The sequence below is a fragment of the Neovison vison genome, chromosome 1 (genome assembly GCF_020171115.1).
Source record: "Neovison vison isolate M4711 chromosome 1, ASM_NN_V1, whole genome shotgun sequence".
NCBI lineage: Eukaryota > Metazoa > Chordata > Mammalia > Carnivora > Mustelidae > Neogale > Neogale vison.
In genome coordinates, this window is record NC_058091.1 from 68,644,726 (window position 1) to 68,716,814 (window position 72,089).

General features: G+C 39.5%; 4 protein-coding genes and 2 pseudogenes across 4 annotated transcripts; 4 read left to right on the top strand and 2 right to left on the bottom strand.

Annotated features, from left to right (window-relative positions):
• The first annotated feature begins 4,652 nt into the window (after window positions 1-4,652).
• LOC122899134 (trace amine-associated receptor 4-like) lies at window positions 4,653-5,694 on the top strand. Its single transcript, XM_044236774.1, is given in 2 exon segments — window positions 4,653-5,251; window positions 5,253-5,694. Coding segments are annotated over 2 exon segments (1,041 nt in total).
• An 8,215-nt stretch (window positions 5,695-13,909) lies between these two features.
• LOC122899145 (trace amine-associated receptor 5) lies at window positions 13,910-14,923 on the top strand. The gene has a single exon (XM_044236778.1). The coding sequence runs from the start codon at window positions 13,910-13,912 to the stop codon at window positions 14,921-14,923; it is 1,014 nt and encodes a 337-aa protein (XP_044092713.1).
• Window positions 14,924-19,801: 4,878 nt separating this feature from the next.
• Window positions 19,802-20,790, bottom strand: LOC122899158 (annotated as a pseudogene).
• A 5,224-nt stretch (window positions 20,791-26,014) lies between these two features.
• LOC122899389 lies at window positions 26,015-27,167 on the top strand (annotated as a pseudogene).
• Window positions 27,168-33,481: 6,314 nt separating this feature from the next.
• Window positions 33,482-34,513, top strand: LOC122899169 (trace amine-associated receptor 7a-like). The gene has a single exon (XM_044236781.1). The coding sequence runs from the start codon at window positions 33,482-33,484 to the stop codon at window positions 34,511-34,513; it is 1,032 nt and encodes a 343-aa protein (XP_044092716.1).
• Window positions 34,514-59,913: 25,400 nt separating this feature from the next.
• Window positions 59,914-65,852, bottom strand: LOC122899459 (trace amine-associated receptor 8-like). The gene is made up of 5 exons (XM_044237206.1): window positions 65,716-65,852; window positions 65,049-65,225; window positions 63,374-63,508; window positions 60,224-60,914; window positions 59,914-60,192 (listed from the first exon to the last, which is right to left on the bottom strand). The coding sequence occupies exons 1-5, from the start codon at window positions 65,850-65,852 to the stop codon at window positions 59,914-59,916; spliced, it is 1,419 nt and encodes a 472-aa protein (XP_044093141.1).
• Between the last annotated feature and the right edge of the window lie 6,237 nt (window positions 65,853-72,089).

The following is a 72,089-nucleotide window of genomic DNA, read 5'->3' on the forward strand; positions in this document are numbered from 1 at the left end:
ACGTGGTGACAGCAGTTTTCACTTTCCATTTGGTTGGTTTGAAACATGGTTCTTAGTGCTTTTTGTCTGGCTGAGACCTTCATTTGGAAAATGATGGACTTTACTGCAGTGTGAATATCACTGATCTGTGCAGGGCGGCAAAAGGAAAAGGTACAAATAAATCAAATTTTCACTAGGGATTAAAGTATTTAATTTTTATTTTCTTTTTAAGTGATGTGGTCTGTTGTGCATTTTATTTTACTTATTTATTTTTCTAACGATTTTGTTGATTTATTTTAGAGAGAGAGCAGTGAGCCTGAGTGGGAGGGGCAGAGAGAGAGAGAGAGAGACTCTCAAGCAGGCTCCCCGCTGAGAACAGAGCCCAAGCAGGGCTCAATGCCAGGACCCTAAGATCATGACCTTAGCTGAAACCACGAGTTGGGAGCTTAACTGACTGCCACCCAGGTACCCCGGGATTAAAGTGTTTAAAAATGTCTATCATTTGGGGCGCCTGGGTGGCTCAGTGGTTTAGGCCTCTGCCTTCAGTTCAGATCATGATCTCAGGGTCCTGGGATCGAGCCCCACATCGGGCTCTCTGCTCAGCAGGGAGCCTGCTTCCCCCACTCTCTCTGCCTGCCTCTCTGCCTACTTGTGATCTCTGTCTATCAAATAAATAAATAAAAATCTTTAAAAAAAATGTCTATCATTTGGTAAAAAGTGGAGTGAGCACTTTTTGAATTTTAACTAAACTTTCTTCTTCCTTACTCTTCCTTCTTTCCTTATCCTCCCTTCCCCCCTTCCTCCCTTCCTTTCATTTTCCTCCACATTGGCCTTCTGTGAGGTCAAAGAAATAGTCACATAAACGGATTCACCCTCCCAGAGCCAATTAATTCTCCGGTGACCTGCTGTAATCACCTCTCGGGCAGCACACTGAATGTTGTTACAGGACACACCTGTCCAAAGTAGGACCAAGTAGGTAATGCAGCCTCAGGAGGCATATTCTGTGTATATGTACTGACGACAGCTAATCTGCCAAGAGTCTATTCCTAAGAGCTTGGGCTGTTGTGCCTTTTCTGGTCGACTATCAGCAAAGAGGAGAGCCGGCGAGGCGCAATGCCCAGTTGCATGGTAAGAAACCTTAGCACAGCAGACAATTCATCTCTCAAAGATTTCAGCTCCAAATTACCTCTTTAGACAAATTCTGGTAAGCTAGAGAAGAAGAAAAAGATCAGACACATTTATCCTTGTATTTTTTTTTTAATTTTTTGCATGATGAAAGGAACCAACCCTAAAATACTGACCTAAAAAATAAATCTGGATCATTTTTTTTAAATCATGGAAATTCTAAAGTGGCAATGATAGGAGGACCCACAGCAGTTCTTTCTGAAATCTACTTCACAAGTAAGTTCACTTACCTAAGAAACTATTGTATGAGTGAGATACATCAAAAGAAGTCCTTTTCCCCCACAGAAATAGTCGAAGAGGTAAAACGGCTGAGCTATGTCACCAACAAAGGGAAGAAAAATCATGCCCGATGAAGCAGGTGTGATATGTCCTTTGCTAAAATTTCCACTTTATTTATAATACATTATTGAGCCTGATGGATATTGTCCTTCTTATTTGGGGGAAATACATATATATTATTAGAATTTTAGGTATTTGATGTTTAACGGAAATTATTATGTGAGTCCTTTTTCGTTTTTTCTTTGTAATTCCAAGGAAATCATTCTTTCTGGGTCCTTTGTGTCTGTTTATGTTATCTTTCTCCTCAAGGAATTAAGTTTGAAATTAAAGATAATACAAGTCTTCTTCCTCTCCAGAGTTGTTTGCAAATGTTTCTTTCTTTCTTTTTTTTTTTTTTAAGATTTTATCTATTTATTTGACAGAGAGAGGTCACAAGTAGGCAGAGAGGCAGGCAGAGAGAGAGGGGAGGAAGCAGGCTCCCTGCAGAGCAGACAGCCCGACTCGGGGCTCGATCCCAGGACCCTGGGACCATGACCTGAGCCGAAGGCAGAGGCTTTAACCCACTGAGCCACCCAGGCGCCCCATGCAAATGTTTCTTATTACTTCCCAGCAAAATGAAAAATAATTTCCTATGCGTGTATCCTGTGATGGTTTACAATGTTGTCGTTCATTTGGCCCCTGGAAATGTTATTGGTTAAAAAATAATAATGAAAAAATAAAAGTTATAACAATAATAGTCTCTGATAAAAGTGAGATGTCATAGTGGGTTTAACTTTGTTTATAATTATTGTATTAAAATTACTGTATTGGTTTTGGAAGTGCATCTTCAAAGTAAAGGAACCTATTCTGCTATGTTCTTAAATAAAAAACAAAACCCTCATTGCGCTTGATCTCATGACACTTCCCTTGTTTAAGGAAGCAGGAGACCAGCAGCCACATTTGCTTTTGTAATTTGGGACCAAAAACTACAGGTAGAGGCTTAAGGTATTATTACCTTTGACATTACCTTCCCAATTCATTCATGTTATAACTTTTTAAGTAAATGTGTGGGTCTTACTCTTTTTGTCTTGCTCTAACACTTAAATGTTTAAAGGCTTCCCTGATAGAGATAACCTTGGGCCAGAAACTTGAGATTAAGTTCAGGAAGCTGTTTCATACCTTCTTTCCTCCCACACAATATAAGTAAGAGGAAATAAACGACATTCACTTTACAAACCCAAGAGTTTAAGTTATAACAATTCTTTCAAGCATTAAGATGTCAAAAATAAATTCAAACTCCCGAAATTATACCATGAACTATTGAAGAGTATAATTTGTACAAGGAATGCTGTGTTTATGGAAAGACAGTGACAAATGATTAATTTTGTGGTACTTGTTAGCTACCTTTAAAGATAATTTTAAAAAGAATTAAAGAAAAATTTTAAATTCACAAAAACAAAGAAAATAAAAAGCAGAATAAAGTTAATTTATTAAAGAAGTTAATTTGGTATTTAAGACTTTAATATATTCAGGGACACCTGGGTGGCTCAGGTCTCTGAGCCTTTGGCTCAGGTCATGATCTCAGGGTCCTGGGATTGAGCCCTGCCTTGGGCTCTCTGCTCAGAGGAGAGCCTGCTTCCCGCACCCGCCCACGCGCCCCCCGCCTGCCTCTCTTCCTACTTGTGATCTCTGTCAAATAAATAAATAAATTCGTTAAAAAAAAAAAATAAAGATACCATCTTAAAAAAAAAAAGTCTTCAAAATATTCAGTATTTTATAGCTTAAGTGATAAGTGATCAGATAATTTGTACTGTTTGTTCCAAAGTTGATAATCTAGTCTAAAAAGGACTGGAATAAGTCTTCGTCCTTTTTACCTCTTACTTCTCTGTGTTTGGGTTTCTCAAGTTCAACTCCATTGCATGATATTTGATTGGCACAATTAAAACCCATGTAAAGAAAAATGATAATCTGAGAAGTTAAATTATTATATCCAAATAAAATGTGCCAGAGTGTTAAAATGTCAAATAATATGCAATAGAAAAAATTGCTGAGCTATAGTAGCAAATTGGTGAGCTATAGTAGCAAATATGGTACATTATTTTCAAAGGTACTTATATTCTCATTTAATGTATTCTTCTCAGGCCAAAGTGCATTTCTGCAACCTGGCTTTAGATCTCAGTAATGCTTGTCGTTGGTCGTCAGAGTCATACATCCAGTCTTGTCCCTGGAAAAACAAATCAAACCTCAGTCCTACTCTGAGTAAGTCAGTCTCATCATTCTCCATTTTCAGGACAACAGCATCAGTTATGTAAGTGACAGTTTAAACAATGAGCACGCTTGTGTGTCAAATTTGTTACCAATAGAAGCCTTGCAATCTGTGGACAGGAGACCTCAACTTAAATTTGAATTCATGGATGCAGTTGCTATATGAAAGGAGATAACCCATGAGATTTACAGAATCTTTCATTTCAGTATTTCCTCCTCCTTTCTTCTGAGATTACTCATGCCTATAATTTTGTAGGCTTTAGCACATTTTCGGTTTACCATAAATTGCTCTAAATGCAAAAAACCATATTCACGTTGGAAAGAGAAATATTTCTTAAATTGAATAGGACATAGCAAGCAACAGGATCCAAAGCATATGCTAATACCCACAAGAGAAATTAAGGAATGAAAAAGAGCACAATCTTTAGACTCTAATTATTGTTTGAGCTAAACACTGATTAATAGTTCCTTAGGTTCTGGTTATTCTTGAGGGGATTCTCGATCTGTCTCTAGATTTAGAATCCAGAGTAAGGGCTTCCCAGTAGTGCAACCAGAACATGGACATTTACCTCGGTTGCTTAGGTGGTTATAACTGGGTTATTTAGACGTTGGGTGACAATATTAATTTAGTTGCCTTTAGTTCCTTCCTAGTTAAGGGACAGTCTTTAGACTACTAGTAGGGGCATCTCCAGAGAGCCAGTGAGAAATGCAGACTCTCAACCTCCATCCCAGAATCAGAATCTATGTTTTAAAACGATCCTAGGTGATTCCTGTGTACATTAAAATTTAGGAAGCAATACTCTTGGTAGATAGGGAGTTCAGCTTGGGATTAGAATGACAGCTAGCTGGGCCTTTCAGAAAATTGGTCCACCAACAATTTTCATTATTTTTCCTCTTTCTTTTATAGAAAGGAGAGAAACATAGTGTTTTGGGAGAAGACTAATAGTATCCACAGGACAAAGACGATGGATTCACCTGATCTTTGGCACCCTCCAGAAGAACAATTTTGCTTTGCTTTGGTCAACAACTCGTGCCCTAGAAATGGGAGGTCTGTGTTGAGTGCGTGTACCATGTACATTGTCATGATTGGTGCTATAGTGATGACCATGATGGGCAACCTGGTTGTGATCATTTCCATTGCCCACTTCAAGCAGCTCCAGTCCCCAACCAACTTCCTGATCCTCTCCATGGCCACCACGGACTTTTTGTTGAGCTGTGTGGTCATGCCTTTCAGTATGGTCAGGTCCATCGAGTCCTGCTGGTATTTTGGAGACCTCTTTTGCAAAGTCCACAGCTGCTGTGACATCATGCTCTGTACCACGTCTATTTTTCACCTCTGCTTCATCTCTGTGGACCGCTACTATGCTGTCTGTGATCCTTTGCATTATGTCACCAAAATCACCATCCCTGTAATAGAGGTCTTTCTGTTCATCAGTTGGTCCATCCCCATCTTTTTTGCCTTTGGCCTGGTATTCTCAGAGTTCAACATAATTGGTGCAGAAGACTTTGTTGCAGCCATTGACTGTACAGGTTTGTGTGTATTGATATTTAACAAGCTCTGGGGTGCTGGCCTTCTTTATAGCCTTTTTTCTCCCTGGGACTGTAATGGTGGGGATTTACGTACACATTTTCACAGTAGCTAGGAAGCATGCTAGGCAAATTAGCATGGGTCCTACCAGGAAACAGGCAGGGTCAGAAAGCAAAATGAAAGTATCATCCAAAAAGGAAAGCAAGGCCACCAAGACTTTAAGCATAGTCATGGGAGTGTTTGTGCTGTGCTGGCTGCCCTTTTTTGTCTTGACGATCACAGACCCTTTCATTAATTTTACAACTCCTGAAGATTTATACAATGCCTTCCTCTGGTTGGGTTATTTCAATTCCACTTTCAATCCCATTATATACGGTATGTTTTATCCCTGGTTTCGCAAGGCTTTGAGGATGATTGTCACGGGAACCATCTTCCAGCCTGACTCTTCTTCCCTAAACCTATTTCCTACAGATGCTTAGGTAATGTTCGCCATTCTCCAAGATTATTTTTTGGTCAGGGTGTCTTGGATGCTCTTTCCCCCAAAGGTAGGGCCATGGACTTGCTGGATAAAGATAGTCTTCGTGTTGGTGTCAGACACCTAAACAGGAGGAATAGATCTAGCTTTCTGGGCGTACCAGAGCTACCAAACTGGTCAATTTCTGGGGTTCTGGGGAAGGCATCTCTAATAAAAAGAAACTTTGTCCCATGGTTTGCTAATTCCTGAATTTACCAAGGATTTGGAGTTTCATCTCTTTGTTTTAAATCAAATGGGGATCCTCTTTTTTTCTTGTAAACATCGGAGGAGGAGACACAGTTATTTGATCTTCACACTCACTGGCAGCCACACTGGGTTAATCTAAGTCTTCCTTAAGATTATTGTTATATCTTAGAGGAGTGGGAGAGAGAGCTTGAGTACGCTGGGAACCTAGATTATTGAGCATGTGAGTGATGTGAATGTGAAGGGGAGAAGGAAGCAGACAGGCGCAGCTACTTTCTTTTTTTTTTTTTTTTTTTTCGTTGATGTTGGTGGTGGTTCTGACTTAAACCTCTTTCAAAAAGGAGTGATGTGAGTTTTGTGATGTTTTGATTAAAGTCTTTTTGAATAAGAAGAATGAATAAAGAAAGAGTTTAGGAATATATTTTTTCTTTCTCCCAATATATAATGTTTCTATATACGCCCATATATATGGAGAGAGAACATGTGTATAAACATATAGGTGGTATTACCACCTCTTTGAGTGCCTGTGTGTACATTCACCAAGCTTGATCTTCATTCACAGGAACTGAAGTTCCTGCCCTACCCCAGAGTTCTAGGATAATAATTACTGCCTCAAATGTCTCTTCACGTGTCTTTCTGTCTTTCTCTTCTTTCTTCCTCATAAACTTATTTGTCCTTTATAATCTTCTTTTCACCCTTCACACCATCACCCTGTCTCTCTAATTCAGTGGTTCTTCTCCACCAGGGACAGATTTGCCCCTTTGTGGACCTTTGGCAATGTCAGGAGACATTTTTGGTTTTCACAGTCAGGGAGGAAGTGCTACTGAGGAATACGGCTCAACTGTCTACAATGCCCAGAGCAGCCCCCACAAAGAAAGGTTATCTGGCCCCAAACTTCAAGAGTTCCATGGTTGAGAAGCCCTGCTTTAATCTTAGCTAAGCGCAAAGCCTCAATATTCATATCTATGTACACTTCTTTCAAATATATTTATTTCCAGCTGTATTATTTTCCAAACTCGAGTCTCTCATTTCTTATTACCAATGAAGTATCTTTCTGAATGCTCCATCAAGATCTCAAACTCAACGTATCCAGCATCCTCCCTCTGTGCGCACCTTACTGCCCCAAACCTGTTTTTCTGATTCCTGCTTTGTATCAGAGTTGAATGTACACAGGTGTGTTGGTTCCTTACTAGACTAGAAGCTTCTTTTGTATGACGCTGTACCTTTCTATTTTCCATTTTTTGTATCCCACAGGGTCTGGTATGGTTCCGTTTCCATAAAAATATTTGAATATGTTCACTGGATAACAGAAACATAGAAGCTCTGAAGAAAATGAGAATTACTCAAATTCACAGAAATAAACAAGTATAAGGTTAGACAAGTGGGGGCTCCTTCTCTTGGGAGAGAAGATGGAAGAAAGATCCTATTTATAAAGAAGAAATTGAACTGAATTTAATTCCTGTTCTTTTTAGTCATATGTGTACAATATTCTATTAGGGAACGTGGGGAGAGGGTCAACAGAGGTGCTTAGAGGAAAATGACTTACTGACTCAGAAACATTTGCAACCTTTAAAATGAAGCTTTCATGCTCATAGAGTGAGCTTCCTGAGAATAGAGATAAGATCTTCCTCTCTAATTCCCCATGTCCTCCATGCTATTTGTTATGCTCCACAAATAAGTGAAACCATATGATAATTCCCTTCCCTTTCCTAGTGACTCACTAGCAGAAGTGCTTCATAGAATGATTCGGTCATATAGAAATATTGCTTACTATCTTGTAATGGCAGATTGGGAAAAATCTCAAATGCAGATATTCAACAGAAGGACTCTTCCAGCCAAGTAGAATATATCTGCAAACTTAGAACTGTTTATATGCAGTTGATGCATTTTATTTATAACTTGACCTACTTTTATAGGAAGGAAGGTTGCTTTTCAGAATGATAACCTTCAGACACAGATAAGTTAAAGAGAAAACTTGCTACCATTAGCAGAGGTTTTAATGTTAAGTGCATTTTATTACAATAATTCTTATAGTATTATCAGAATATTTGGTTAAGCAAACTCCTCCATTCTATGATCTGGCCAAATGACATCACACATCCAGGCAGGACATCTTAACCCTAGTGGTTTCTAATGTTTCTATATATATTTATATAAATTTTAATATAATTATACAAATATCATATAATACATATAATCATAGAATGATATGTAATTATGTAATTATACACTTTTATATAATTATGTATGAAATTATATAATTTTGTATAATTATGCATAAATTATATAAATATAACCATATAATACATAATAAATATATGTAATATAATATATACATATATATATAACACAAATATGTAAATCTTAAATGCTATTGTGAACGTTTTTGTTTTTTTTACTCTATCCTCACTATAAACTTTTTATTGGGAGTGACTCACTACTCCAAAACACATTTAATAGTATCTCTATCAGGTTGAGAATTTCCAATACTCTCTGGATCTACATGTTCTGTTGAATATTAAGAACCTCCAGTGGGGCACCTGGGTGGTTCAGTTGACTGGGCATCTGCCTTGGGCTTGGATCATGGTCCCTGGATCCTGGGATGGAGCCCCACATCAGGTTCCCTGCTCAGCGGGGAGTCTGTTTCTCCCTCTCTCTGCCCTTCTCCCTGCTTGTGTGCTCCTTCTCACTCTCTCTCAAATAAATAGATTTATTTTTTAAAAAGTGTTTCCTGAGGACTGTATTTATTATTTGGTCATTTGAATATAGCATATTTAGGTCTTGAAATGTTTCAGCAAATTATTATTATTATCAAAAGACAGGATTTAAGGGGCACCTGGGTGGCTCAGTGGGTTAAAGCCCCTGCCTTCGGCTCAGGTCATGATCCCAGGGTCCTGGGATTGAGCCCCACATCGGGCTCTCTGCTCAGTGGGGAGCCTGCTTCCTCCTCTCCCTCTCTCTGCCTGCCTCTCTGCCTACTTGTGATCTGTCAAATAAATAAATAAAAATCTTTAAAAAAAAAGACAGGATTTAAAATCAAAATTAGGTTTTGAGATGCTTAGTGGAGTTTTGGTTTATTCTTTAATGGTTGCAGGAATACAGTCTTTCAGAAGGCAATTTCCTCTGCCCCTAATCCTGAAGGCAACATACCAGAGGCTAGAGTACTCCTTCTGTTTGAAGAATCAAAGCAGCAGGAGGAGTTCCTCAGGCTTTAGGCAGAGGGAGACTAAATTATCCTGCATCTGATGGGGTAATAGAGCACTGCAGGATGGCAGGAACGTTTTACCATCAGCTTTTCATGATGAATCTTCCTTCCTCTTTAGGGATTCAACAAGGTGGTTGAACTGCTAGAACCTAGGGACTGAACAGGAAGGGCAGCCCTTCACTCAGTACATAACTCATTTTGTCGTTTGCTCTCAGAATAGCATAAAACATGTGACAGTATCAAGGAACTCAGATCTGAGGCCACGGGTACTTTTTGTAGGCCAGCATTTTCTTTTGCCCACTAAAAGCATAGATAAACAGAGGAGAAATGAAAGAGCGAGTGGAAACTTCTGTTGTAGTCATAATAACTCCTTACCTTCATGAAGAACTTTTGTCATGTACAAAAGACGCCCGTGAACATCAGCTCAATTATTACTCAAAACAAAACCACAAGCTCTTCCCAAGGGGGAGGTGGCTAGTCCTAGGAAAAGTGAATCATTCCATTATTATTCCAAATCCAATGTTCCTCTTTCCAGAATGTATCTAGGTTGACTAGAGCAGCCATTATCTCAGGAGGACGATGGCTGCCATGGACACTGTGCTCTCTGTATTGAAAACCATTCAGTTCAATAAACATGCACTGAGCATCTACTATGTGCCAAGGGCTACTTTGAGTGTTTGTGGTTCAGAGATGAATAAAACTGAAATCCTGGCTTCAAGGGAGTTACAGTCTAATAGGAGAGACATAGCCACTTAATTACACAACATGGTAATATGTTCTGTGATAGAGCCAGGCACAATAAGCTATGGAAATATGGAGGAGGAAATTTTTGCCCAGCTTGGGGTAGAGGGAAAACTGTCAAAGCAATGTGTCATCAGATTGAACAAGGGAGCCATTTCCAACCACTGAAATATCTAATCTTAGCATTCCCTATAACCTCTAGCTCAAACCCCAGTTCCTTTAAGAGATTATGCAACTTCTCCAATATTAGAAGATTCAAAGCCAAAGTCTATCTCTTGATAAATCCCATGGTTTTTACTTCATCTACTGCTAACCTACATTTTTCCTTTCATATGCATTTAATTGGTCTATGGATTACAGAGGGGCTACCAAAAACTGGAAAATTTATACTCCTTAAACTAATTACTTTTTTCTTTCTTTCTTTCTTTCTTTCTTTCAAAGGACTTTTTCTTTTTTTTTACAATTCTTTCTGTTAAAAAAAAAGAAAAGAAAGGAAAGGAAAATGAAATAAAAGAAAAGAAAGCCCTCACTTCCTCAGACCTTAGTCACCAACAGTGATTGCTGTTTTAGACTACAAAAACAAGCAGAGGCAATTCTTAAACACTTAGTAACTGCCTGTCCCTAACATTGCTGAAGATTTACGTGTTCCTTGGAGATCACTGGTTAGATTTTTTTCTTTTTTAGAATATCACCTAGTTGCCTTTCTCTCTGCTGGACTAAAACTTGGTAGTTTATTTCAAGGGAGTCTGACATTGCTTCGGCGGGAAAACATTAATATTCCTGTTTTGTGGCCTAGACTAGTGGCCTTAGTAATATTAAAATAGCAAGACTAATTGTTAAAATCCTAAATCAAACAACACTTTGACTATCTCATAAATATTTCACTTACAGTTATTTCCTGTTTCTTAAAATAAATAGCCACTTTGAGGCAAGCTGGGGGAAAAGAGCATCCCTGAATACTGAGATAAGCAAGAAAACCTAGAGGTTCTAGACTCCAATGACTTTTCCTCCTAGCTGTTATGTAACTGGAACGTATTTCTGAAAGTGAGTGGAAAAGGGGACAAGAGCCCTAACTTGGGAGGGTTGACACGGGGTCTGAAATAATATCCACTCACACGCTTGTCTGTCCAATTCTGCTTACTCTGATAGGCACTGTTCTTAACATTCATTCATCATCATGATAAATTTGTGGTGTAGGTAGTGTATTATACTCAATTAATGGATGAAAAAACTGGGTGCAGAGAATTAGGTAATCTCTGATATAGGGATCACAAAACTAGAAATAGTCTTTTTTTTTTTTTAAGATTTTATTTATTTCTTTGACACAGCAGATCACAAGTTGGCAGAGAGGCAGGCAGAGAGAGAGAGAGGGAAGCAGGCTCCCTACCAAGCAGAGAGCCTGATGCGGAGCTTGATCCCAGGACCCTGAGATCATGACCCGAGCCGAAGGCAGAAGCTTTAACCCACTGAGCCACCCAAGCTCCCCACTAGAAATAGTCTTTTTAAATTCTGTATCTCCAAATAGACTTGTGATTCCATATTGCATTTCAGGTTTGATGTAATATATCCCTCCAAATAAACAAAACACAAAACATTTTTTTTTAAACAGAGAATTTCCTCCTTCAGGCCTTATTTTATTTGTAAGGGATTTGTCCCTATTTTTCACACACTCATGGTCACATTAAACTTAGAACTGTAGGACTTCCTGGCTGACCGCAGATGGACTATGTCTTATAAACTGAGGGGTGTCATGGTTTGTGGTAATGCAGGATCCTTCCTGGTCTGATTATCAAGTTCAGGAGTCAGAAATCTGCCTCTGTGCATATGGACTTGGTACAAGGCAAATTTCCAGCAATCACTACTGGGTTTAGCCCAGGCTGTGTAGAGAGGGTAGAGATGCCTGCCAACTTCCTTCATTTTTTTTTTCCATTTTCTTTCCTTGCTTTTTTTTTTTTTTTGACCTCTATACCTTCTGTGAAAGGCTCTGCTGGCAGATGTAATCTCTTGTCACCTTTAGAACTATGTCATTTTTTGCAATGTCATTTTGACTTATCTTGTGTAAAGATCTCTCTAAGGCCATAAAGAGGCATTTCATCCTCTGGAGGTTTGGTACGAAGAATCAGAGAGAGCAGAATAAGTCGCGGCCGGCACGATAAGAGGGAGCAGGGTTGAAGGATAGGAGAATGAAGAAAGGGAATGTGGAGAACAGGAGGGACACAGGCAAACGTGTCAAGCAAGTGCCAAAGTTTGTTTTGCAGGGCTCTGATTTACACCACACAGTAAGGGAATCACCTCCTGTACATCTGGTGCTAGTTTCTATATTGGCCTGAGAGTAGCTGGTCATGCAGAGACATCAGACAGCCTTGATCTTCGTGGTTCAGACGCTTAGGCCATAACTCAATATTCACAAAACACAGGAACCCTATGAGCTTAGTCTTGAGACAGCAGCTGCAATGGCAACAAGCCAAACCTCACAAAGTTCTCATAACCATCAGCAGGGAGACACGGTGGCACTAGGCTCGCCACCTGCGAAGGTCTTCGGTTAAAGAGGTTCCCAAGAACTGTTGCTCTATTGGGTTAACCCCTTCTAGGCACGAGGCCCCCAACAAGAACATGGTTGAATATATTATTTTCCTTGATAATATCTATGTGAAATAGGGACATTTAAGTATAATTATAGGTACTCTTACCAATTAGGAGACAGAGAGATAAAGGGTAAAAATCATGACCTAGGCAGTAACAGAACCAGAATCTAACTGCTGTGTTCAGGGCACTGTTTCATCTACTGTGATTTCTTTAACCAAGATAAAACATAAGAGCTAAAAAAAAAAAAAAATCATGATGAATCCAATGTGGGGGTCACAAACCAAAGGGCTTATGACCAATTATTCTCAACTATTTTGTTGAAAAAAGTGTACACAAATAATCCTAAAGCAGAAGGGATATATGAAGCTTACCAAAAATAAAACTAAAGAACATATAAAACCAGTGTCTTCAATTATCTCTAATTAATTGGCAGGATAAATGATCCTGTCCCAAGTAGGAGCCTCAAGCTACTGACACTTGTGAGTAGTGCAAACTAGGTCCCTTGGTGCTCCTCTAGCCCTCATTTGTGTGACATACACACTGAGGACTAGTTTCTATGTGGAGTATAAAATCATATCCTGATTGCACATCTGTCCTCTTTGCTGCTGGGAGAGAATTCTACATACCTATGTTCACCTGCTACAAGAAAGGCTTCTTCTGATGAAGTGATTCTGATTCCTACCTATGTAAGCAGCTTAAAAACATTGAATTCATTTTATTAGAACTTGTTTAAAATTTCACAGGTTGGTGTTAAGATAGAAGAAATACTTTTTCAAACCACATAGCTCTTTGGAGATGTATAAACAATGTGTGTTCTCTTTAAGAATTGTGCAGCAGCAGAACTGAAATCAGGTCATTTTCTATTCTTTTAATTATTTGCATTTTGAATTATTTTCCTGGGAAAGTGGACATGTAATTAAAAAGCTTAAGCTGTTGATTTTACTGTCATTTTATTTAAGTCTTGAAGGGAGGAGCCAGAAGTTACTCCTTCCCCAAGTGATGATTTGTTACAAAGAATGAATTCTTCCTTTGGTTCAGACTTACAACTTAAAGTCTCACTTTACACTTGACAATGGGTGAGCTTATCAAAATGGCAGAGGCATCCTCTCAATAATTGTATAACGCCTACTGTGACATTGCCTGTTTTGTCTTTGTGGGAACATTTAGCTTACATTCTTCTTCTTTTTCCTTGAAGATACAGTCTACACTCTTTTTCTAAACTCTTTTCAAAAGTGCCCAGTCAGACAAAACAGAGTTAGCAGAGAAATGACTCTTAGGAAATCTTAAATGCCACGTTGCTTTGATTTTTGGAGCACATTTTATTCAGTACCGCAGGAAATTGTACTAGGTTCCAAGCTGCTCTTCAATTTCTCCTCTATATCTTTTTTTGGGGGGTGGGACAGGTGGCCAATTCCCAGAGAGAGAGGAAAAGAAGAAATCATAAATGAGCGCTGTCCTCATCCAAGGTGCTGAAGAACACTCCACAGCGTTCTGCTACCAGGTGAATGGGTCTTGCCCCAGGACAATCCATCCTCTGGACATTCGGTTGGCCATCTACCTGGCCTGTGCATCAGGCATGCTGATTACGGTCCTAGGAAATTTATTTGTGGTGTTTGCTGTGTCCTACTTCAAAGTGCTTCACTCCCCCACCAACTTCTTGCTGCTCTCCCTGGCCCTGGCTGATATGTTTCTGGGTCTGCTAGTGCTGCCCCTCAGTACCGTTCGCTCAGTAGAGAGCTGCTGGTACTTTGGAGACTTCCTCTGCCGCCTGCATACCTACTTGGACACCCTCTTCTGCCTCACCTCCATCTTCCATCTCTGTTTCATTTCCATTGACCGCCACTGTGCCATCTGCGAGCCCCTGATCTATCCCTCCAAGTTCACGGTCAGGGTGGCCGTCAGGTACATCCTGGCAGGGTGGGGGATCCCAGCAGTTTACACTGCCTTCTTCCTCTACACAGATGTGGTAGAGAATGCGCTCAGTCAGTGGCTGGAAGAGATGCCTTGTGTTGGCAGTTGCCAACTGCTATTCAATAAGTTTTGGGGCTGGCTAAACTTTCCTATGTTCTTTTTCCCCTGCCTCATCATGATCAGCTTGTATGTGAAGATTTTTGTGGTTGCCACAAGGCAGGCTCAACAGATCAACACCTTGAGCAAAAACCTGGCTGGGGCTACCAAACGTGAAAGAAAAGCTGCCAAGACTCTGGGCATCGCTGTGGGGATATACCTCTTGTGTTGGCTTCCTTTCACCATTGACACGCTGGTTGACAGCCTTCTTAACTTCATCACACCACCACTGATCTTTGACATCTTTATCTGGTTTGCTTACTTCAACTCAGCCTGCAACCCTATCATCTATGTTTTTTCCTACCGATGGTTCAGAAAGGCACTGAAACTCTGCCTGAGTGGGGAGATCTTCTCATCTCGGACAAGCACTATTGATTTGTACCAAGATTGACTTCTTTAACTGAATGCAGGCAAGGAGTAGGAAGGATGAATGATGCTGTGGCAGTGGGCTGTGTGGTGTCATGAGGTTGTGGACATGCTTCTTAGGACACCACGGTTTGAGTGTTGGGGAAAAACTTCTTAATTCAAATAGAAATACAGTCCTTCTTTATTCAGTGTTTCTATAGGAGAGTGTAGGAAAGGAGAGAATGAAGTCAACCGAATATTCCTTAGATAAGTTAAAATTCTGTGAAAATATTAGGCTCCTTGTTATTTTATTGAGACAGAGATACAGAGGTGAAGGAAAAGAGCACAGAAGCTGGGATTTCTGAATCCTCTCCTGGTCCTGCCATCTGCCAGTGCCAGGTGAGACTGTTTTGGCAATCTTTGAATTCCTTTGTATCTCACGGAGTTTCAGCTAGAAAATTAGGGTTTCACACTGTTTCTTCTCTAATGTCTCCTAAAGCGTATTTCAAATACTGTGTAATTTAATTTTCAGCAATGTTACTTGCATCCTAATTCACATCACTTTTCATAGTCATAGTTAAGTGTTCAGACTGTTTCTTTTTCATAATGATCCCTTTAGAATCCCTGTCTTTGTGGAATCCCACCACTAAACAGGATTGTAAGCCGGATTCGCCCATTTCAATGATTACTGAGTAAATGTATTATATTCTTGAATGGATATCTCCTCCATTTTCTTTAATAATTTGAACTTGGAAATAGTGGACTATTTTGTAAAGTGATAATGATCCACATCTCGCCATTGTAATATTTCTTCGTTTTTAAAAAAAATCACATAAGTTAGACCTACTATCTTTCCAGGGACACCAGTATATGATTTTTTTGGAAAAACAAGTACCTATCCCACATGCTTGCTCAGCATTGAACCAAGTATTTCTTACAAGCTGTTACTTGTAAAGGCACTGACATCTTTTATGTACATTTTGCTTCTGTCTTCTTCCTAAATCTTTTCCAACAGGTCTCTAGTAATTCCCACATTTCTCACTGAATGTTTTTCAAATTAATAACTACTTGTTTGGAAAACTTATTTGTAAATTAATTTGAGGTCTCTGAAGTACAAATAATATGGATAGATGTAACATAGATAAAAACATAAACCAATCAATCTCCATAAATAAAGAAGTAATGTTTTAGTTTGTCCTTGAAGTTAGCTGAAATGAATTTATTTTACTCCATTTCTTTCTTTCTGGATAGAAAGATAACTTCTATTGACTTTATTGTCTTTATAATTAAAAATTATTTATTGTAAACATATTTTTAAAGCCTAATTTTTCTTTGGAAGTAATTATTCTTTCCTTTCCAATTAACTAAAGTATTATCACATAGCTAAATGAAAACAGAATTCTAAATTAAAACTCATCATAATATACATAATTTTGAGACATTAAGGGACACATGTCTTAGATATAGGAATAAATAAAATTAAAAGAGATAAATCAGTCATTACTTTTAAAAACATAGTTTCCTCTGCCCAGAAATAAATCCACACTTCTCAATCCACTGAACATGGCACAGTATGTCCTAGAAGAACACTCAGCTATATCATAAGGTGCAACTCCACATAAATTTTTTTAAGGTTTTATTTATTTATTTGACAGAGATCATAAGTTGGCAGAAAGGCAGGCAGAGCGAGAGAGGAAGAGAAGCAGGCTTCCTGCTAAGCAGAGATCCTGATGCATGGCTCCATCCCAGGACCCTGAGATCATGACCTGAGCCAAAGGCAGAGGCTTAACTCACTGAGCCATCCAGGAGCCCTGCACACAAATTTTTTAAATGCAGATTTAAACAATGGTAGACAGGTTTTTGTTGAAACAGGACTTCTCAGAATCTTTAATATGTCACGCCTTATGTTATTCTCCAAGAGCAGGATACAGTATGCAGTAACTCCAAAACATTGTTGATGCAGAAAATTTTTTTTCCCTGGAGAACTTTATAGGATGACTGTCTGATAAAGTCTCATTTGGTCAATGTTGGCTCGGAAGACAATAAGAATTAGAGTCAAACCCTGAGCAGAGGAGTAAGAATGTCTCCACATCGAAATGGAAGGTGTCTGGGGGTATGACGGCAGAGGGAAAGGTGGAAGATCTTGAATAACAATTTCAGGAAGGTCAAAAGGGTGACTATTCCCTTGGTAATTGTTTAGTTATTTTATCTCCATATTTCCTGAACACTCTGTACCTTCTCAGTTTCTTTGGTCATGCTATTCCTTCAGCCTGAAAATCCTTTTTCATCATTTGCCTCCTGCGAAAAACTCTTCTTAATCTCTTAAGGCCCAGCTTAAATGCTACTCCTTTAATACATCTCCCTGTTCTTCCAGCGAGATGTCAATTCTCCTTTCTTCTGTGTTCCTCGAATACATCTTTTATTTATTTATTTATTTTTAGATTTTTATTTATTTATTTGAAAGAAAGTGAGATTGAGAGAGAGAGAGAGCAGGAGTGGGGAGAGAGAAGCAGACTCCTGGCTGACCAAGGAGGCCAATGTGGAGCTTGATCCCAGGACCCTGAGATGAAGGCAGACACTTAACCATCTGAGCCACCCAGGCACCCCTCAAATGCATCTTTTATCATTTAAACCTTTATGAATTCCGAGCCGTAATTGTCAGTAGATCAGTTTTTTCTTTATAAGATTTTCTAAGGTTTTTGTTCTGTATTCCTGAAAAACTGAACCCAGAACACTAGGTATTCAAAGATATTAGTGAAACGGATCAGTGAATTAGTCAGTATAAGGATTAATGCCCATTGTCCTCACGTAACTGTTTACCCTATATTTTAAAAATAAACTTTTATTTTATTTTATTTTTTTTTTTAAAGATTTTATTTATTTATTTGACAGAGAGAGATCACAAGCAGGCAGAGAGGCAGGCAGAGAGAGAGGAGGAAGCAGGCTCTCTGCTGAGCAGAGAGCCCGATGCGGGCCTCGATCCCAGGACCCTGAGACCACGACCTGAGCCGAAGGCAGCGGCCTAACCCACTGAGCCACCCAGGCGCCCTAAACTTTTATTTTAGAATAGTTTTAAATTTATAAGAAAGTTTCAGAGATAGTACAGATAGTTCCTATATCCTGTCCCCCATTTCTCTTATTATTAACATTTTAAATGAGTATCATACATGTCTTACGATTAATGAACCAACATTGTTGTGTTTTTTTAATGTATCAATAAAAAGTCCATACATGATTCAGATTTCTTCAGGTTTCCCTGCTGTCCTTCCTCTGTTCCAACTTCCCATTTATGACTCTACATTTAGTTGTTATATCTCCTTGGGCTCCTCTAGACCCTGACAGTTTCTTTTACTCCCCCTCTCTTTAATGACCTTGATGGTTTTGAGGAGACCTGGTCAGATATTTTGTAGGACTGTCTTCAGAGAGGGTTTATCAGAAGACTTTCTCCTAATTACATAGGGATTATAGGGGTTTTCTTTGGGAGAAGGACTGTAGAAATAACATGCCATTCTCATCACATCATGACAAGGACACTCTGCTATTATGACTTGTCTGTATTGATGCTGACCTTAATCTAGCTGAGCTAGTGTTTGTCCTTCTAAAATTTTCTGCAGTTAACAACATTGCTTCTTGCCAGAGTTCCAGATTCTTAAAGATAAACGTAGGATCTCATTGCCTGTTTCTGTGTAATCCAGCACTGATTTAGTGCAATGTGGGCATGAGGTTCATCATTCATACATGAGAAAAAACGATGAGTATGTGAATGTTTTTTTTTTTAAGATTTTATTTATTTATTTGACAGAGAGAGATCACAAGTAGGCAGAGAGGCAGGCAGAGAGAGAGAGGAGGAAGCAGGCTTCCTGCTGAGCAGAGAGCCCAATGCGGGACTCGATCCCAGGACCCTGAGATCATGACCTGAGCCGAAGGCAGCGGCCCAACCCACTGAGCCACCCAGGCGCCCGTGAATGTTTTTATTGATGTATATTTCACTTATCTCCCCAAACTAGCAAATTTTTTGTTGAAATTAAGTTTTGCTACAGAAAAAAGAACAAGAGACTGCTTTCAGAAGAGAATCTCCCCCCATGAAAAGTTATATTTAATATGTTTGAACAGAATAGCATAGAGTTTCCTTGCGTACCAACCATTTACACAGTTTGCATGGTAATAGCAGCAGCAAAAAGAGCAGACAAATAATCACCCTAGCATCATTTGGGGAAATACAATGGCTTCTGCTTCCCGCACTGCTGGAGGAAATAATTACACAGGATAAGAGTAATTCATTTGGCAATCACAACAGCCCCGTCAGGATGGAGTCTATGTTTGTGGATGCCCTCCAACCCCCAAGAGATCTCTCCTGATTCTGAATCAGACAGGTGTCTGTGTTACTCTACACGCAATTTATAGATAAATACTTCAGATCTCTCTCCTCAGACATTAAACACAATACATTTAACTGATCCTCCCCGCAAAAAAGCCATTTGCTCCCCAAAAGCCTCCCTTGGGAAATTAACCAAAGCAAAAGAAAGCAAGAACCTTCTGAAGGCAAGGTTTTGAGAGAGTGAAAAACTTTGTAAGACAAGAGGAAAGGGAACCAAAGAACAAAGATGTTTTCAGGTAACATTCCATAACAAAGGGAAGAGTCCATGAATTAAAAGAAATGAGGGAGGAATGTATATTTAGGAAGTGGGATATGCTGAGCTCTGAAATAATTAGCAAATAAAAATTTAACATTTATTAGGAAATTGCACGCTTTTGGAAAAATGACAATGAAGTGCACATCTTAACATGACTGGAAACACGTTGATCTACCCTTTTAAATTTGAAGAATAATTTGTTTTCTCCTCATGAATGGTCCTATTTGATTTTTAAAATTCATTTCATTTGGAAATTGTAAAGATTTCTTTAACTTCTTCAATCCAACTGCTTACATTTGTTTGGACAACACATTTATGGTGACTGAACTGTCCTTGAAAACCCAACCACTCACAATAACTTTGATGTCCTTCCTGAATCATGGGTAAAATAAAGCATAAATCAAAGGGTTCATGGCTGAATCATAATAAGCACACCAACAGCAAATTTCATAAATACAGACAGGGGTCATGGAGTCCATATAGGCATCAATTAATGAGTCAATACGATATAGTAACCATGAAATCATAAATGCTATCACCATGATACACAGGCTTATAGCGGCTTTTCTCTCTCTCTTAGCCACTCTGGATTTATAACTGTTGTCTTGCCTCCAAGTATGTTCAATCTTTTTAGCTTGTCATCTAGCCACAAGAAAAAGATTGCTAGAGAGAATTTCCATATTAAGGGTAGGTATGAAGAAGGCCGGAAAATCTATTAACACCCAGTTTTGATATATAACTGTCTGACACCCTCCTACACAGTTGAGGGCACTAGAGAGTCCCTCCAGTCCATCATCACAGACACCTGTGTAGAACACAGCCCCGCTGTAGACAAGGGGCAGGGCACATCCCTGGCCGAGATGCCGTGAACTTGCTAGGACAGACCAGATGGTCAGTAACAGCAACGCGCCTGTCCAGGGAGAGGAAGCCCAAGTGGAAGAGAGAAGAGTAACCAAATGCCACATCACAGCACGTGTGGAAGAGACAGAAACTTGGCCCAAAGCACCAGCAGCTCTGCACGGACCTGACTGCACTGAAGGGTGTGACAGTCACACCCTGGAAGTCAGCAGAGGCCAGAGAGGCGGGGAGAACCTTGGTTTTATATGCAGGATGGAAATCAGCACCAGGAGATTTCCAAACACAGCCAGCACAGCTCCAGAGCCTAACAGTGCATAGAGCATTAACTGGGGTCCCAGTGAGCAGGGAACTTTCAGGCAGGATGGGGTCACGTTCTGGTCTCGAGCTGCTCAGCTGCAGAGAGGGATGAGTCGGTGCTCATGGTGCATATGGAAAATTCTGTCCTTGATTTTCACAAAGATGTAGGATTCCACTTTTCAATACATCTGAAAAAATGATCTATAAGGATGCCTAAGAAAATTATCAGAGAATATCTCTATTATATTCTTCAATTTTCCATTTTTATTATAAATCTTCAATGATTTCTATAGCAAAATCAAAATTATATAATGCAAGATTACTGAGGGGTTCATTTCAGTTAACAAAGAGCTGGCTCCCTTAATTTGATAAAATTTCCTTTTAATAAAAAAATTTCCCTTTAATCATAAACACCTTTATTTTTTGTCTTTAGCATTTCTCTTCACAAAGACTCTAATATGGGATGTAACTGTGTGGTTCAAGGATCTCTTTTTCTCATCTTTATCTCTGTATTGTCTGACCTACATTGCTGACTAAGACATGCAGTCCTTCCAGAGAAATAAATGCCATAAATGGGAAAATTTCTTTGGAATCCCTATAGTAAGATGTGAACTTGGGAGATTATTTTCAGCAGTGATTTTCAGGAAAGTCATTCTACAAAACAATTCTTTATATTAAATTACCTTAGCCATTATGGTTTTGGGGCCAAAGATTACTTAGTGCATAGACTTAAATCTTCCCCTATTCTCAATCCTGACTTGGTCACCTTATTAGGTTTCTGTTACAGAAACACAAAAGAGTGCAGCTTTTTTTTTGTCCCAGTAAGAATTATTTTTGCATCTGCCCTGGCTACCAACAAGCAGAAAATGTCACATACCTTGAGGACATTTGGAGATTGATGAAATACATTACAAAGAAAGTATTAAAAAACAACATGGTATTTAGAGTCATGACCATGACCCTGTAAGAGTATTGATTAAAGAGTTGAAATGGAGTCTCAGAAGTCACTGTTGATTTCAGAAATACCAAAAGACTGTGATGAAATGTGTTCAGAAGAGTTCTACGTAATATTTTTCATTAAGCAGGCAGATGTAGGAATGCCTGGGTGGCTCAGTCAGTTAAGCATCTGTCTGCCTTCAGGTCAGGTCATGATTCCAGGATGCTACTCACTGGGAAGCCTGCTTCTCCCTCTCCCTCTGCATGCCACTCCCCCTGTTTGTGTCACTCTCTATCAAATAAATAAATAAAATCTTTAAATAAACAAATAAATAGGCAATGCAGAGTGATCAGCAGGAAAACAAAAGAAAGAAACAAACAAACAGAAACTAATATGGGCTTTTAGATTGTGTTGACAGCCAGGAGGTGACTTAGAAAGAGGAGAAGCAAGGAAGGTGATTTTAAACATCCCCAATCTCAGGTTGGATTTTTTTTTTTTTTAATTTAATGTTTCCCTAGCAAGAAAAAGAAGGCTGAGTTGGGTACCTAAGTGCCAACCAGGGCACACAGAGATCTCTGGCTGGGGCACCTGTTTTGAAAGAGTGAACTTCCCAGCAGGGCTGGAAGGAGCACTTTCCTTCCTGGAGGGGGATGTTGTAGAGTCTGAGCCTTAGAGGAAGGGAAACATACACAGACTTCCAAGAACACTCACAGATACTATTGTGGAGGTTCCTGGAGTTTGGATGCCACCCTGGAGGAAAAGGAGCAGGATCCCTAAATTTACTGAGATCTATGTCTTGTTCCTGGTGGTATATGAGCCTCTAAGCAAAATTTAAGAATACTGCAGAAAAATAAATTGCATTGTAGCATGCCTGAGTAAGCGGTAGCTAAAATTTGTGCTCGTCACCGTATATATATATATATATATATATATATATATATATATATATATATTTTTTTTTTATACATAATATACATACATAATATATATTATGTTCTCTCCCCTCTCACACACTGACCTCTGCACAAATCCATACCACATGGGAAAATCATCTTAACCTTGTGTCCATTTCTCCCATATCTCATGCTGCTCCCCACACAGCACCTGTCCCACAACCACGCTCCAGATCCCTACCAGCACCCTGCTCTCCCCATCTCCATGCCTTAGCACTCTCTGCCTGGATATTCTGTTTTTACAGTAAGTTTCTCTCCTTAACCTACTCGATGTATTTTAAGTCCATCTCCTTGGTGAATTTACCCCAAACACACGTGGATAAAACTCAATATCATTATCTTTAACGCCTAAAACAAATAACTGACAAACTTGAATTCTGAAGTCAACAAAAATGCCTTTCAAAATTGAAATGGGAAACGAAAATATCATTAGATAAACAAAAACTTAGAATCTTCATTGCCAGCATAGCCACACCAAAAGAAAAACTTCAGGGAGTTCTCAAGGCAGAAAAATCTAATCCCAGAGGAAACACGGCAGTGTGGGAAGGAATGTGGTGTGCCACAGTGTCATTATTGGAAAAATAAAAGGAAGGCTAAATGTAAAAATGAACATCTTTTTTACTTAAATTGTATGCAGAATTAAAATAAGTGACAGTGGTATCCAAAAAGTTGGCAAAGGTAGATGGAGTATAAAATTCCAGGTAAACTTTTGCATTGCCTTGAATTAGGAAAACTCTTAATTTATTGGAGAATTTAATTAATGAGGGATACATATTAAAACTCTAGGATTCCAACAGAATAATGTAATTAATTCCAATTTATAATTTCATGGGAGAAAAAGTGAATAATAAAAAAAACTAAAATTAGTCAAAAGAGGTAAAAGAGCAAATGTAAAGAATAAAGAAAAAAAGAAAAAAAGGGGATCGGGAGAGAGACAAACCATAAGAGACTCTTAATCTCACAACAAAAACCTGAGGGTTGCCCAGAGAGGGGGGGCAGGTAGGGAAAGGGTCGTGAGGTTATGGACACTGGGGAGGGTATGTGCTATGGTGAGTGCTATAAAGTGTGTAAGCCTGATGACTCACACACCTGTACCCCTGGGGAAAATAAAACATTACACGTTAATATAAAAAAATGAAAAAGAAGATAGTGGGGTTTTCTGAAATTTATCTTATGTTTTAGGAAGCATTTCTACAAAACAAACTATTAAAGTCATAGCATTAAAAAAATAATAATAACATAAAGCTATGACCCAAATTCTAAAAATATTTACATTAAAAATATCCGGTAAGGGGGTGCCTGGGTGGCTCAGTGGGTTAAAGTCTCTGCCTTCGGCTCAGGTCATTATCTCAGGGTCCTGGGATCGAGTCCCGTGTCAGGCTCTCTGCTCAGTGGGGAGCCTGCTTCCCCCTCTCTCTCTGCCTGCCTCTCTGCCTGCTTGTGATCTCTGTCTGTCACATAAATAAATAAAAACTTAAAGAAAAAAAATATCCGGTAGGGGTTCCGCCGTTCATTAGTTGAGAAGTAACTTGTTGACTCTGATGAGAAAGAGTGTGAGAGGACACTTCAGAATGCTTCCAGTTTCCTGGGAAGACATAAGTTAATCAGCTGAGGCTAAGGGGAGGGAAGGAATGGAGGGAGGAAAAGAAAACTAGGAGAACATGAAAGCCTACTCTGACAGGACTCAAATCTCTGTGTCTTAGCTGAGGACACTGGAGAAAAAGGGGATTGATACATAGATCTAAGACCCCCCCAGCCACTCTCCTAATTTCAATAAAATGGAACGTTTTCTTGGAGGTACAGGAGAGACTGACGAGGGTGCACTGGCTGTGAATCTGAAGAGGGCAGAGCAGCATGTCCCCTACTGAGCCCCATGGGATTGGGCTGGAGCACCTGTGAGTGACTGCCAGGTGCACGGACTAGATGGGGGAATGATAAGCATGTCATTCGGAGTTTAGGGTCCTGTGAAAATCCTTTTTTTCCGTGTTGAGATAGATGGCCATTTCATTCTAGAAGACTCCCACGAAGACAATCTCAATCTATTCCTGTGGAAGTGGGGCAGACTACATAGTCCCTTGGAATTTAGATGCAACCCTGGGAGAGAAGAGTGGGAACCCCACACTGACCGAACTTATGTCTATTGTACCCCATGACAGGCGGCTCATGGGAGATTTAATGGTCAGTTACAGAAAGATCAAGAAAATTGCCTTCTGTGGTAGTTGAGATCTTTACCTGCTAATAAGTATGTTTTCTCTACCTCCATGCATGAGTCAGAGCATAAAATCTACAATAAGTATTGGGCTGTCCGAAACTGTGTACAATTTTTGAAAATTTCCCTGTTCTTAACCTTAATACCTTACATTCATCCTTCTAAACCTGGCCCTAAATTTATATCCTCAGTGAATTCTATTTATTCATCCCAGTTATATTAGTATTGATGTCATTTTTCACTTAGCACTTTTTACATGTGTTAATTTTAACTTGGAGCACAATGAATTATTACTGTTTTATGTCTGTCTGTCATGTTAACATGGATACTCCCTTGAGGGCAGGAGATCTTTCTTGTTTATTTTTGTATCAAGACCCTGATACAAAGTAATGCTTAATAAATAAACATAAATAATACACACATGAATAAGACTTTCTGCAGTGACCTTTATACATACAGAACATTTCTTGATTTTTATTTTGTTAAAAATGTTTAGTAGTGTATAATTGCTGAATTTTATGTAAATTTCTCAGATACGTTAAAATGGTGAGTTATGTTATTTTACTTTCTTACGTTAAAGCAAAAGTACATTTTTTGCATAGACTCCAATCATGATATATTATCTTTTTATATATTTCTAAGTTTGGTTTGTTGACCTTTTGTTTAGAACTTTTGCATTTTTTAATATAAGTGAGGTATCCTTTTCTTCATGTTTTCCACATGGTCACTGTTAGGTTTTAGAATCGTGGCTACTCTAAGTCAAAATATGAATTTTAAATGGAGATTATGAAATACAAATATCTTCTCTCTGTTCACATCTGGCACTACAGGAACCACACTTGATTTAGGACGACTTGAGAGAAGGGATCTGGCTGTGCTTCTTGGGAGTTTCACCATTAACATCACAAAGAGTCTTGGGGGGGGTGGGGGGCGGTAGTAAAAAGTAACTAATAAAAAACAAATCACACACTTAGGACTAACTGGCAAAGAGGTATATCCCATGTATCAAGACCAGGTAATAAAAGATGTTTGATAAGTTGCAAGCCAGAAAGTCTTCTGTGGCAAAAGCAAATCTGCTACAGACCTACTTGAAGTAAGATTCTTACTGGATTTAGAAAAATCGGTTCAATTACACGCTAAAGAGTAAAAATAAAAATGATAGTGATTAATAACAACTAGGATTTCTTGAACTTTTAAATCAAATATATTACTTCATATGTTCAGAGATAATATGAATATGTGACAGGCCATGGAGATACTATCTGGTAACTGTAACAGAGGTAGGCAGTTGTAAACAACCTTTCCTCTGCCTTCGGGAAATAGGAAATGCTCTATTTGGTGTGATTGACCGAGGGCACAACTTCTCTATGTTTACCTGCTGTTTGTGGCAGCAGTGGGGGCACCGACTCGTCCCCCCTGCAGCTGAGCAGCTCGAGACCAGAACATGACCCCATCCTGCCTGAAAGCTCCCTGCTCGCCTGGATTCCTGCTGGTACTCTACACACTGTACACACTGTTTAGCTCTGGGCTGTGCTGGCTGTGTTTGGAAACCTCCTGGTGCTGATTTCCATCCTGCATTTCAAACCAAGGTTCTCCTCGCCTCTCTGGCCTGTGCTGACTTCCGGGTGGGGGTGACCGTCACACCCTTCAGCGCGGTCAGGTCCATGCAAGCTGCTGTTACGTAGGGCCAAGTTTCTGTCCCTTCCACACGTGCTGCACTGTGGCATTTGTTTATTCTTCTCTCTTCCACTTGTGTCTCCTCTCCATCAACAGGTGCATAGCTTTCTGGTCAATCCTAGCAAGTTCACGGTGTCTGGGTCAGGGATGTGCGTCCGTGTCCTGGACCCTGCCCCTTGTCTACAGGGGGGCCATGTTCTACATAGGTGTCTGCGATGATGAGCTGGATGGACTCTCTAGTGCCCTCAACTGTGTAGGAGGGTGTCAGACAGTTGTAAGTCAATTTTGGATTCTGATATATTTGCTGTTTTTTTTTCACACCTCGTTTGTTACGATGATTCTGTACAGTAGTATTTTTCTTGGGGCCAGAAAACAGGCTACAAAGATTGAAAACATTAGTAGCAAAGCGGAAGTCTCAGGGACATACAAAGCCAGAATGAGTAAGAGAGAGAGAGAGAAAAGCCACTAAGACCCTGGGTATCACGGTGATAGCGTTTTTGATCTCGTAGTTACCGTGTATCATTGACTCATTTATTGATTCTCTTGGGGGAGTCATAACACCTTCATACGTTTATGAGATACTTTGCTGGCTCGGTTATTATCACTCTGCTGTAAATCCTTTGATTTATGCTTCACTTTACCCTTGGTTTAGGAGAGCAATAAAACACATTATAAGAGGCCAAGTATTAATAGACAGTTCATCAACTATAAGTTTGTTTTCTTAATGAAGCAAAATTTCAAATTGAGGAATTTGTCACTATATTAAGAATTTCCTAATAACTGTGGCATGAACCACAGGCATGAAAATGATGCATTCACTTGGGGATGAGAAATCGGACCTCAACTTCAGTAGTACAACCTTTATGTTTTTAGGTGAAGTGAACATCTCTAAGCACTTGAAGGGAATATGTTTATTAAAAAATGGCTGACATAAGTCATATTTTCTAGTTTCCTCAAATCCGTGTGCTTCCTGACTTTAATTATTAATTATTTTCCTTTTTCAGGTCTCCCTTTAGGCTTTTCTTTGGGTCACCTCAAAGACTGTGTAGATCTGTGAAGTTTCATGGCTCCTGTCTTTCTGGACTCTGTGTACTTGACTTTCATTTTAAGCAGCTTGTTTCTTGGAGTCTAATCTTTCTGTAGCTCTTGAAGTTCTCTAAGGCTGATTTCAGGCTCAGAACTGGATTCATATTTTATATTTTGGGGGATATTTTGTTGAATAACCAGGAGCAGATGGTACAATTTCCACACCAGTGATTGTCCTATGTGATTGTTTTTTCACCCTCCCAAGTGTGTGGTTTCACCTTCCAGCCATTATGGAGGGCAATTTTCTGTTATTTTCTTTTCTATAAACACTATCTAAAGTGTGTACATTGTTGATGACAAAAATAACAATGCATTGCAAGTTATGGAGAAAGGGTGGCCCACTCAAGAAGTGTTGGTGTGGTATACAGCTTTTTGGAAAAGTATTGTTAAGCATTCCTCATATCATGAACGAAAACAAAGCTCATATTTCTACATGTTAAAAAACTAATAACTTCAGAATTTTTCAGTGGAAGAGTTATGACCAAAAACCCATTATAAATTCATGCACTCAATTTAATTTTTTTTTCTAAATTCAAAGGAAACAAAGCCTAGGTAAGGAAAAACAAAAACGTTAACTTGGAAACGTATTGGCAACATACATGGTGAAAGGAGAGTTAGTAGATTTAAAAATAGAAAGTCCTGGGGCGCCTGGGTGGCTCAATGGGTTAAGCCGCTGCCTTCGGCTCAGGTCATGATCTCAGGGTCCTGGGATCGAGTCCCGCATCGGGCTCTCTGCTCAGCAGGGAGCCTGCTTCCCTCTCTCTCTCTCTGCCTGCCTCTCTGTCTACTGTGATCTCTCTCTGTCAAATAAATAAATAAAATCTTAAAAAAAAAATAGAAAGTCCTCTTATAAAATAGTAAAACAAAGATTAACACCTGACTAGACATATGAATAGGATTTCACAGAGAAAAATACACAATGCCTAATAAATACATGAAAATGTAAATTTAAAAATAATTTTTAAATGCTAATGAGAATGTGATGGAGTATCATATATCAAATTGGCAAATATTAGAAGTTTCAATAATCCCCAGCATTAGAGCGTGGGAAATTGGACACCTGTACAAATAGAACATGCTCACATTACAACTTGGGAGAACAGAATTTATTATCTCTTTTTCTAGAGGTACTGAAAATTTAAAACACACTTGTCACTTGGCCCTGCAGCTCTTATTTCTAGTAATTAATTTGGGATTAGAGTCAGCCAAGGAAGCAAAGATGACAATAACATTCACTGTATAATTAATTTTTTAAAAATAATTTATTTATTTTAAGAAAACAGTATTCATTATTTTTTCACCACACCCAGTGCTCCATGCAATCTGTGCCCTCTATAATACCCAGCACCTGGTACCCCCGCCTCCCACCCCCCCGCCACTTCAAACCCCTCAGATTGTTTTTCGGAGTCCATAGTCTCTCATGGTTCACCTCCCCTTCCAATTTCTCCCAACTCCATTCTCCTCTCTAATTTTTAATTATCAACTGAAAAAAGCCTACATCCATATGGGATATATTAAATAAATTATGTCCCACCTATGTAGTGGAGGGTTATGAAGTCATTAAAAAGCGCAAATGAGTTCTGTATAAATTGACATGGAAAGACAATCACAATACTATTTTTTGATTAAAATAGAAACAAAACCCCAAAACCCAGACCCAAATTATACAACAGTATATGAAGTCTGGCCTCACAACAGTATATGAAGTCTAGAATATGTATATTTCTACATGCTTTTACAAAGTCTAGCTTTTTATATAATGGAGAATGTGTGTATATACAGGGGGTTTATTTTGTCATTTATCTTTATCATTTTAGTGTTATGATGAAATTAGTGTACCATAATTGATATTAGTATTTCACAATCTCTGTTTTACTTGGGTACAGAGTTAGGTTTTTCTGTTTGGTTGTTTTAATTTAATGAGGATATTCTTTAGGTATACATCTCTAGTATATTTTGTCTTACCTAAGGAAACTAAATTGTAGCTGCATTGGTTTGTTTTAGGAACTACCTCTTAAAAGTAGTTAAAGTGTCTTAAGAATTACATTTTAATGTCATTAAAATATTTTACATAAGGTTTTGAGTCGTACAACCTCGTAGGTCACCCTTTGTACCTTGTTCCTTGGGCCCTCCTGGTTTTGAGTGTAATTATAGGTCTGGAGGCAAGAAAAGGTGTTAGAGGAGGTGTTTTGTAAGGCAACAACTCCAGGGAAGCCCACTGTAGACTTCTTTTAAAAAAGGGAAACTGACCTTAGGCAGGAGTAGACCAGGTACCTCCTCTAACAGAAAGTTTGAGAGAATTAGAGATTAGAGGTAATCAGTTTCATCAGGACCTGCTATATTTGGTTTGGGTTTGGTTCTCAGAAACTCAGCCTTGTGGCTGTGGCAGATATGGGATTTTTTCAAGGCATTCATGGAAGCTTTCAGGTCCTTCATATAGGTCTAAAGCAGGAATTTATTTTTTTTTAAAGATTTTATTTATTTGTTTGAGAAAGACAGACAGAGTGAGAGAGCATGAGAGGGGAGGTCAGAGGGAGAAGCAGACTCCCCATGGAGCTGGGAGCCTGATGTGGGACTCGATCCCAGGGCTCCAGGATCATGACCTGAGCCAAAGGCAGTCGCCTAACCAACTGAGCCACCCAGGCACCCCTTGAGCAGGAATTTAAAGGCTCTCAAGCTCATCATTTTTGTATTTTAACTAAAATGCTGTATGGAAGCAAATCCTTCATCACCAGAGCCTTGTCTTCTGTCAGAATTTGAATACAGTATCTACGGATAATAATCGGAGTAAATGTATTGCCACTACAGGCTGTGAGCTATCCTCTACCACAGGAAATGGGGTCATGAATGCATCGCACAGAGTTATATCTAAGACGCAATTCCAGGAAACTCACAACCTATTCAGAGAACTCATCTTAAGACTCAATGCCTCTGGAACATAGTTCTTTTATCATTATATGGAATCTGTCTTTATTTCTGAAAGTACTATTTGTTGTGAGTTTTACATTGTCTGATATTCATATAGCCACAACAGCATTCTTATGCTTATTATTTGAATAGTATCTATTTTTCTATCCCTTTTTCCTTCAGACTGTGTCTTTACACTTACAGTGTGTCTCCTGTAGGCAAAAATAGTTGAGATTTGCTTTTTTCCATGCAGCCTGACAATTTCTGTCTATTAATTGGAGAGTTAAATCCACTGACATGCCATGTAAATTTTATATACTTAATTCTATTATCTTGATATTTGTTTCTCATTTGTTCCTTTTATATTTTGTTTCTCTGTTACTCCTTTCTTGCCTTAGTTTTTGCTAAAATAACACATTTAGTTACCATTATTTTCTTATATTTGTTTTTATGGAGAGATATAATATTCAATACTATTAGAATGCCCAATCCTTAAATGTTACCAGGAAAATATAGCAATCCTAAATATGTATAGAGTTAATGGCAAAGCATCTACACCCATAAACCACAAATGACAAAACTAAAAGGGGAAATGAGTTACTTCACTGTCCTGATCAGGCATTTCAGTACCTCTCTCTCTAATTTGTATAGATTCAACTTTATACCAGTAAAAACCCACAGGTTTTTGTTGTGTTTTTTTTCCCCCCTAGAAACTGACAAGGTGAATCTCAAATTTATATGAAACATAAAGACAAACAGAATAACCAAAGCAACTTTGGAAAGAACAGCAGAGTGGAGCACACAACATAACCTGAATTTAATACTATACAGTGCCTGGGTTGCCTCAGTCATATACCCAGCTGCCTTTGGCTCAGTTCATGATCTCAGGGTCCTAGGATCAAACCCTACCAAGCTGGGAGCCTGCTTCTGTCCCTCCTTTTGCCTCTCCCCCTGCTCCTGCTTTCTCTTTCTCTCAAATAAATAAAATCTTTAAAAAAAAAAATACTTACTATCATGTTCAGTTAAGACAATAAAGTATTGACCTCAACATAGAACAATATAGGAAATACAGATCGAAAAACTATAATAGAGTCTAGAAATAGGTCCACTTGTACAAGGTTAATTGGTTTGTTTGGTTTTTTAAAGGATTTTATTTATTTATTTGACAGAGAGAGAGAGCTCAAGCACAGGCCAGGAGAGAGGGAGGGGTAGGCAGAGGGAGATGAGGAACTCAATCCCAGGACACTGGGATCATGACCTGAGCCAAAGGCAGTCACTTAAGAGATGGGCCTACCCAGGCACCCTGGTTAATTGGTTTTTGACAAAAGAAAAACATCATTCACTGGAAAAAGAATAGTCACTTCAAGAAATGCAGCTGGAATTGCTAAATATCCATATACTCCTACCATTGCTACTGAACCTCAAATGATAATAATAATAAAATTCCTCACAACATATTAAGAAAGTAAACATTAGGAGTAAAATTTTAAGAATTTTGGGGGGAACATAGAAGAAAATACTTGTGACATTGAGGTAGGCAACAGCTTCTTAGATAAGAAATGAAGTTGCCAACAATAAAAAAAAAGGTGAATTTCATCAAAATTAAAATCTTTTATTCATAAAAAAAAACTCTCAAGAAATTGAAAAGTCCAATGTTCATAATATATATTTAGAAAGGACTTGTACCCAGTCAACTAAGTTAGAAAACTTAAAACCCAATTAAAAAGTGGGCAAAAATGTTAATGAAGAATTCACCAAAGTGGATAATTAATAGCCAATAATAACATGAACAGATTCATCAATTATACCTCAATATGAAAAGGCTGATTTTAAAAAGTGACCAGAATTCATTTATTAGAAAAATTCACTTATTAGAAAAATTCATTTATTAGAAAAATATAATTCATTTATTAGAAAAAGATCTGTTCTAGAGAGCTAAGAGGAAAAAGAAATTTGTCAATGGTAAAATCTAAAGTATAAGATAAGAATATCCATGTTCCAAAATTTTTTTTTCATATTGTTTCTTTAATATCTTCCGAACAGTCCATTTAGAAACAAACTACTGAACAAATAAAACCAAAAAAACCTTAGCAGGAACATGCTTTTTAGGTGTCCATACACTTCCTTTGTGTATTTTCACAAGGAAAACACTAGATTTCCACACCCCTATTTTCTCAAATTAGAATTATTAAAACTCAACCTGAAACATCCTAGACTTTAATAAATGATTCTGCATTTAATTTCTGTAATACAAACCAATAATGGAAAGAATAAAGAGCTTATATGAAAGCTTTAGGGACAAACAAGAACTATAAATAAATGGTTCTTACAAAAATGAAAATGTAATCTCCAATAATCAGTGAGAATGAACGATATGATTTCAAATTCTAAACAAAGGTTTTTTAAGGACAGGCCCTATTTCCATTCCGTTTTCATGAAAAAGTCAGATATTACTGAAAATTAGGAGGGTATAAATTTATATTTAGCATAAAGAGAATCATTATTTAGATTTTTTTCCTTTCCACACCTTGCACTATGGGGATTCAATCTTAAGGGCTCTGGGTACTTGGAATTATTTGGCTACTTTCCTGAGGGGACAGAGTCATTTGAACATTAATATAGCTCTGGTCAGCTGGGGGGAAAGTGGCATTCGTGCGTGCATCATGGAACAGCTCTTTGTTCACCAACATCGCTCAGATATGAACTAGTAGGTGATACAGAGAAACCAACGTCGCTCAGATATGAACTAGTAGGTGATACAGAGAAACTAAGTTTTTAATTCAAATAACATCTTATGGGATGATGAAAATTAACTGCTTATTCATTGCGAAGTGAAATATCTTAGGAGATGATGATATGAATCACTTTTTAAACATGAAAATAAGGATTTGTATTTACAAAGAATTAGGGGAAGAATGTACTGGCAATTACTGACATATTGCACTTATCCTTTTTTTTTTTTTTTTTTTTTAAGAATCTTTGAAGACTGCAAGGACGTCTTAGCCGGGAAAGACGACCATTTTTCTGGGTCTCAAAACAGATTATCATGAGCAGTGATTTTCTCCCTCCTGAGACTGCGCAAATGTGCTTTGAGAACCTGAATGGATCCTGTGTCAAAACTCCCTACTCACCAGGCCCCCGCGTGATTCTCTATGCAGTGTTTGGCTTCGGAGTTGTGCTGACTGTATTTGGAAATCTCTTGGTGATGATTTCAATCTTTCATTTCCAACAGCTGCACACCCCTACGAACTTTCTGATCGCGTCCCTGGCCTGCGCTGACTTCCTGGTGGGGGTGACCGTCATGCCCTTCAGCACGGTGAGGTCTGTGGAGAGCTGCTGGTACTTCGGGGACAGTTACTGTAAATTTCACTCTTGTTTCGAAGGGTCCTTCTGCTATGCTTCTATCTACCACTTGGGTTTTATTTCTCTCGATAGATACATTGCTGTCACTGACCCTCTGGTCTATCCAACCAGGTTCACAGCGTCTCTGTCTGGCCTATGTATTGCCTTCTCCTGGCTCCTTTCTATTATTTATAGTCTTTCCCTTATTGGCACGGGTGCCAATGAAGCTGGGCTGGAAGATCTGGTAAGTGCTCTCACTTGTGTGGGAGGTTGCCAAATCGCAGTGAATGAAAGGTGGGTACTGGTGAATTTTCTATTATTTTTCATACCTACACTTGTGATGATAATTGTCTACTCCAAGATTTTCCTCATCGCTCAAAAACAGGCTAGGAGAATTGAGAGTATGAGCAGTAAGACTGTGAGATCGGCAGACAGCTACAGAGACAGAGTGGCCAAGAGGGAGAGGAAAGCAGCAAAAACCCTGGGAATGGCAGTGCTAGCCTTCCTGATTTCATGGCTGCCCTACTTCATTGATTCAATCATTGATGCCTTCCTGGGTTTCATCACACCCACATATATCTATGAAATATTGGTTTGGATTGCTTACTATAACTCAGCAATGAACCCCTTGATTTATGCTTTCTTTTATCCTTGGTTTCGAAAAGCCATCAGACTAATTGTCACTGGCAGGGTCTTGAGAGAGAATTCCTCAACAATTAATTTATTTTCTGAGTAAGTGTGGGTTTTAGATTGAAAATAGACTCACAATAGCATGGCATTGGGAAGAAAAAAATAAATCATAATTGTGCAAACCTTTTTTTTTAAGATTTGTATCTATTTGAGAGAGTGAAAATGAGATGACAGAGGGAAGAGAAAGAAGCAAACTGGACGCTGAGCAGGGAGCGTGATGCAGGACTCAATCCCAAAACACTGAGATCATGACTTGAGGCAAAGGCTGACCCTTAACCGACTGAGCCACTCAGCAGCCCCTTGTGCAAGATCTTCTAATGTAGAATAATTGAATTATGCTTTGATCCAGACACTTAAATTCGGGTTCAGAGTTCTTTGATAAATGCAACATTAAAACCCATTTGTGAAGGAAATGGCATGGCCTTGGAGCCAGAAATACCCCGACTACAGTACCAACTTTGCCATTTAAAGCAGCTTAGTTTACACTGAGCTCCACTGTATTTCTCTGCTGAGTAATCACTCCCTTGTGGTATTTTTCAGAATGATTAGGACAATATATATAAAGAGCCTAGTATAGTTTTGTTATTCTAAATCCTGCCTTTTGTTACTTTATATGATCAATTCCTGACTATATATTCTCTTTGTCCTTTTGCAATATATTTATATATTTTATATAAATATATATTTATATATTTATATAAATATATATTTATATAAATATATATTTGCAATATATTTATAATATAATATAATAATATAATATATAATATATAATAATATAATAATATAAAGATTTTATTCATTTATTTGACAGAGAAATCACAAGTAGGCAGAGAGGCAGGCAGAGAGAGAGAAGGAAGCAGGCTCCCTGCCAAGCAGAGAGCCCGATGCGGGGCTTGATCCCAGGACCCCGAGATCCTGATCCGAGCTGAAGGCAGAGGCTTAACCCACTGAGCCACCCAGGTGCCCTGCAATATTTTTTTTAATAAAGTTCAAATATAGCTAAGAAATACTTACAGAGGTGGTAACTCTTTGCTCTGACAAGGTAAAGGAACGAGTCCGCAGTGTCTGGCATTCAGATCTGTGAGTCCAAAAATGTGATTTCAGAGTCAGAAAAAAATCAATCAAGAGACACATCTCCTAACTCAATGTCATTATTTGCAATGGGAAAGTTAGTTGGCACCATAGAAAAACATTTATTCAGTAAGCTTCTCTCTGTTAAGTCTGCTTATAGAATTACATTAGGGTTCAGAAATTTTACCAGTTACTGTCTGTTTTAAGAAAGGATTTTAAGATGATCATTTATCGTGCTACTTTATTTTAAAATTCATTTCTTTTTTTAGTCACATAATTGAGCTTTGTTCCACAAAACACTTATAGGGGCTTTCAAGGATATACGTGAAAATATAAGTTAAAAATGTGTTCAAAAGAAGAAAGAAAACTGAAATGTAAGGCATAAAAAGCCAAGACAGAACCTGCAAAATGCACTTCATATGACCCACAAACTTGGTTCAAAGGTGAAAAAGGGAAACTGAGCTAGTTATGCAATTCACAGTGGATCAAGCAACCCCAGCCAGTTCAGTCTTTTCTTGGTACTAACACTGAAGGGGGGCTGAATGTCTCAAGCACGAAGTGAATAAATCACTGATTCTGCTCTAGCCCCAGTTTTATTGCAATCACACACCAAGATTTTGAAATCAGGTGTCGAATCTTTGGATCAGGAGTGAATGTCTATCACAATATCTTGCACTATTTTTTCAAATTTCTAGCTTGATGTCAATCAACGTTGTCCTCTAGCACATCATTTCTATTAATACACAAATGGTATGATGCGGTAAACCTTTCTTGAAATAGCGTATTATTTCTGATTATACTGTGCTTGCGAGACACTCTCTTATCTTTATTGGATTTTATGGATGATTAAAGACACCCTAGAATGTTCAGTATTGTTTTACCTACAACTCTTTTGTACCAACACTATATATCATCAATTTCTTTCGATTCCAGTGGTTTCAATATAGCAACTGGCTCTGATCCTGTTCTGCAAGCCATAAAATCATTACACTGCTTCATTTAATTAATTAATTTTTTAAAAGATTTTATTTATTTGAGAGAAACAGAGCATAAGCGTGGGGGACAGGCAGGGCAAGGAGACAGTAGGAGAGGGAGAAGCAGACACCCCACTGAGCTGGGAGCCCAATGTGGGACTCGATCCCAGGACTCTGAGATCATGGCCTGAGCCGAAGCCAGCCTCTTAACTGACTGATGTACCCAAGCACCCCGGTGTCATTTTAAAGATAAAGAAGCTAAAATCAAAGTGTTTGAGAGATTTGGGGAATAGCATAAAGCATCTGGATTCAAATAAATACTTTCAGTGTCTACTTTAATACATTTACACTGTTGTTGTTTTTTTTTTTTTTAAGATTTTATTTATTTACTTGAGAGAGAGAGAGAGCATGAGAAGGTAGAGGGTTGGAGGGAGAAGCAAACTCCCCGGTGAGCAGGGAGCTCAATGCGGGACTCAATCCCAGGCAGTCACTTAACCAACTGAGCCACCCAGGTGCCCTGTCTTTTCTTTTTTTAGTAGCCTTTCAAAAGTAGACAAACCATTTAATGTTTACCATTAATTCCCTAGACCGACAAACTATTGTAATTTTATACGTGTGTGAAACCTCCACCTTAAAGAAACTAGTTCCTTCCCCCATTCTTCTTTTCTGTGACCTATTCTGGTTGTGTGAGGCCTCTGCTACTGGCCGTTGTTTCCATGAACACGTACTGAGTGCTTCTGGTATGCAGTACGTGAGCTCTGGGACTGGGAGGATGTAATGAGAAAGCCCATTTCAACCTAATAATGATTCATCTAGGTCAGGGCACCCTCATTCTGTGCATGAGACCCCTTCCCTGCCCTACCTCCCTTCATCTCTGCAACGACCCCATAAGAGGGAAAATATGACTCCTGTTTTGTAACTGAGGAGCCTGAAGCATAAGGTGAGTCACATGCCAAAGTGGCATATTTGTTAAACACTAGAACATGACCCATAGCCAGGCAGTCAGAGGGTAAACACAGCTGTTCCCCAACTATTCCTCCCTCACAGAGGAGAATGTGGCCCAGCCTCTCTGTGTCCAAGTCCTTGGGATCGATTTGGAACACAAGTTTTTTATACCAATTTCTACCAAAGGAAAATAGGAGCATCATAAAGAAAAGGGTCAAGTTCTTTGAGGAGATGGGGACATTGGAGGAAGTAATTGATCTGCTATGATGTAACATTTTAAGATTTTATTTATTTATTTGAGAGAGAGAAAACATGTGTGGAGAGAGGAGCAGCAGCGGGAAAGGGAGAAGCAGACTCTCCACTGAGCAGGGAGACTGGCATGGGACTTGATTCCTGCACCCTGAGATCATGACCTGAGCTGAAGGCAGACTCTTAACCGAGTCACCCAGGCACTCCCTTGATGTAACAATTTCATCCATAGTTTTCTACTGATCTATACCTCTTCTTCTTTTTTTTAAAGATTTTATTTATTTATTTGACAGAGAGGGAGAGGAGACACAAGTAGGGAGAGTAGGAGTGGGAGAAGCAGGCTCCCAGCTGAGCAGGGCACCTGATGCGGGAATCGATCCCAGGATTTTGGGATCATGACCTGAGCCGAACGCAGACACTTAACCAACTGAGCCACCCAGGCACCCTCTATACTTCTTCATTGTGGAAATAGTATTTTGCTGTACAAGGCTTTTTCCCCCTGAGGCTGAAGGGAGGGTTATTCAGGTATACCCTATCTTAACTACTAAGGCAGGATTGACCTGCATACCATGCACAATCACAATCTTGTTTTATACTATGACTTCTTTTGACTCCTTTGCATCTTTTCGCCACACAAATCACTCCATCTCATGTAAACATCATTGAGGTTGGAAATTTCATCTTCTTTTTTCCACAGTTGTCATTCGTTCATTATTATGAATAACAATATGATTATGTTTGCCAATTTTATGCACCTTTAATAGCTCATGTATTTAACAGTACCTTGTAAAGTTTCTCTTTGTTTTTCCATGTGCAAAGATTAAAACAATAGAGATCGTACAAACATTTCTATATGTCCTGCTTTCTTAGGAACCACTGTGTTCGATCTGTCTATGACATTACTTTCTGCTTTCTAATGATCTGTTGTGCATATTTGTTCATTCAAAAAAAAAAAAGCCTATGTTACTAAGGAGAATGTCCCTCTCATTCATCTTTATGTCTCCAACTGGGTCTTACACTATAATAAATCTTTATTGAAAAAATAGTATGTATTTCTTTAAATATAGAAATATTTTAATGAGTTTATATGGAATGTGCATGGTCCCATTAAGAAAAAAATAGTCTTAGAGTTTCTCTTAAGCTCTGTTGGTAAGAATGGCTCTTGCCTCTTTAACAACCTTATATTAAGTGCATTTTGGGTTGTGTTTTTCTCAACTCTGATTTTTTAGTCAATTTGATCATATCTAATTTTTATTCCAGATTCCATATGGATCTCATAGCGCTTATCATTATCAATGCTGAGGATGCATATGTGTTAATTTGGCATAGAGTGTGGCCTATCATGAGAAATAATTTTATTTGAACTGTCCCCTGAAAAGGGTCTCATTCTCTAACTCTAGGGCATTTGGTCGTGGAATTCAAGAGAAAGAAAAATTCCCAAACCAGAAATGTATTTTTCCATATCCCCCTTACCACCCAGAACTTAGACCGTGAAGAACTGAAAGTTACCTTTAAAATAATCTAAATTAAGCCATCCTTTATTACATGTAGGCTGTGTCTTAGGTAACCTGCTCAAGGTCAGACAGCTGGCATCTCATGGATCCCTGTAGAGGGCTGGCTGTACTCCAGCACCAGCCAGCTGTGCCCAGGGCCCAAACTGATGCTTCTCCTCTCCTCCAACACGTGGTCCCAGCACAACCTCTCCTTTCTGAAGGTTGCCTCAACTCTCCCCCGCCTTGGACCATGGCCTGCTCCTATATATACACACACATACACATTCAAGGTTTTCTAATAGCTTTGAAGAACTCTATAGGACTTCAATTACAATCATAGTATGAACTAGAATTAGAATTCTCGTTCGAGAATGAAAATCCATGAGAAATTTAAATGAATTTCTCCATTGTCTTCTAGGACAAGTACACTGAGGAGCAGTGTTTGGCCAGTATATGGCCATTCCTTAATTGAAGCTAACTAATTCCTTGTGGTCCCTGTTTAGGAGTTATTAAGATTTTATTTTTCTACTTGTCTGAATTTGTTGCCTGTTTTTTGTTGTTGTTGTTGTTCAGTTGTCCTCTTCGTACTTTCAGTTTGAAGCCTCAGACCTTTCTTCCACCCAGAAGAAACTTCTCCTACAATGGCTTTTAAGATTTCCTTCCATTCACTCTTCAAGAGTGCTCTTCCTGGGACTTAGAATTTCTCCTAGGCTCTGTTGGAAAGAACAGCCCTTACTCCTCAGGCAGCGTTTTACTCTGTGTATTTTGGGGTTGTTTTTCAATCAATTTTATCCCATCTAATTTTCATCTTTAAAAAATGCTTTTTTGGGATATTTCACTGGGACTTTAGGATTAAGGTACAGTGCTCAACTATCTTGGTAGGGCTGATCTTCTGATGGCATGTGCCAACTCAACCATCCCAATTGTCAAAACACTGAAATGTTTTATACTGCTTGGTAAATATCTATTTCCCTGAAGCCCCTACAATCCCCTGTTTACTTTCCCTAGAAACTCCTTCCCATACTCCAAAGGCTCCTCATGATCCAGCAGCTTAAAGATCAATACAAGGCAAAGGAGGACACCTCCAGGGCTGGCTCTGCCTCTCAGAGTAGCATGCATTCTGACCCATCATGGCCTCCATCCTGCTATTTTTAGTGTTTTGAAAGATCAACCCTGGGCGCCTGGGTGGCTCAGTGGGTTAAGCCGCTGCCTTCGGCTCAGGTCATGATCTCAGGGTCCTGGGATCGAGTCCCGCATCGGGCTCTCTGCTCAGCAGGGAGCCTGCTTCCTCCTCTCTCTCTGCCTGCCTGTCTGCCTACTTGTGATCTCTCTCTGTCAAATAAATAAATAAAATCTTTAAAAAAAAAAAAAAAAGAAAGAAAGATCAACCCTGAGTATTGAGCTAGAAATCAAGTGGTCACATTCTGAAGAACATTTTACCAATGATAAATTTAATTCTTTCATAAAAGCTTAAATAGGGGAAATTGAAGAATGTATTCAGAATTGCTGAGTGATTGTCATTTGCTTTCTAAGAAATGAATAAGATCTCTCAAAATGTATGGTAGGACAGTGGGAAGTAGTCTTCAAATTATTCAGAAAAAGCATGAAGGAATGGAACTGTAGTCATCGGATTCATCCTTTCTGATGGTCTGTTTGGAAGCCAGGCTCATGGAATACATCACTAGATTTGAAACAGTCTGAGCTTGGTGCACCGCAAACTTAAAATGGCTTTACAATTTTATCTACTACAGTAGGAAAATGCTCAATTGACTCTCCCTTCCCCATATTTTAAAGATTTTTTTAAATTTTATTTGACAGATCACAAGTAGGCAGAGAGGCAGGCAGAGAAAGAGAGGAGGAAGCAGGCTCCCCACTGAGCAAAGAGGCCGATGCAGGGCTCGATTCCAGGATCTTGGGATCATGATCTGAGCCGAAGGCAGAGGCTTTAACACACTGAGCCACCCAGGTGCCCCTCCCTTCCCCATCTTTTAATAACACAATAAGATCTAAGCAGATATTACTGCTTTCCACTCAAATTTCCAATATTTATAAGCCATAATGAATTCTTCCTAATTCAGATTAAAGCTTTGTAATTACACCCAGTCAGTACTCTTGTCTTTCGGTGGGGTCCAGGCCCTAGAGCGAGGAGGAGTAGAAATATGCTCTTGACTATTTCTTCCACTCTCCTTTCCTGCCTACGGGTCCACCCGGCCTCCAGAGGCGAGCAGCAATGGAATAAGGAGAATAATACTAATAGGACAAAATTGTCCTCAGATCTGGTAGTGTCAGAGTCTTGGTGGACAATGCCCTGAAGGCACCAGGTGCCCTAGTGGAGGCTCTGTGATGAGGCACATGCAGGACTCCTTTCATGGGGGAGCCTCCCCACTGTGGTCCCCTGATAGAGGTGAGCCATTCTAGTTGACCTTCCAACTCTTCCTTAGAGTCTGTCCATGAAAGGAAACCTTAAAGACCTTTGTTCTGGGGTTCCTTCATCTGGGGAACCTCTCCATTGAAGAAGGTACTGGTAAGATGCTTCAAACTGATTCCCTGTTTAGATCTGTTTATTCAGGAGTCTTGCTATTGCTGACCTTCCCTGTCTCCATGATGAGCAGAGGAAAGCAGAGTTGGAGGAAGATGGCTGGGAGGAGAAAGAGGCCAGAGTGAGAAGAAGCCTGTCCTATCACCTATTCAGGAGACACCAATGCATTAGTTCTGTGTGGCCTAGAGGACCTGCGGAAGCCAGTCAGGTGTGGCCTCTCCTGTGGGTCTCCCATTTCAAGGCACACTGAGAGTTGGGGACACATCCACAGGAGGAGGATGTTGGGAAAAGTCCACTGGGCACTGACCACAAGACCAGGAAACTGGGGATGGGAATGTCTCCTGCAGGGATGCCCAAAAGACCCACATATGCACTGCAGGAGAGAGACAGTATTTGATGGCAACACAGGGGTCATGACCATTAAGCAAAGGTTATGAGGAAACTAAATTCAGTAGAAAACTATTGTGCTCCTTTCTTCTGTTCTCTACTGCTCCCACGGGCATAGAGCAAAAAAGGAAGATGGGGTAAAGAATGAAAAATCAGATATGCCCCATCTCTAAAAACAGGATTTTTAAGTCCAGACTTGGTTAGCACTAGAAATAATGAGGTCAGGGATATTCAGTTAGATAGCTTATAGTTTTAAACATGAGTTTAAAAACAAAATTATTTAATTTTTAAGACTGAATTCAATAAAATCGAACTTTTTAAAAAAATTTTCATCGTAACAGTATTCATTGTTTTTGCACCACACCCAGTGCTCCATGCAATCCGTGCCCTCTATAATACCCACCACCTGGTACCCCAACCTCCCACCCCCCTCCCGCCCCTTTAAACCCCTCAGATTGTTTTTCAGAGTCCATAGTCTCTCATAGTTCACCTCCCCTTCCAATTTCCCTCAACTCTCTTCCCTCCCTTCTCCTCTCTAACTCCCCTTGTCCTCCATGCTATTTGTTATGCTCCACAGATAAATGAAACCATATGATAATTGACTCAATAAAATTGAACTTTTAACACTCAAGAGTGATTGTATAGCTATGTCTCAGATCTAATGGAAGAATGAAGAAGGAAGATTTGCTGGAGCACATTTAGAGACTGTGATTGGGGAAAAATTAATTTCATGTTGTTTCTCACCCCAAAGTTTTCCATAAGCAGTTAACGCACATTTCTAAAAGATAGGTGTTAAATACAAATTAATTAGACAGTGAATCAAAATGAGAACTGATTCAGTTATAAGTAACTTCATGCATTGCTTGGACTGTCAGTTACATATATTGATTGTATTATCAATGCCAACTGCTGTTCATTTACAGTTTAATACTCTGATTTGTGTTTGGTTAGCTTTAGCCTCTAATCGAAGAGACAAAAGAACAAAACATTTTTCTCCCTTTCCTCTCATTAACAAATGTCTGAGTTTGGGCACTGGAAGGACACAGGGATCATTAACGCATATTTTTCCCTGATGATGAGAAATGTCTCACACTTTGAGTCACTGGAGAGATGGTTTACTTAATGAACTTTTGTTTTTAGGAATGTCTGAGAAGTTCAAAACTTGCAAACTAATTGTCAAGTGCAGATAAGAGACTGAAAACTTTGGATGATGCAAGACAATCAAAAGTTTGCCTCCAAGTCCTGCCCTTGGTGCTAGAAAACATAACTCCTGAAAAACATGATTGCTGCTTAACCATGTTCTTTATCTGATGCAAATACTTTTACTCAAGATATCCTTATGAGCAAGATAGGAAGACTTATACATGTGCAAGAATTCTAGAGGCTTTAGGAGGAGTGTCCCATTTACATGGCATCTCAGCTCTGGGCTAGTTGTTTTTTCTAGACTAACCCCAAATACGAATGTATAAAATAACCTAGATTCTGCTAATAGTATTCAAAGATCCAGAAAAAAAAAAAAAAAGAAAAAAGAAAAGAAAAGAAAAAGAAACATTGCAAAATAACAAAATAATTCTTTTTCTTAGTAGACATTTCATATTGCTTTCTCTCGAAGGTTGATTCCTTGGGCATGTGTTTCCATTGGATCATGTTAGGTTTATTATCAGTCATTATTACTTCACTTCTCTAATAAGCTTAGAATTGACCAGATGCTGCCCAGGTTTGTTTTGAGGGTATAATAAAAGTCTTACTTGCTGAAAATAACACCTTTGCTATTAAAAATACTAATGGATCAAGATAATGGTTTCTAGAAATTTGGATCAGAAATCATAAAATTAGCTTAAAAATTGGGGGAACTAAGCAATTTTTTTCCTTTAAGATTTTATTTATTTATTTGGCAGACAGAGATCACAAGTAGGCAGAGAGACAGGCAGGGTTGTAGGGGGGAACAGACTCCCTGCTGAGTAGAGACCCTGTTGTAGGACTCAATCCCAGGATCCTGAGATCATGACTTGAGCTGAAGGCAGATGCTTAACTCACTGAGTCACCCAGGCGCCCCAGAACTAAACAATTTAATGGATAAATTCTAACTCCGCTGACCAAGGACATGGGTGGGTATTATAGAGGGCACGGATTGCATGGAGCACTGGGTGTGGTGAAAAAATAATGAATACTGTTTTTCTGAAAATAAATAAATTGAAAAAAAAAAAAAAGCAGCAACAGCACCAGGGACAACCTTTAGGTACTTTGCCATAATGTCATATGAGTACGTTTTAATATCAAAAGTTGAAGAAGAATATAATCTAACAATAAAAGGACAGTCCTGTAAATTGAATAAACTTTCCATCATGAGACATGTGTCCCACTTTCCTTATTTTTCTCATTTTTTTCTGACCAGTGAGAGGTTTGCCACAATCTAGTGCCATTCCTAGACTGTCTCCAAACAAGATAATACCAAAATGCATAAATATTGAGAAATAACATTAGACACATGTTTCCTTCTGTGTGGGTTCCCTGTACTTTTTAAAACCCGGCCTTTACCTGGTGACTGGGCAGAGAATGAGGCAGGCATCTTCCTTATTCCCCCTCGTGATATGATAGCATTCTCCCCCCACCCTCCTTACAACCCTAAGGTTGTCGGATTGCATAAGCCCTGCCCTCCTCAGTACCGCCAAACACAGACTCCAGGGGTCTCCTCCCTTCTTTCATGTGAATTTTACTCCCCAGCACTCCGTCACACTCCCCAGGACTACTCTCCAGATACATAGTACATAAAACATGAACACTTGCTCTATTAAATGCTTTAGAAATATTCATTCCTACCATCATCAGAATAACTCCATGAAGAAGGTAATATTAGTATCCCCATTTCACAGCAGAGAATACTGAGACTTCAGGAGGCTGAGAAGTTCAGGAGAGTTGGATTCTAGCTGAGGCAGACTGGACCCAGAGTCCATGCCCTGGACCATGAGCCGAGCTACCTCCCGAATCCTGGGAATCCTCCACCCCAAGTCAGTCTCTCACTCATGGGGTTTTAGCCTAGGAGTTGTCATCTATAGGGTCAGTCTCTTATCTGAAACCCTTGAGAATCAGATTTTTTTTAATTTGAAAAGGCAGATCCATTATAAATTTGGAATAGACATGTGAAGCACTTGTGATCAACACAATCCTTCTCTGCACCAAAGCATGAATATTCAGACAGAGTGGTAAGAAATAGACATGAAATGATGACCCCATGTCGGTGTTTGTCACCAAATTAATTAGACACAAACCTCCAGGGTTCTAGTTTTTGGAACGTCAGAATCTGGACTTGTACTAAAATCTGAAATCCCTCCAGTTGGTATATCTGATTAATGACTCCTGCCTTTCAGGGTCACTTGTTCTAGAAAACCAACTGCAAGCAGTTGGAAGAAAAATCATGTACTTGTTCTTATTATTTTTGTTAATGGTTACTCTACCCACCTATCTGTCATTTTTTATTATTGGTTATTATATGCTACTGAGTTCTAACCATAAATTGTTCTTTTCCTTCCTTATCTTTACTTGCAGCTCCATATGGTGGGTAATATTACTTCCATATTTAGACAGGAGTGATCTGAAGCCAGGAGAGGTTAGGTAAGTTTTCTAAGATCACATGGCCAGGATTTGTTCTCAGAGATTTCCGTTTCACAGCCCTGTGCAATGATTCTCTAGGTCTCTGCTTTCTTGTCATAGAAAATGGGCTCTCTTTGGCTTATGCCCAACACATGTACTGTCATTACTATCGCTTTTCAAGAAATGACATGAAGAACAGAAATAAAACCCAAATGGCACTTAGAAGAATAACAAAAGATCTCATCAAAGTAAGAGTGAAATTGATAATATAAGCTCTCCACAGTGCTGGCCTCCCTCCTGGCCTCATTTCAAGCAGGTATACTCCCCCAGCTAATTTTCTCATCACCTGTCTGGCCTCAGTGGACTTTCTGGTGGGTGGACCTGGGCACTCAGCAGAGCAATGAGGAGAGTGAAAAGAGTGTTAGGTATGGAATCAGGCCTGAACTTCTCTCTCATCTCCATGACTGAAACTCCCTGTCTTTTGTCTAGCTTCAAAATAAGCTGGATGTGGGAGAGGCTGTAGGAAATCTCTATACCTCTCTGTCAATATTTCTGTATACCCAAAACTTCCGTTAAGAAATAAAGTCTGCTTTTCTTAAAAGGGCTTACTCATACCTAATGTATAAGTTTAGTGCCTGTTAAATATCTGAGAATAATAGTTCTTGTTCCTTGTAATTTTCTTTCAAAGAAAATCAGATTTTTTGAAAAATTATGTTGATTTTTCTTTCCTCAGCCCTTTGCCCCAATTTCTTCTTTGTCAACCATTTTGTCAATGAATGGAAGAATGTTTTAGTTTCCTTGGAGAGTGTTTTAGTTTCCTTGGGCTGCCATCACAAATTCCCACGAAACTGTTGGTTTTATTCTCTGACAAAAACGTATTCTCTCACAATCCTGGATGCCAGAAATCTGAAATCAAAGTGTTGACATGACCATGCTCCCTCCCAAAGCTCCAGGATAGAGTCTTTCTCTGCCTTTTCCAGGCTCTGGTGACTCTGGGTGTTCCTGGCTTGTAACAGCATACTCAAATCTCTGCCTCCATCTTCACATGGTCTTCTTTTCTTTCTCCATTTCTTCTCTGGTGTCTATTTTATTTTATTTATTTATTTGAGAAAGAGATAGAGAAAGGGTGAGAGTGGAAAGGTCAGAGAGTCTGAAAGGTCAGACTCCCAGCCGAGCAGAGAGCCCAATGCGGGACTCGATCCTGGGACTCCAGGATCATGACCTGAGTCTAAGGCAGTTGCTTAACCAACTGAGCCACCCAGACACCCCTCTCCTCTGGTGTCTCTTATAAGACCCTGGTCTTGGATTTAGGGCACATTCAGGTAATGAGAGCATCTCTTATGAGATGAACTTATCTTAGCTAAGTCTGTAAAGACTCTTTCCAAATAAGGTCTGGTTCTGGAGGCTAGAATGAGGACATACCTTTTTGTGTGTATGTGTGTGGGGCTGGAGGATTACAATTCAACATATTACAGAAGGGAATGAGAGCTCTTTTGTTGTGAGGTTCTCACAGATAAGAGCTGGGCCATGATGGTTGAGGGTCTGGATGATCAGTTTTCAGGCAGAGGAATTTGATCTATATCCTGAATGATTGATTAACACTAACTGATGTCATAAAAACCTTATTTGTTAACTGTCACATTTATTCAATAATTTATAGCATTAGAATATCTGCAATTTTATATAATCTAAGTCAGTAATTTGATTAAAGAGTATCTTCTACACAAAAGACCAAAATATAGAAAAACTTTCAGTTTAAGTGGATATAGAATAAATGGAAGTAGCTTTCTTTAACACCAAAAGAGTATTGTTAAAAATAATTTATGGGAATACCTGGGTGGCACAGTCGTTCAAGCATCTGCCTTTGGCTCAAGTCATGATCCCGGGATCCTAGGATCAAGTCCTGCATCTGGCTCCCAGCTCAGTGGGGAGGCTATTTCTCCCTCTTCCTGCTGCTCTCCCCGCTTGTGCATTCACTCTCTTATAAATAAATAAATAAATAAAGTTTATTTTGTTTTGAAATATAATTGTCTCTAGTTTATGAATTTATATGCCTTGATCCAGAATAAATTTAAAGCAACTTACGGAGAAATGTAAAATTCAAGCAAACAGTGTACACTAAAATTGTAAGCAATAGAAGAAAGAAGCACAGAAATGGGGGAGTGGTGATCAATGGAGGCATAAATGGACCTAAAATATATAAGTCAATCACAAATACATACGCGCACGCACACACACACACACACACACACACACGCTTGCTAATGGGAGCCATTTTTAACAGTCAACACAAAAAGAGAAGTGTCTTCAAATTCACTGATTACAGGGGCACCTGGGTGGCTCAGTGGACTAAGCCTCTGCCTTCAGCTTGGGTCATGATCTCAGGGTCCTGGGATCAAGCCCCACCTTGGGCTCTCAGCACAGCAGGGAGCCTACTTCCCCCTCTTTCTCTGCCTACCTCTCTGCCTGCTTGTGATCTCTCTCTCTCTGTCAAATAAATAAATAAAATCTTAAAAAAAAATTCACTGATTACATTCTCAATAAAGAAAAGCACAAACCCATTGTTTGTTTAGGTTTCCAAACTAAGATCGCAGGGGATCTTGTCCCAGAAATTTTGATAAAAGGGACACTTCAACTTACAGGAGAATCAACAGATATCTGTTAATTTTTCCACTCAAAGACAGTTGACCTTTGAACAACATAGGGGTTTGGGATGCCAACTATTTGCACAGTCGAAAATTCATGTGTAACTTTTGATCTCCAAAACTTAAGTTTTGTTCCAGTCAACCACTGTTGACTGGAAGCCCCGCCAATAACATAAAGTTGATTAAAACATGTTTTATATACGTATTATATACTGTATTCTTTTTTTTTTTTTTAAAGATTTTATTTATTTGACAGAGAGAAATCACAAGTAGGCAGAGAGGCAGACAGAGAGAGAGGAGAAAGCAGGTTCCCTGCGGAGCAGAGAGCCCGACGCGGGGCTTGATCCCAGGACCCTGGGATCATGACCTGAGCCGAAGGCAGAGGCTTTAACCCACTGAGCCACCCAGGCGCCCCAATATACTGTATTCTTATAATAAGGTAAGTTAGAAAAAGGAAAATGTTATTAAGAAAACACTAAGAAAAAGGAAAATACATTTATATTACTGTACTGTAAAAATTTGCATATAAGTAGACCTGTATAGTTCAAACTTATGTTGTTCAAGCGACAACTATAGTTGACCATTTGCAATAATCTACTCTAGGCATATTTGCATATTACTCATTGACAGTAAATCCAGAAAATATAAACAACTTGCCCAAGGTCACAGAGCCTGGGTGTCATATCCAAGATTTAGGATTCTTAGACCATGATATTCATTGCTCCTTCTCAATCCTCCATTGGGATTAGCCTTTGAAACAAGGTTCTATTTTCAATTTCCTTTCTATTCCTTTCTACCTGCCTCTTTTCTATGAAATATTTTGCTACATTGTGTTCATGTTTTGGTTGAGTCTGAGCAGTGGAATCCCTAGCTATGCAAAAAAATTTTGCTTTGTTGTCCTTGTTTCTCTACCTCTAATTAATTAAACTTTTTGCAATTAATATATGAAATCCTCAGTCTGATGTCTGTAATGCAATTGTTTAGATGACTTATTTTTTCCCAAAGATAAATTCTAATTACTTTAATCAATTTGGGATGTTCTCTGGTCCCCTGGTTATATTTTAGAGATGATTTGGTCCACCTAATAGACCTGGAGGGGTGGGGCTGGGCACCTAGTTTAAGATCTTCCTCTGTTATGCCTTGGCTCAAAAAATGTATCACTCTCAATTTGTTTTGATCCTGTGGGTTTTGGAAGCATTTTCTAAACCTCTCCCATATTGGGCCCTAAAAGTTGTAGGGGACACGTGAAAAAGGGAAAGAATATAAATCCTAAATAAATATCCTAAGAATTAGCTAAGATAGAATAATTGGAAATTAACGCTGGTAGAAAAATGGAAGATGTCTAGATCTTTGTTTTAAAAGCTAATTTATAGAGAAGTGGATTGTGTCCAAGTTCTTCCTAGAACAAGCTCCCGGTCTCTCACCCATTCCTGTTTCCAGACCACAGCAGGTTTTCATCACTCTGTCTCTCTTTCTCTCTCTTTCTCCTCCCTGCCTTTCTTTTTTGGGCATAATATTTCTCTCTCATTAAGTCACCCTCAGACTATTTAAGTCTAAAACCCCAGCTGTTGTTCCACCCCATTCTCACTTTCTGTTTCCTCATATATATCATATTAAAATTCTGCAAATATTTGGACTGTTTTTGTCTTACCCTCTTTAAAGGAACCCCTTTGTCTACACCTGCCTGCCTAGGTGCTCTCTGCATCATAAGTTATTGTCTTTTTTTTTAATACTTTTCATTTGTATTCATGTATCTATTTCTTTGTTTACTTGCTTAAGATTTGTTTCCCTCTCAAGACTGCAAACCTCATGATAGAAATCAAGTGTACCCAGGTTTTTTGTTCATTTCTTTGTACCCAGCTCCTGACACTCAATAAATACATATTGAATGGATTAATTAATTAACCTCAGAGTAATAGAGGAAGATATAAAGTTATTTCTTTATCCTAAGTGGCGAGTATCATGTGATACTTCCCCCACCCTCCCCGGAGAAAATTGGTTTTCAATGGGTAGGTCATTGAGCGTTTCTTCTCCAGAAGACATTTGTCAATGTCTGGAGACATTTTGGGTTCACACAGTTGGGGAAATTTTACTGACATCTACCAGCATCTAGTAGCAGGGAGGCTGTTAAACACCCTTCAAGACAGACAACAGATCCCCACATCAGGGTTATCTGATCTCAAATGTCAGCAGTGCTGAAGCTGAGAATGTTCTGGCCTAGACTTTTGCCTATGTAAGCAATTATCATTACTTAACAAAACCAGGGTCTCAGAAAATATTAGAAATATATTAAAAAGAATCCATTTTTTTAAAGATTTTATTTATTTATTTGACAGAGAGAGATCACAAGTAGACAGAGAGGCAGGCAGAGAGAGAGAGGGAAGCAGGCTCCCCGCCGAGCAGAGATCCCGATGCAGGACTCGATCCCAGGACCCTGAGATCATGACCCGAGCCAAAGGCAGCAGCCCAACCCACTGAGCCACCCAGGCGCCCAAAAAGAATCCATTTTTTTTAAAAATGGGAAATCAGATGGCGAGATGGATTAATGATGATACCTATGGCACTTTAAAACTTGAAGCGCAAATTCACCCATACGTCCAAGATCACAGCCCTGCAGTGTTAAGACTCTTGAACCTTTGAGAAGTTTGAACCTTGCTGTTCCTTGCTCTGCAATGTTCAACATTTCAGGGCTGGGAAATGACTCGGGAATCGTGTTCCCATTTCCCAGCTAGTTCTGTTCATTATTCCTTATCAGAATTCTTTGAGCAACACTGCAAACAGAAATTCTATCAGCTAGACCCACAAATGTGTGTAGTCAGGGGACTCACAGCCCATTTCTTGTGTGGACAGAGAGGCATCCCTGATCTCTTTCCAGAGACAATGGCTGAGAGGAGAACTGATCTCCTTCCTACCAGCACTGACAGTCACACCACTTCAGAAATGCTGGTGTCCGAAATAGCATGTTGTCTTTTAGTGCCTGTGTATTTCCCCAATCTCAAACCATCCTTAGTGTATGATCCTATTTCTGATGCTGGTAGCCAGTGCAGAGGCAAAAGAGAGGGAAAAGCCAAGTATTAGCTTTCACTGTTTACACCCTATTGAACTTCTCTACAAAAAGCCCGTGAGGTGTCTTCACCAGGACTGAGAATAGGGGAAACACTCAAGTCTAAGAAAAAAGAAATCTTTGACCCAGGAAACAATGGCTAAGCGAATTTAATGTAGAGGGTTGTTTTGTAGAATACCTTTTCCTAATAATCACTGTTGAAAATAATATTTCAAGTTCACACCTTACACTACAGGATTCCATGCAGGGATTCTCCCTTTGTTGGCATTAATTTATGTCTTAGTCAGTAATACAGGTCAGACAACATAGAGGTAAAGGGAGGTGATCCCTAACCCCTGCATTTATATCCCATATCTGAGGCTGTTGTGAAGAAGAACACAAGAGGTAAAAATAAAAACATTTATTTATGACTAAAATGGAATTTTGTCAAATTTTAAAGGAACCATGCATTGGTTATTTGAAATTAACCCCCAGTAATCTTATACGATATCATTTTTGTTCAAGTTTATTTTGTTATAGAACACATTTGGGATTTGTAATAACAAATGGAAAACAGAAAAAACATTAGTAATAATAATTGATCATTTCTTCAGGCATCTTGGTGTATTTATGTTTTTCTCCTCAGGAGTATTAAAAAGTAGAATCCTACATCCTTTGTGAAAATCAAGAAGGACAGAAGTCTCTACAAGCACCGTGAATACTGACTCATCTCCCCTTGCAGAGCAGCTGCTCCGCAACCAGAACGTGGCCCCACCCTGCCTGAAAGTCCCTGCTCACCAGGACCCTGCCTCATGGTCTACACACTGTTTGGCTCTGGGCTGCTGGCTGTGTTTGGAAACCTCCTGGTGCTGATTTCCTTCCTGCATTTCAAACCAAGGTTCTCCTCGCCTCTCTGGCCTGTGCTGACTTCCGGGTGGGGGTGACCGTCACACCCTTCAGTGAGGTCAGGTCTGTGCAGAGCTGCTGGTACTTTGGGCCAAGTTTCTGTCCCTTCCACACATGCTGCGATGTGGCATTTGTTTATTCTTCTCTCTTCCACTTGTGCTTCCTCTCCATCGACAGGAGCATTGCTGTTACTGACCTTCACCTACCCCTAGACAGTCTGAGGACTAATGATAAAATCCCTAGGAAACACGGCAAATGCCATACCCCAAATCATCTGAAATAGAATCTCTGTAGTGTATAGTATGAACAGGAAGAGAATTAATTATCTCCACTTGAGATTTGTATTTTGATGTAGCTTCTATACCAAAACCCACATAGATGATTTCAAAAAGGAGAAAGGTAAAAATACCCTCATTTATAAACAAAGATGCAAAAACCCTAAACAAACTTTCAAAAACTAAACCCAAATATAAAAGGATGATATACCATGATTAGAGTCTATACCAAGAATGAACGTTGGCTTTAAAGTTAGAAAATCAATTATTGTAACTCACCTTTGTAAAAGATTAAAATTTTACAATCATCTGATGAAATGAGGAAAGGCATTTGATAAATTTCAAAATTTATTCATTACTAAAAAGAAAAATTCTTAGCCAGCTAAAAAAACAAGATCTCTTGTACCTAGAGAGGTCTAGACAAAAAGGGCCTATTACATAGTATATGTAGACAAGGATATATGGATAGGTTATACTCAATAATGATATTTGAGAGTATTCTCTTCAAAATAAGTAAAAAGCCATAGACGCTTTAGTAAAAGATTCAGGGGCCATAAAATCTCTGTAGATCTTCCTGCAGTCTGATCATTCATGTATGCATTATTTATATTTGTTTGTTTATTAAGCACCTATTTGTGCAAGGTCTTCAACATACAAGAATAAACACAAAATATATTCCTCTCTTGGGGGGGTTTCCATGTTAATATGAGATACAGACATAAAACAACATAATTCACAGTGCTTAAAGCTAAAATTAACACAATTAAAAAGTGTAAAGTGAGAAATGATATCAACAAATAATATAAGTAAGATGAATAAATAGAATTCACTGAGAATATAAATTTAGGACCAGGTTTAGAAGGATGAAGGAAGGTACTAAGGTCAAGAACAGGGAAAACGTTCAAAAATTGTACATAGCTTTGTACATGTCAATAACTATATTACATCTTTCTCAGAATTGGGGTCATAGCTCTTATCTTATGGCTTTTTATAGTCTATGATACAGAAATGCTTCCTAAAACATGATAGAAATTCTAGGAAGACCCACAGGTATCTTCAATGAGTCACAAGGCACAGGTTCTGGTGTGCAAAACGTGTTACTTTCTTGTTAAGGCAACTGCTATTTTAGTGGTAGCAAACAGCTTTTGAACACCTGCTCTATCTAGGTTTTTCACATGTAGGAGGTTCTTAAATAGTCACACACAGAAAATCCCATGAAGCCCATATGATCATTATTCCTATTTGACTGAAACCCTGAAAGTTAGTCACTTGCCCAGGGTTAAGGTGCAGTGAACAGTGAACTGGGGATTGGCATCCCAGAAATTTAGCTCCAGATCTTGTGTCCTGTTCCTCTATGCTCTACAGCTATTAATGAACTTGATGTCTGGGTCATGCCCCTGACCTACAGATAATGGGAAATTCCTCTCCATCCATCGGGATTTTCTCTACCTTCCCCTCTGAGTTAACTGGGCTCTGTGGATTAGAGATCTGATCTGGGTGACCATTCACCCTCAGTGAGATGTCCTGCCTGTTTTCTGGACTTTGGTCCAGTCCTGTCACAGAGCAGTCATCTCTTGTACCTGCAGGTAAGGTTCCTTTAGCGCTTATCAGCCAATTCCAACATGCTTCTCTGAAGAGTTCGGCTATACTCTGGCATCAGGGACCATGGAACATTTGGTGGAGTTTCTAGGACCGTTATGACTCCACGGCACCTTCAGGGGCTAAGAATCTTTTACTGTTTTTGTCCCATGCAGAGCGAGGTGCTCTGTGAGGCTGTCTCAGGCTATGGGCTCAGAAAACCTATGCTGTAATCTCTGCTCTGTGGTCTTCATGTCCACTGAGTTCTATCCAGGGAAAGGAGAGACAGCTTTGCCTGCACTTGGATCTTCTTATTAATTTCTGTTGCTGCGTTAACAAATCAGCACTCATTTGGTGGCTTAAAATGACAGAAATTGATACCTGCAGAGTTCTGGAGGCCAAAAGTATGAAATCCAAAATCAAAGTGTTAGCAGGGCTTCACTACCTCAGAAGGGTCTCAGAGAATTCATCCTAGCCTCCCCCTGCTTCTGCTGGCTGCCAGCATGCTTTGGCTTCTGGCCCCATTCCTCCAATCTCTGCCTGTGTGATCACACTGCCTTCTCCTCTGTGTGTGTCATCTCTCTGTGCCTCTTTCCTGTAAGAACATTCAGGATGGCATTTGGGACCATCTTAAGAGTCTTAACTTAATCATCTTCAAAGACCATTGTACTCCAAATAACTTTTAATATTTATAGGTTCTAAGATTTAGACTTGGGTCTGTTTGTGGGACTTTTATTCAACCAACTGCATTGGCCTATCAGTTATTAGTCCTTCCCTCAAACCAGACAGTACCTAGGGAGAAATGGGGTTCTCCTCCCTCATAGACCTTCACAGCTTTCTCACTTATTTTTGTACTCCAGTTATCTTTTTTACTCTTGTTCTGGGATGCAGGAAAGATTTTTATATCGCGCTCACTTCAAATCTGTTCACTATAAGTTTTTTTTCCTTTCTAACAAGGCCGAGACTTTTGAGACTCAAGTACTGCGGAAAACAAAAAATTAAAAAAAAAAAAACAAAAAATGTCTTTTTCTTCTCCATTTTCAACTAAACCAATTAGAAGAGAATAAATATTCTAAAGAGTTTTTTCAAGTTTATCTTTTTTAGATTTTAATTTTTTATTATGTAGAAATATTAAATTTATAGTTAATTTGCCAACATTTTCCATGAGAAACTATGAAAATGTTCTCCAATATTTTCTTCTAAAACTTCATGGCTTTATATTTTACACTAAGATCTCGCCTGAAAAAAAAAAAAAATCTCTCCTGAACAATATGTATGTAAGTACACATGTGTTGTGTAGGGGAAGAGTGAGAATCAGAACATTTTCCCCCCAAAGAGATACCTAGAAGTTTAAAGATGATTTATTGAATATATCATCTTCCCTCATGAATATGTGACATCCTAAGTTTGCATTATAATCAACAGTGACAGTATTAGATGATATTTATAACATGCCATGACAGGCAACTGATTATTCCCACATCATGCTGAAGAAGTGAAGGAACATACTACATGAAAGTAATTATGTTGAAGAGATAATTATTGTGGTGAATGTATCACTTTGTTGTGGTCAATCCCACTATAAGAGAATGTCCTCTAAATATTGAAAAAGAAAGCCAAAGTTGGTGGCATCACAATTCCAGACTTCAAGCTCTATTACAAAGCTGTCATCATCAAAACAGTATGGTACTGGCACAAAAACAGACACATAGATCAGTGGAACAGAATAGAGAGCCCAGAAATAGACCCTCAACTCTATGGTCAACTAATCTTTGACAAAGCAGGAAAGAATGTCCAATGGCAAAAAGACAGTCTCTTCAACAAATGGTGTTGGGAAAATTGGACAGCCGCATGCAGAAAAATGAAACTGGACCATTTCCTTACACCAAACACAAAAACACACTCCAAATGGATCAAAGACCTCAGTGTGAGAAAGGAATCCATCAAAATCCTTGAGGAGAACACAGGCAGCAACCTCTTTGACTTCAGCCGCAGCAACTTCTTCCTAGAAACATCACCAAAGGCAAGGGAAACAAAGGCAGAAAGAAACTACTGGGGCTTCATCAAGATCAAAAGCTTTTGCACAGCAAAGGAAACAGTCAACAAAACCAAAAGACAACTGACATAATGGGAGAAGATATTTGCAAACAACATATCAGATAAAGGGCTAGTGTCCAAAATCTATAAAGAACTCAACACCCAAAGAACAAATAATCCAATCAAGAAATCGGCAGAGAACATGAACAGACATTTCTGCAAAGAAGACATCCAGATGGCCAAAAGACACATGAAAAGTGATCCATATCACTCAGGATTAGGGAAATACAAATCAAAACCACAATGAGATATCACCTCACACCAGTCAGAATGGCTAAAATTAACAAGTCAGGGAACGACAGATGCTGGGGGGATGCAAAGGAAGGGGAACCCTCCTACACCGTTGGTGGGAATGCAAGCTGGTGCAGCCACTCTGGAAAACAGCATGGAGGTTCCTCAAAAAGCTGAAAATAGAGCTACCCTACGATCCAGCAATCGCACTACTGGGTATTTACACTAAAGATACAAATGTAGTGATCCATAGGGGCATGTGCACCCAAATGTTTATAGAATCAACATCCACAATAGCCAAACTATGGAAAGAACCTAGATGTCCATCAGCAGATGAATGGATAAAGAAGAAGTGGTATATATATACACAATGGAATATTATGCAGCCATCAAAAGAAATGAAATCTTGCCATTTGTGACGACATGGATGGAACTAGAGGGTATTACGCTGAGCGAAATAAGTCAATCAGAGAAAAACAATTATCATATGATTTCCCTGATATGAGGAAGTTGAGAGGTGAAGTGGGGGGTTTAAGGAGTAGGGGAGGAAAAAATGAAACAAGATGGGCTCGGTAGGGAGACAAACCATGAGACTCTTTTTTTTTTTTTTAAGATTTTACTTATTTATTTGACAGAAATAGATCACAAGTAGGTAGAGAGGCAGGCAGAGAGAGAGAGAGAGGAAGAGAAGCAGGCTTCCTGCTGAGCAGAGAGCCTGATGTGGGGCTCGATCCCAGGTTCCTGGGATCATGACCTGAGCCGAAAGCAGAGGCTTTAACCCATTGAGCCACCCAGTTGCCTTTTTTTTTTTTTCTTTCCCATAAGAGACTCTTAATCTCACAAACAAACTGAGGGTTGCCAGAGAAAGACTGGTAGGGAGAGGGTAGTTGGGTTATGGACATTGGGGAGGGTATACGCTGTGGTGAGTGCTGTGAAGTGTGTAAGCCTGATGACTCCCAGACCTGTACCCCTGGGGCTAATAATACATTATATGTTAATTTTTAAAAAAGAGAGAGAGAGAGAGAATGTCCTCTAAACATTAAATCTTGATCTTGTGCCAGATCTGAATTTGACTTCTGATTCCTTTGCTTTTGGAAGAACACTGGTGAACAAGAGGAACTAAACTCCTTGTGAGAGCATGAAGCAGAGAATCTGAGAAAATTGAAGAAAATAATTCCAGCAAAAGCAGATATTAAAATGACAGCCAAGAAAACCAGAGCCTAGGGAAAAATCAAGAACAAATGACATAGTTAGAGAATAGGAAGAAGAAAATGAGCATTGAAAATAACAGGGCAGGGACACCAGTGTGGCTCAGTCCGTTAAGCAACCAACTCTTGATATCAGCTCAGGTCATGACCTCAGGGTCCTGGGATTGAGCCCCATCGGCATGGAAATTAACCCTCCTGTCAAAAAAAAGTTCCCCCTGTCTGCCCATGCAAGCTTAATGCTTGAAGACTCCTCAAAAACCCCTTCTAAAAAAATAAAGTCTTTAACAATTTTTAACCCTTCAGGCATGAGACCACATGTCAGTAAGAAAACAATGTTTTGGAAATGCCCAATGCCAAGGAACAGCCTTGTGACAATCAGTGACAATTGGTCCTCTGCTCATAGGATTTAGCATCTCTGACACTTTTCTGGTTCTCAATAATATAATTTAAAATGTGTTGCCCATATTATCTATAAAATTATATTCCTTGAGGAGAATACTATATACAACACATTCTTTATTGTCAGCTCTTCCTAATACAGGTACTTACATATAATTTATGTCCAATATTTGCTTGAAAACAATAAAAATTTTCAGTGAAAATCTATGAGAAAAAATATTTCAGTCATTTTAATCGAGTGACTCAATAGACAAACCAAAAAGAAAATAAATAAGGTTTATAGACCCGTAACCTATCACAATTCAGATTCATTGTACAAAATACTCTGGATATACAATCCAAAAAACTTATTGTATTAACAATGTCAATTATTCCAGAGAGCAAAATGTAAAACTACAGCATCATTTTGATATTCTTTTTAATAGAAGTTTTTGCAGTATCTGCATACACTTTTTGACCCCACAGAATTCCAGGGACGTGAAACATGCAGTATATTCAGGTGAGGAAAGTTGGTATCACAGCTAGTAATAATTGACTATTCTATTTTTTTAGAGATTTTTTGATTGATTTGGAGCAAGAGAGCGTAAGGTGGGGCAAGGATCTGAAGCAGACTCCGCGCTGAACACAGAGCCCTATGCCAGGCTCAATATCACGACCCTAGGATCACGACTTGAGCCGAAACCAGCAGTCAGACACTTAACCGACTAAGCCACACAGGCACCCCGATAATTGATCATTCTTTCATTTGCAGATACCCATTTGCAAATGATCATTGTGCCAACTTTTTTGTGGCACGTTTTTTTCCACTTGCAATTTTCCACTTCTGGGCAATGTCTGTAGTGAATACATGATTCCAAGGCTCAATGACTGATCCCACAATATGACAGGTGGACATTCCAAGATTCTGTCCAGCCATTAAACAGGAAGTTTTTACCTGCTGTTCCAAAAGCTGCTGGAAGGAACAGCAGCATCAAAAATGCGCATCAAACAAATAGACCCTTGGGGAGTGTCACCAATCCTTGTCTTGTGCCTGTTATGGGCTGAATGGTGTCCCCCAAATTCTTCTGTTGAAGTCCTAACTCCTAGTACTTTAGAATGTACCCATATATTGAGATAAAACCTTTTGAAAGGTAATTAAGTTAAAGTGAGTTTTTAAGGGTGATCCCCAACCCGATATGTTTGCTGGTCTTATAAGAAGAGGAGATTAGGACGCAGACACACATACCCGTGGCATAAGCCATGTGATGATGCAGAGAGAAACTGGCCACCTGGAAGCTGAAGAAGGGGGTCTTCAGAAGAAACCCACCCTGCTGACACCTTGCTTTTGGAATTTTAGCCTCCAAAATCACAAGAAACCAAATAAATTTTTGTTGCTTAAGCTACCTAGCCTGTGGTACTTTGCTATGATAGCCTTAGTAAACTAGTAGAATGTTGCAAAAGACAAGGGGAAAAAGACCATTTGAAGATAAATGAAAGTTGACCATAAATGAGAAAATGATTAGAGATATCACACCAAAAATGAGATTGCAGATTCCATGAAAGTGGAAGAAACAAGTGCATATGGCAAGGATGTGTACAGACCACTCAGACAGATTACAATGTAAACCACTTCATTATTTACCATTTAGTTCAGTAAATATATTTTGCACTGATTTAATGGAGGCAACGTCTTGTGATTTGGTTTCTGGCTAATTTGAAAAACACAACATATTTCTCCATTCTTGAAATGCTTTGTTAATTTCTTATATCTAATTTTGTCGTGAATTTATAATTTGTAAAATATGTTTAAATTTCTCAACTTAGTGTTTGTGTTTATTCTGCAAATAATCTAATGGTTGATGAATTATCCTTTAAAAACTCCCCACTTAAAATAATTTTTATGGCTTTTCTAAACCAAGGATAAAATAAAGCATAAATCAGAGGGTTCATGGCTGAGATATAATAAGCACCCCAACAGCAGACCTCATAAATATAGGCAGGTGTTATGAAGCCCATATAGGCATCAACTAGCATATCAATTGTATATGGTAACCATGAAATCATAAATGCTATCACCATGATACCCAGGGTCTTAGCAGCTTTTCTCTCTCTCTTGGATTTGTAACTCTCTGAGTTTTTTAACTCTCTTTTTTCTCTCTCTGGATTTGTAACTGTCTGAGGATGACTCTGCTTTGCTACCAGTATTTTCAATTTTTGTAGCTTGGTGTTTAGCTATTAGAAAAATCTTACAGTAAAGAATTATCATTACGAGGGTGGGTATGAAGAATAACAGAAAATATATCAAAACCCAGTCTTGATTTACAACAATTTGACAACCACCTACACAGTTGAGAGCACTTACTAATTCCTCCATCCCATCGTCATTGACACCTGTGTAGAACACGGCCCCGCTGCATACAAAGAGCAGGATCCAGGAGACGCTGATGCACATCCCCGACACAGACACCGTGAACTTGCTGGGGTAGACCAGAGGGTCAGTAACAGCAATGTACCTGTTGATGGAGATGAAGCACAACTGGAAGAGAGAAGAGTAACAAAATGCCACATCGAAGCAACTGTGCAGGGTACAAAATCTGGCTACAAAGTACCAGCAGCTCTCCACGGACCTGACCATGCTGAAGGGCATGATGGTCACCCCCACCAGGAAGTCAGCACAAGCCAGAGAGGTGATCAAGAAATTGGCAGGAGAGTGCAGCTCCTTGAAATGCAAAACTGAAGTCATCACCAGGAGGTTTCCAAACACAGCCAGCAAAGAGGCTAAGCCAGACGCTGAGTACAGAATCACCCTGGATCCGAGTGAGTAAGAAGTTTTTTTTTTTTTAATTTATTTTTTATTTATTTTCGGCATAACAGTATTCATTATTTTTTCACCACACCCAGTGCTCCATGCAATCCGTGCCCTCTATAATACCCACCACCTGGTAACCCAACCTGCCACCACCCCCCCACTTCAAACCCCTCAGATTGTTTTTCAGAGTCCATAGTCTCTCATGGTTCACCTCCCCTTCCAATTTACCCCAACTCCCTTCTCCTCTCTAACTCCCCATGTCCTCCATGCTATTTGCTGTGCTCCACAAATAAGTGAAACCATATGATAATTGACTCTCTCTGCTTGACTTATTTCACTCAGCATAATCTCTTCCAGTCCCGTCCATGTTGCTACAAAAGTTGGGTATTCATCCTTTCTGATGGAGGCATAATACTCCATAGTGTATATGGACCACATCTTCCTTATCCATTAGTCCATTGAAAGGCATCTTGGTTCTTTCCACAGTTTGGCGACCGTGGCCATTGCTGCTATAAACATTGGGGTACAGATGGCACTTCTTTGGGGTAAATACCCAGGAGTGCAATGGCAGGGTCATAGGGAAGTTCTAGTTTTAATTTCTTGAGGAATCTCCACACTGTTCTCCAAAGAGGCTGCACCAACTTGCATTCCCACCAACAGTGGAAGAGGGTTCCCCTTTCTCCACATCCCCTCCAACACATGTTGTTTCCTGTCTTGCTAATTTTGGCCATTCTAACTGGTGTAAGGTGATATCTCAATGTGGTTTTAATTTGAATCTCCCTGAGGGCTAGTGATGATGAATATTTTTTCATGTGTCTGATAGCCATTTGTATGTCTTCATTGGAGAAGTCTCTGTTCATATCTTCTGCCCATTTTTTGATATGATTGTTTTGTGTGTGTTGAGTTTGAGGAGTTCATTATAGATCCTGGATATCAACCTTTTGTCTGTACTGTCATTTGCAAATATCTTCTCCCATTCCATGGGTTGCCTCTTTGTTTTTTTGACTGTTTCTTTTGCTGTGCAGAAGCTTTTGATTTTGATGAAGTCCCAAAAGTTTATTTTCGCTTTTGTTTCCCTTGCCTTTGGAGACATGTCTTGAAAGAACTTGCTGTGGCTGATATCGAAGAGATTACTGCCTATGCTCTCCTCTAGGATTCTGATGGATTCTTGTCTCACGTTGAGGTCTTTTATCCATTTTGAGTTTATCTTTGTGTACGGTGTAAGAGAATGGTCGAGTTTCATTCTTCTACATATAGCTGCCCAGTTTTCCCAGCACCATTTATTGAAGAGACTGTCTTTTTTCCACTGTATATTTTTTCCTGCTTTGTCGAAGATTATTTGCCCATAGAGTTGAAGGTCCATATCTGGGTTCTTTACTCTGTTCCACTGGTCTATGTGTCTGTTTTTATGCCAGTACCATGCTGTCTTGGTGATCACAGCTTTGTAGTAAAGCTTGAAATCAGGTAACATGATGCCCCCAGTTTTATTTTTGTTTTTTAAAATTTCATTAGAGATTTGGGGTCTCTTCTGATTCCATACAAATTTTTGGATTATTTGTTCCAGCTCTTTGAAGAATACCAGTGAAATTTTGATCGGAATGGCATTAAAAGTATAGATTGCTCTAGGCAGTATAGACATTCTAACAATGTTTATTCTTCTGATCCAAGAGCATGTAATAGTCTTCCATATTTTTGTGTCTTCTTCAATTTCTTTCATGAGTGTTCTGTAGTTCCTCAAGTACAGATCCTTTACCTCTTTGGTTAGGTTTATTCCCAGTTATCTTATGGTTCTTGGTACTATAGTAAATGGAATCGATTCTCTAATTTCCCTTTCTGTATGTTCATTGTTAGTGTATAAGAAAGCCACTGATATCTGTACTTTGACTTTGTATCTTGCCACATTGCTGAATTGCTGTATGAGTTCTAGTAGTTTGGGGGTGGAGTCTTTTGGGTTTTCCATATAAAGAATCATGTCATCTGCGAAGAGAGAGAGTTTGACTTCTTCATTGCCAATTTGGATACCTTTTATTTCTCTTTGTTGTCTGATTGCTGTTGCTAGGACTTCTAATACTATGTTGAACAAGAGTGGTGAGAGTGGGCATCCTTGTCGTGTTCCTTATGTCAACGGGAAGGCTGCAAGCTTTTTCCCATTGAGGATGATATTTGCTGTGGGTCTTTCATAGATAGATTTTATGAAGTTCAGGAATGTTCCCACTATCCCTATACTTTGAAGCGTTTTAATCAGGAAAGGATGCTGGATTTTGTCAAATGCTTTTTCTGCATCAATTGAGAGGACCATATGGTTCTTCTCTCTTCTCATATTAATTCATTGTATCACATTGATTGATTTGCAAATGTTGAACCATCCTTGTAGCCCAGGGATGAATCCCACCTGGTCATGGTGGATAATCTTTTTAATGTGCTGTTGGATCCTGTTGGCTAGGATCTTGTTGAGAATCTTAGCATCGTGAGTTGGGAGTTTTAACGCAAGATCCATTCACACTCTCATAGCAAAGCTGCAGGACAGCAGGGTGGGAAAGATTGATGCTCACGGCTCTGGAGTTTGGTGCTTCCTGTCTTTCTGCCCTTCCTTGTGGTGGGCAACAAAGTTTTTCAATTCTGAGAATTAAAAAAAAAATCAAACTTCATAAATGAGCAACTGCTTTTAAGTATTGCCTTAGATTCTGTCCTTTTTCCCATTTTAATCACAAAAAGAAGTTAAGAGAATTTCAGAAAGTTAGAAATGTATCCTTTCTGACTTTAATGCATGCAATTATTTCTGTAATTATGTCTCAGCCTTGCAGATAGTTAATTCCAAGCTAACCTATTATGAATTTTCACCAAGCCAGAATTCATATTATCTGAATAATTGAAGAAATATAATTTAAAACCTGGTTCTTTATACCCCTGAAGTTCTTCATTGCAAAGAAGAGTCAGATATAATATAATCACATATTTGAAAAGTGACCTTTTAATAGACTTCCACCTTCACATTTCTGAGAAGTTAGCACCTGGAATGTTTTAGGAAGCTGGCCAATTAATTTCACCCATTATGAATTCCTCACAAGGAATCCCTATAGTGTATGTTCCATTTCCTTGGGCATGGAAGTGTTTGTGGGCAAGTGCAGATTCTCACAGGTGCCTGGAGACTGTGCCCTAGAACTCAGCATGCCTGGCCCACCCACTGCCAGTTTTCCCCTCCCCCCAGCTGCTGAAACCATACGCATGCCCACTTTGGTGACCTAGGAAGCTGAGCAAGGCATCTGCCCTACTCTTAGCATGTCACCTCAGCCAAAGGCAGATAGCTGACTCCCTAAAGGGTGCAACCTCCACATCAGGACCCACTCAACATGTGGACTGAGAGTGGGTAAGACGGTTGACCCCACTAAGCTGCCCTTTGGATCTGCTATGGCACTACCAGCCTGGATAGGGTAACAACTGTCATGATTTCCCTGAGACCACAGAGGTCTACCTTGCCTCGACCCTCCCTTCCCTGCATCTAGTCCTCCAACATGGCAGTCTTAATAGGTCAGAGTGAGGAGTGGGAGGTGGGACTGAGCTGAAGTGGCGGAGAACTAGTCTAAGGGAGAAGGCAAAGAGTTGTAATGCAGGACTATGACATGTAATGCAACTTGGGGCTCCACATCCCCCACACATGCTCCATTGTCCTTTAGAACTTCACATATAAAACACAAATTCAAAGATACAATTTTTAAGAATTTCAAGACCACAACAACTGTCATCAAGCCCCAAGAGCAGGGCTCTGAGCCGCGGGGCTGGTCATAAGCCCACAGAAGAGCTCCACCTTATTTTATTTCAGAGATTAAATTATCTCTTTGCAACAACAATTAAATGAGGAAGAAAAGAAAACTCAATGAAAGTGAGTGCAAAACTGCCAGATGGGAAAGTGTAGAAGCTAAGCACCAGAGAGTTTGGATAGTAGCAGTATAGAGATATGGGCATGGAGAACGTACGTTCATGTTGCTATTCTTGTTTTGTTTTGATTTTGTTATTTATAAAGAAAGACTAATGGGAATGTGAGACCAAAGACTGAGCTCTGTTTGGACAAGTTTCACTATCAAGCAGGAAAGCAAGAAAGCACAGATCTGAGCTGTGGGAGAGTCAGTTCAAGGGAGTAGAAATAGGGAATGTTTCCTACAGCCAGAGGGCCATGAGCTGCTTTATATCTGGAGAGCAAAGTCTCCAAGTGCTGCTGATTGGATGATGATATCTATATTCATTCTCCAGGTAACCACTGGGCTGACTGGGGGTGTCCACAGACATACATGGGGTGCCTGCCTCAGGATTATGCCATTCTATTAATTCCCTATTGCTACTATAACAAATTACCACAAATTTAGGGGTTTAAAGCAATACGTATATATTAATTTATAATTCTAGAGATTAGAAATTTGAAATAGTTCTCAGGGCTACAATCAAAATGTTAATGGTGCTGTTTTCCTTCTGGAGGCTCTAGAAGAGAATCAGCTTCTTGCCTTTTCCCACTTCCAGAGACCTACATTTCTGGCTTGCAGTCCTTTCCTCCATCCATATAACCAACAAACAGCACAGGATCTTGAAATCTTTCTCTGACTCTGACATTGACTCCCTCTCTTTCCTCTTTCACTTTAATGACCCCCGTGATTACATTAGGCCCCCTGGATAATCCAAAATATCTCTTCATCTCAAATTACCAATCCTTAATTTGACCACATCTGCAAAGTCCCTCTTTGCCATGGAAGGTAACATAGTAACAGATCTGGTGATTAGCACATGCACATCATGGAGGTGAAGGGAGGGGTTACTATTCTGCCCATCACAGGCACCAAACTATTTCTGCTGCTGAGGTCAAGTGTGAGCCCTGGATGATGGTACCCGCTCCTCCTGCCCCCTCTCTAAGGTGCCCATCTTTAGGTTGTCGCTCCCAGGTGGATCTGTAAACTTTAGAAGGAATAGCAGCCATTGTTCAGAAAGAAGTTGGAAAACAAAACCTCTAAATTCTTACCTCTTAAGGACAACCTTGCTCGAGTGAAAAAAGAAACATCAGAAAATGCAGAAGTGAGATAAAACAGGTTTTTCTCTTTCACCTTTCCTTTCCCAATGAGATAAAGATTTCATGAGTGTGTTCAGACAAAAAGGCTGAATTAGTTTTTTCATCAACTCTTGTGTTTCAAGTACATGGAGAGGACAGGCATATAAAAATGGGGGGGGGGGAGAAGTTGTAGGAATGTCCATAAATGAAATCATCATCTCTGTACTCAAGAAACAGGAAGACCAAATGTGAGCAGGGCTGACAATGAGAACCTGGTGGTTCCCATGTCTGGAAGCAGCTGGGGAATCCAGGATTTTGACTCCTGTGAAAGGGTCTAAAAGTGTTCCACGTCATCCAGGAGATAATGCACAGCTCACCTCTTGAAGCCTGGAGCTGGGAAGAGCCTTCTCACTTCAGGACACATGAGCAAGGATGTTGAAACAAGTGACTTTGCTCCAATTCCACCTAGGACCTTGGTTTTTAGAAAGCTGCTAGTGTAAGGAGAAGTAAGGGCACAAACATAGATTCACAACCAGGAACCAAGCTGAGCAGCCCAGCAGCTGATTGCCCTGGGTCAGTCACATTTCCAATCTGACAGAAAAGCAGGAACCCAAAGCACTAGACCATGATTGTGTTTGAGGATCTTTAAGGCTAGATGGAGACAACTTTACAATTACTAAGCACTTCAAGTGTGTTTAGGTTGGGGAGAATAAAAGAGAAAGAAATAGGAAACCAAACCAACCCACTCAACTGAGATAAGAAAGCACAACAAAAACCCAAAGCCTGTAACAAGATATGATTCTAAAATACAGCCAATAAAATCAACAACTGAAACATGAGATATTCCAGATGAAGTTAATTTCATAGAGCTGTTTGAAAAAGACAAGTACAACTTTAGTGATGTTTCTATTCAAATCTTTTGTTCAAATACATTTGTCTTGACAGACAGTGATTGGGAGCTCTTGGAAGGAAGCTTGGAACCCATTTCCAGCAAGTGCCTGCAAGAAACACAAGTGCTAGTAACAGCAGATGACACTACGGGAAGCGTCACTTTCCCTCTTTGTGTCTCCTATTAGAATATTCAATTTTAGGGTGGCTCAGTAGGTTAAGCCTCTGTCTTTGGCTCAGGTCATGATCTCAGGGTCCTGGGATGGAGCCCCGCATCGAGCCCCGCATCGAGTCCCACATCAGGCTCTCCACTCAGCAGGGAGCCTGCTTCCTTTCCCCTCTACCCCCACCTGCCTTTCTGCCTACTTTTGATCTCTGTCTGTCAAATAAATAAATAAAATCTAAAAAAAGAAAACAGAATATTCTATTCTATGCAAAATGCATAATAGATTATAAATAAACATTTAGCGAGGTAGGATCTGGTAGATGATCTTCTGCTTTATTTGCCTTTTCTCTTATTGTGTACCATCTTCTTTCTAAATTATTTCCTAACTCCAGTTCCTGCAGCAAATTATGGCCAGAGATTGGGGAATAGATAAGCGACAGTTTGCTCCTATGAAAAGTTCAATCCGTGATGCTGATTGCTATGAGATGCATAAAGTCTACCACCAACCTCCTCAAATGATGAAGAGAGCAAGCCTTGAATCACTGTGGAATGTATGGACACTGCCGTAACCAGAGCCTCCTGCTTCCTTCTGGGAAGGAAGTATTACCACCTATGGGAATAAATCTAGGCTTCGAGTCTATGCTCCCTAATCTTTTTCACTTGATCACGCATGGTAATGCATTGCTATAGACTGACTATGTGCGTCCCTTCAAAATTCATGGGTTGAAACGTCATCTCCAACATAATGCTTTTTAGAGGTTGGGCTTTTAGGAGGTAGTTCTGTCATGAGGGTAGAGCCCTCATGAGTAAGGCTGGCACCCTTATGGAAGAGGTTCCTGAGAGATCCCTTATCCCTGCCTCCATGTGAACACACAGCAGGAAAGAGTCACCTATGAACCAGGAAGTGTGTCCTCACCAGACTTGAATCTGAAGGCATCTTGATCTTGGACTTCCCAACCTGCAGAACTGTGAGAAATAAATTCCTGTAGTAGAATACCCAGTGACTGGTCATTTTAATAGCAGCCTGAGCTGACCAACACATATGTACTTCACAAGAGGGTAAACTGAGATGATTTGGGATGTCTGTAGAGCACCTCAATGAAAGATAAGTATTATAACTGAGCAAGAGGGTCTTAATATTCCCCTTGGCTTGAATAAACTGTAGGCATCTTTCTGACTCTAGGCCTCTGCCCTCCCTTTTCTTAGAGGATTTGATTCAGAAAACTTGTCATTGTAAGTTCTTTTTCTGCCTCCTTGAGATATAAATCTTTTTAAAGGCTTCTTGTCAGTTGTATAACCCAGGACTTGTCTTTTCCAAGTAGCTGAGAGCCATTCCTTTGAAATGCAGTCATTGAGGAAAATGGCACACCTAACTCTTAGGAAGAGTGGGAGCCTAATTCTAAAGGCCACCAATGTGTAAAACCACAGCCTGTCATGAAAATATGAGGACATTTACTTGTCACCTTCCTCGGAGCAGTGTGCCACCAGAGCAGATTCTCAGTGATGATGGCAGAGGTTCAGGAGAGAAAGCAGAACCAAGAAGGCCTTCTTAAGGCCCATGCTTAGAACTGACATCCTGTCACCTCTGCTCTCACTTTGCCTCTTGAGGGAAGAACTTCAAAGTTACACAGCAAGGGGCATGAGGGAGGGGTTTCAAACATTCTGTCAGCCACACAAAATCTTAAGGAATAAGCCTTTCTCAGTGAGACATGGAAATATAACATGTGTTGAATGTTGCTCATTGTACTTACTACCTATAGAAAGGGAAGCATCCTGTCAGAAAGTTGAGACAACCACCAGAATAGAATGAGGGAAGCTTCTTGCGTCCTGAGCCTACTGGCCACTGTGAGCCCATCTGACCGCCTTGAAGGCTGAGTGGATCAGTATCTCTAGGTACACTTATGACCCCTTGGCAACACGCTGTTACGGAAAACCGGTTGGGAAGCTCTGCTTTATATAGCAGTCTGATGGCCCTGTTTGAAATGTTTGGAACAACATTTATAGCAAGTCTTCTGTGTTTCCAGCCAAAATCTGTTGTCTACCTTGATGTGATTTATTAACACTTTCAAAATAATATCCTTATTATTTACTGTGTCTTTGTGCAAACCCAGAGAGACCCTGCTCAGATATATCTTCAAAAAAAGAATCTGGAGATGGGGCACCTGGGTGGCTCAGTGGGTTAAAGCCTCTGCCTTCAGCTCAGGTCATGATCCCCGGTCCTGGGATCGAGCCTCACATCGGGTTCTCTGCTGAGCAGGGATCCTGCTTCCCCCTTCTTTCTGCCTGTCTCTCTGCCTACTTGTGATCTCTGTCAAATAAATAAATAAAATCTTAAAAAAAAAAAAAAAAAAGAAGAATCTGGACAATCTGAGGATCTTAGAAAAGATGACACTGATTCATTACCTTGGTAGCATTATACTGATCTGACAGGAAGAGCAGGTAGTACCTAGCACTCTACATACCTAGTACCTAGCCTTGGTAAGGTACTCCTCAAAATTTGGAGATGAGCCCTATGAAGGGTCTAGGGCCTTCTATATTAAAGCAGTCAGGAATGTCTCATCCCAAGTAGAAGACAACTGACTACATCTTGAATCTTCTCAGCTAAAGAATTTAGCACCAATAGTTGACAGACCTCTTTGGGATCCAAAAACAATGGATTCCACACTTGGGAATACTGGTCTGGTCCATACACAGAGTAACAAAGATGTCTGTCAGCTTTGTATGGGGCTTGGAGTCTGGGCTGCAGCGTGATTGCCAGGCAATTTCGTGACCTGGTGATGCTAGAGATGTTGATAATGGGGGGAAAATGCAGTTTAGATTTTATGGAAGGCTCCCGTGGGAGAAATATAATGCAGTCATCTGGACTTCTGAAGCAAGATCATGCTATAGGATAAAACACTTTTTGAAAGATGGCTCTCTGAGCCCAAATAGTGATTGAACACTTGACAAGGTGATACCCAGTAATCATGTGTCTCTAACTGCCCATGATGACACAGGTCCTCTTGAATCTTCAGTCATAAAGTCGGGTGGGTCCAGAAGATTCTTTGGGAAATGGAAATAATACACCTGGAACCAAGCCTGAGCAAGGCCAGACAGCATGAGCCCAGAGCCCATGTTCCCCACCACATTTGTGTCAGGACCCCTCCATCTCACATTTCAGCAAACTGAAGAGGAGGAAAGGATCTAGCTTGGTTTACAGATAAATTGTCTCTGTATGGGGGTGCAAACTAAAAATGGACAGCAGTTGCGTTACAGACTTGTACTGGCCTTGAATGACAGTGAAGAGGGAAAATCTTCTCAATATGAAGACTTTTGTTTGACTAATAGTATCAATTGAGGGACACCGGAAAGTTATTCCACCTGAATAAATCCCTTCTGGAACTTCACTCTTAGCATTTTATTCTTTTTCTAAAGTACCTGAGTGTCCCCTAAATGATCTCTTGGGCCTTCATCCACTACCCACTGAAAAGGGAAACTCTGAGAATAGTATGTTTTATTGTGACTGTTGCAATACGAACAATTTTATTAATTTAGCCAATGGTTATTGTTTAGCAGCTCATATTACTGGTGGGAAAGGACAGCACAAATCAGCTGATGAGAGCCAGCAATACAAGGAAGCTCCTGGGAGAGGGTAGAAAGTAGAGGCAGGGCAGACTGGGGACTCAAGCAGATTTTTATTTCCTTTTAAATGTAACTAGGATGAGTCATAACAGGGACCTTACCCTTTCTCACCTTTGAGATAGTCTATGCTGTTTACCTTAGTACCGACCTTAGAGGCTGATGATATTTGATCTTTGTTATGAGACACAGTTGAGGACTTATCTTTGTATTTGTCGTGTGTGTGTGTGTGTGTGTGTGTGTGTGTGTTTGAACAAAATAAAATATGTCAGCTACTAGGTAATGCCTAGGAAGGTTGTTTATGCCTTTTCATTTCTGAGAAATATTGATGGTTTTTCTGGCTTGTTCCCAATGGTAATAAAGCCTCCTTTATTCTTGCGAACAGACTTAGAATTATTCTCCATGAAGAATTCACTTTTGACCTTGTGCCATTTTCTGAACCAGCTAAGTGGCTCTTTCCACAGAACCCTGTCACTCTTCTGAACTCTGATTTCTAATCATAAAATAATATGTCGATGGGGTTTAGAGCAACTTTATCAATTAGTGGCATGATAGAGTAGACCGTCACCAAGAACTAGGTCCTTTCAGAGAGCTACCAGTATAATTGGGTATCCCTCTAACAGCAGTTCTTCATTTATGACTGATGTCGTAATCGATGCTTACCTGAACTACAGCATCTGTTCAGTACTTTCTGTGTCTGAAATCTCCATTTTAACTTTTTAAAAAATTATACAAAACCCTAGACAATGTAACAGCTATACATTCAGTGTCTACTAAATTAAGAAAAATACATGTGAGGGGCGCTTAGGTGGCTCAGTGGGTTAAAGCCTCTGCCTTCAGCTCAGGTCATGATCCCGGGGTCCTGGGATCGAGCCCCACATGGACTCTCTGCTCAGTGGGGAGCCTGTTTCCCCTGCTCTCTCTCTGCCTACCTCTCTGCCTACCGGTGATCTCTGTCAAATAAATAAATAAAATCTAAAATAAATAAATAAATAAATAAATAAAAGAAAAATACATGTGGACAAAAGCTATTATGAATTCAGTGATGCTTTTACATGTACTTACACGTAACATGTATTTTAAGTATGGATACATATACATGAGAGACATTGTATTTATGTTGTCTAAGATCTAGGGCTTAAGTACTTTAATTCCTTGCAAAAGTTCTGCTGCTGCTCCTTGGTCGAAGCAGACAACTTAGGAACCAAAGGTCGCCAGAATTAAGAGACAAGGCTCAGCAACATGTTTCAAGGGGAGGTTTTGCTTTGCAGTCTTGGAGTAAAGCCTCTTTCCATCACCAGTTTGTCCTGTTCCAAATGTTTCCAAGGCCCCTACAACAGTTTGGTAGGCAGCCAGCAAGAAGTTAGGAGCTTACTTGTGTAAATAATTGAGAGACAGATGAGGGGAGCCATGCTATAGTAAGCCAGTTTGGGGGGGAAATAAGCCAGTTTTTTTTTTTTTTTAAATCAAAAGACTTCCTTTATAAAGGGCAATAA

Coding starts and splice junctions, on each gene's coding strand:
- LOC122899145 (XM_044236778.1), top strand. CDS start 13,910: ATGAGCGCTGTCCTCATCCAAGGTGCTGAAGAACACTCCACAGCGTTC.
- LOC122899169 (XM_044236781.1), top strand. CDS start 33,482: ATGAGCAGTGATTTTCTCCCTCCTGAGACTGCGCAAATGTGCTTTGAG.
- LOC122899459 (XM_044237206.1), bottom strand. CDS start 65,852: ATGGCTGCTATTCCTTCTAAAGTTTACAGATCCACCTGGGAGCGACAA. Junction 65,226..65,715: donor TCAGCAGCAGAAATAGTTTG/GTGCCTGTGATG, acceptor AATTTGTTATAG/TAGCAATAGGGAATTAATAG. Junction 63,509..65,048: donor CAGCTCATGGCCCTCTGGCT/GTAGGAAACATT, acceptor TTTAATTCTCAG/AATTGAAAAACTTTGTTGCC.